This window comes from Chaetodon trifascialis, chromosome 17 (assembly GCF_039877785.1).
Source record: "Chaetodon trifascialis isolate fChaTrf1 chromosome 17, fChaTrf1.hap1, whole genome shotgun sequence".
In the NCBI taxonomy this organism is placed as follows: domain Eukaryota; kingdom Metazoa; phylum Chordata; class Actinopteri; order Chaetodontiformes; family Chaetodontidae; genus Chaetodon; species Chaetodon trifascialis.
Window position 1 is genome coordinate 3220207 of NC_092072.1, and position 70134 is coordinate 3290340.

The 70134-nt window shown below is 44.1% G+C and overlaps 3 protein-coding genes across 7 annotated transcripts in view; 1 reads left to right on the top strand and 2 right to left on the bottom strand.

The window, feature by feature from the left end:
* Positions 1-8845: 8845 nt before the first annotated feature.
* On the top strand, positions 8846-51410 carry col11a2 (collagen, type XI, alpha 2). Its single transcript, XM_070984770.1, has 65 exons — positions 8846-9167; positions 21346-21507; positions 23391-23601; positions 23805-23967; positions 24090-24212; positions 28676-29884; positions 31268-31387; positions 32978-33178; positions 34142-34195; positions 34711-34752; positions 34973-35035; positions 35215-35289; positions 35533-35619; positions 35967-36023; positions 36257-36310; positions 36464-36517; positions 36833-36886; positions 37177-37230; positions 37439-37492; positions 37621-37665; positions 37913-37966; positions 38896-38940; positions 39055-39108; positions 39276-39320; positions 39806-39859; positions 39975-40019; positions 40156-40209; positions 40325-40369; positions 40600-40653; positions 40810-40917; positions 41460-41513; positions 41653-41706; positions 41922-41966; positions 42431-42484; positions 42714-42758; positions 42914-42967; positions 43076-43129; positions 43579-43632; positions 43811-44008; positions 44210-44263; positions 44481-44588; positions 44679-44786; positions 44914-44967; positions 45089-45142; positions 45364-45471; positions 45636-45689; positions 45800-45853; positions 46034-46087; positions 46218-46271; positions 46369-46476; positions 46634-46687; positions 46851-46904; positions 47003-47056; positions 47356-47409; positions 47721-47828; positions 48042-48095; positions 48326-48487; positions 48607-48660; positions 48819-48854; positions 48977-49030; positions 49137-49422; positions 49707-49819; positions 50079-50147; positions 50340-50576; positions 50926-51410. Exons 1-65 carry the CDS (start codon positions 9050-9052, stop codon positions 51070-51072), a joined length of 6516 nt encoding a protein of 2171 aa, XP_070840871.1. The 5' UTR covers positions 8846-9049; the 3' UTR covers positions 51073-51410.
* Positions 51411-54439: 3029 nt separating this feature from the next.
* On the bottom strand, positions 54440-57021 carry hsd17b8 (hydroxysteroid (17-beta) dehydrogenase 8). The gene is made up of 9 exons (XM_070984808.1): positions 56907-57021; positions 56501-56703; positions 56224-56340; positions 56025-56120; positions 55654-55739; positions 55475-55559; positions 55032-55074; positions 54699-54773; positions 54440-54619 (listed from the first exon to the last, which is right to left on the bottom strand). The coding sequence occupies exons 1-9, from the start codon at positions 57019-57021 to the stop codon at positions 54600-54602; spliced, it is 840 nt and encodes a 279-aa protein (XP_070840909.1). The 3' UTR covers positions 54440-54599.
* A 1899-nt stretch (positions 57022-58920) lies between these two features.
* brd2a (bromodomain containing 2a) overlaps positions 58921-70134 on the bottom strand; it is an 11526-nt gene continuing 312 nt past the window's right edge. Inside the window, exons 1-12 of one of the 5 annotated variants that reach the window (XM_070983987.1) lie at positions 68291-70134; positions 64993-65296; positions 64724-64861; positions 64269-64419; positions 63921-64120; positions 63299-63805; positions 62915-63043; positions 62614-62805; positions 62209-62471; positions 61607-61926; positions 61153-61281; positions 58921-61051 (exon numbers count right to left, since the gene is read on the bottom strand). The exon at positions 68291-70134 is cut by the window's right edge and continues 312 nt beyond it. In XM_070983987.1, the coding sequence (XP_070840088.1) occupies positions 60924-61051; positions 61153-61281; positions 61607-61926; positions 62209-62471; positions 62614-62805; positions 62915-63043; positions 63299-63805; positions 63921-64120; positions 64269-64419; positions 64724-64861; positions 64993-65296; positions 68291-68322 (2493 nt within the window). In that variant the 5' untranslated portion in view covers positions 68323-70134 and the 3' untranslated portion in view covers positions 58921-60923. The remainder of the gene's footprint in view (positions 61052-61152; positions 61282-61606; positions 61927-62208; positions 62472-62613; positions 62806-62914; positions 63044-63298; positions 63806-63920; positions 64121-64268; positions 64420-64723; positions 64862-64992; positions 65297-68290) is intronic. The other 4 variants (XM_070983986.1, XM_070983985.1, XM_070983989.1 and 1 more) reach the window with 4 other exon arrangements.

Sequence of the window (70134 nt, forward strand, 5' to 3'; positions counted from 1 at the left end):
GCGAGTTCAGCTTTAGAAGAGGATGACGGTGGAAGCGTTTATTTTAAATCTCTGTAAGGGAATAAAAACTAATGCGTTTATATATCAGGACAGTACAGCCAGGGATTCGAGCTGGAGTGGCACCTTGAAGCTGAGGCGGCTCAAAGGGAAGCGAACCCTCACTGAAGCTCACCGTCAGACAGCTGGAGGTGACTTCATGTGTGGAAAAACCTGCGACTTTAACAAATATGCTGCTGTGTCAAAGACGCCGAGGTCCCGCCCTGTGTTTTAGTCAGTAGGTCAGTTAGCGACGCTTCCGTCCGTCCGTCCATCCGTCCGTCCACCTCCTCCCTCCCAGCCTCAGGTTCTTTCTGGAATCTCCATGTGTAAATACTGTTTGATCCCTCCCCCCTCCCTCCCTCACTTTCTCCCTCCCCTCACCTCTGTCCTCTCTCTCCTTCTTTATCAATGGCCCTCATTCATTCCCCCTCACCCTCTGCATGCCTGCGTGCCCCCCCACCACCAGCTCTCTGCCCACCCATCCTCCCCTCTCTCTCTCTCTCTCTCTCTCTCTCTCTCTCTCTCTCTCTCTCTCTATTCATTCCTGTGATTTTTCCTGTACCTTTCCACGGCCCAAGCGTCCCCTCCCATCTCCCTCCTCCATCTCTGGCTGGGTTTCATTTCAGGGATTTTGGTATTTAGATGCAGATCTAGATGTGGTTATTTCAGGCTTTGGCACTTTTCATCTGCATTTATGAGAAAAAAACTTACAATTCCAGGTGTTTCAGTGTTGTTAGATATGGATCCTCACTGCTGCTGCTTCAGTAAAGCACACTGAGGCTTTCAGTGTGGTGAATTTATGTTTTTAACCAGTTGTTCATGAAACCCGCTCCTCATTTATATCCTAAAATCATCTATGCTGTGGCTCAGTGCAGCATATTTTCCTCTTTCTGGTTCGTGCTAAATCACCAGTCCTTCTAAATGCCTTTTATTAGTGCAGCCATTATGCACCATCTGTGCAAATTACCTTCACACAGTGAGTAATTGTGCTAAATTGAGCACCTCGGCGTTCACCTATGGCTATATTTAACAGTAAAGGGCAAGGAAGCTGCGTTCAAGAACTGCTGCCCGCTGAAAGCCACAGTTAAACACGTACAAAAGAGGATTGCTGAGAATGAGAGGGGAGCGAACACACATTGTATTTTTGACTTAGTTCAATTCATCAAGTATCAAAAGACTCTGAATATACTGTGTGCTCGTATTTAAACTGCGTCTCTCTCACACAGTGTCAGACATCAGCTGGCACGCAAACTACAGCGCTGGCGAATACTCACCCCACGCAGAAAAACACACCCACTTAGGTGTACCCTTGCTGTACCTCCCCCCTTCGTCCTCCCTCCCTCCTCTTCCTCCTCTGCTGCCTATTTCGAGGTATGTGGTTAGCTGGGTGTGTTCGGTGGCCAGATCCAAAATCACTGACCCATTCTCTGTCTGAATTCCCTTTTTTCACCTGGCTCCACACACCTCCAGCAGCTCCACCAGGCCAAGCGGAGTGTGTGTGTCGGTCACACACAGATACGCACTTTTTGACCCCACTGCTAATGCATCAGAGTATCAGGCCTCTCTCCGTCTCCTCCCAGCCGAGCCCCTGCTCTGATCTATTTTGGTGTTTTGTGGCTGGCAGGGTGTGTGTGCGTTTGCGGCCCTGCCCAGTAAAATACAGACTTTTCAAGGAAGTCAGCAATATAATATGGCCGCTTTATTGTAATTACAAGGTTCCCCTTTTGGAAATAGCGCACAGAGAGAGCTGCCCACAGGCACTTGCTGAGTCCGTCTCCAAGAGCTAATGCCATCTCTTCTGCAGACGCCCTCGTCTCGGTCTCATCCATTCTTGAGGTCTGTCTTGCTCGCATTGCCCCAAACGTTGCCATAACAGGCGCTTCCATCAGCTGGATACTAGTCACCCTTTGACGTTACATCCAGCTCAGATTCCAGAGCTGTGTGACTGGATGGAGTGTCAGAAATCCCTTTGGTGGGTGGCCACGTCTGGTGCAGACCTTGTGGTCTCTGGGTTCTTATAACCCTTACATTACTGCCTGGCAAATTACAAGGCTTTATTAATTCAAATATGGCTGACATCAGAGCTTAATTGTGTAATTGAAGGGTTCGCATCAACCTGCTGCACAGATTTTCTTCTGGGCTGCACCAGCAGAAGCACCTGCCGTCTGACGCTGGGATATTTTACCCCGCCGTAACATTTCAGCAGCCTCACCTCTTAGTGAAGTGGTCACCGCGATGTGCCAGAGCTCTGTTTCAGGGTGATGAAGTCATGCTGCCGGTGGGGGCACACATGCAGTTACTGTCCTTTGGAATTTGTGGTACCTCCATAACGTGCACGCTCAGCAGATCGTGTGGATTATACAGGGTTGCTTTAGGCTGCGTTTGGTTAAGGGTGTGTGATGCTAAAACTGCACGAGACAGACCAAAGTCTTCTTTATGAAATGCAGGAACAGCAAAATAATAACGGGAGGCTGTGTTGAGCTCTTCAGGACAGATTTAATATACAGTTACTTTAATCTTACTTGGAGAGCAGAATTACAGATACACAGCTTCTAAATCCACCTTGTGTCATTAAAGGCACGTTACAGGACTATTTGCAGGTGACCAAATGTCTGAGGATACAGGCCTCGTCGTCGCCCTGTGGTTTACACAGCACTGCTTTTCAATTTTACACTAAGCTGCTCTGTTCTGTAATAATCTGTGTTTGACAGTCTTTCATCTTTCATCGTTCCAGGTTCTTACTTTGCTGCTGCTTTGTGAGAACGCAAAGATCTTTTTGAACATGTAGAGCAGCGCCGCCTGAACAAGCTCGTGTCAAACTGCTGGCTCAAAACAGCCACAGTTTCTTCCAAGGAATACGAGAACTCTGTAAAAGCATTACTGCACGTCTTTTTAATGCTACCTGGTTGCTCCTGCTTATGTTTTTTTACAGGGACACACAGCACGTCAAAGCAAAAGGAAGCAGGAAAACAAGCCGGCTGCTGCTAAAGCACCTGTTATGATGCTGATTTGAGCTAGAGAGGCACACAGCCGGCCTCGCTTGGATGTCAGAAGAAAGACGAGTGGATCAGAGCGAGGATGACGCTGAGGTCACGTAGAAAGCGACACACCTGCACTCGAACGATAACTGCTTCCTTTTCAAATCTGACCCATGTCACCATGTTGGCTTTTGAATTACACTAAAACCTCTGGAGTGATTCCAGCATTGGCATCCCAGCTGACATGCTTGTGGTCAAAATTCATGAATCAAATGTGATGTCACAGACGCAGCTGGTCCACATGAAATGAGGCTTGAAGGGCAGAGACACTCTGGGACAGCCACTTCAGTGGTTTAACCATGTTAGGGAGCTCTTTATGAGCTTCATATGAAACACTTTAAGCGGCATCGTCCCTTTGAAGCAGAGGGTTCATCACACATTATAATAATAAACTATTTATATTGTACGATTAATGCATAAAATGCAACACGACGAATTACAATGTGATAAAACGAGACAAGGACAGATCTGATAAAGTAGGATGCAACAAATCAAACAATAAGATACATCTCTCTTTTAGGTCATATCTGCTCACTTACAATCCCACGACATCTCCTTTTCATCTCATTTTCATCTTAATAGTATTAATTGTGGCAAAGAAAATCATAATACTCAACTGGAAAAGCAGAACTCAGTGATCAACAGGCTGCTGGTCCAGTCTGTGAACAGACCACACAAACCTGGAAAAGCTCACATCTGATCCCAGTCCCCTACACCTCCTTTCCCCCCTACGCCGCCTCATTCACTCAGATCTTCCCAACCCCAATATAACAACTGTACCAACTGAGGAGAACAAAAGCAATGGTTAGAACACAGATCCCAGACTTTGCTGTACATTTGGCCCAGACCACCAGTCTCTGTCCCAGATGAATACACGCATGCAACAAGTGGCGCTTCCAGTCCTTAAATATGAATCCTTTGGTGGATGAATGTTGCATATACCCACGTGCAAAGCCGAGCACAAACACATACCACAGATGTCTCTTGGGGTGTCTCTTTTTACGACTTGCGGCATCTACTTTCGGAGCACAAGGAGGCCAGAACCAAACATACATCTGTTCTCCAAAAACACTTGATCCAGTGTGTCTGGGAAGCCAAAATAAAAACCCAGAGCTGCCGCAGTGAGGGAGCGTTTCCTGGACTTTCTGATTTGGTATGAATAAGCCCACAGTGAAAATAAAAATGTGTACAAAAGGTACAAAATAACTCCCAGCTAGGCTTTCAGGTAAATGGTGAACTCTGGGTTGATATTGTTTACGTGTACTCCCTTTAATTGCATTAAATTCTCTCATATTTGGTTTCCTTTTCAGCGCTCCTGCTGTAATGTTCACCTCCTCTATCCTCATGTTTTTTCATCTTCTTTTACATCTGAGAACATGAAATGCTGTGTTTTCCTTCTGGTTTCCATATTGTTGTATATAGGTATAAAAACTGCCCTTTTTTCTCCTTATGATTCCTGATGGATAATTGCTGGATGCAGCAGCCTAGTTGATGGTTTCAGGGCATGATCACACAGCGGTCGCTCCTTCTCATTCTGCGTACATCAAAGCCTGCAGTTTCTTATGAGAAGGCAGCATCGTTTTCTTCTTTTAGCAGCCTTGTATGCAAACCCATAGACAGTACACTACCGCTGAACCCAAGCTAAAACATGGCCTGTGTACTGCAAGCGTGTCCCTTTCCTCTTCGCCTGGAATTTAGCATGCAAAAGACCTGCATTTTGGGGACATGGATAGTTCAGTCAGGCATCTTATGAGCCTCGTGAGTGGTTTGCACAAACCTGGAGAGCATCCACGGTGAGGTTTACAGCATATCAATTCTATAGTTCAACAGTGTGAATGATTGAAGCTGTCAGTGGGGAAGATGTTGTGCAGATATCCTTAAATTTGGCCGTCTTTAAATGAGCAAATAATAAATGTTTTCCTTAAAATTTCCTTCCAGTCGAGGTAGAAAAACCCTAAATACAGCCTGAAGACGCTAAAACTCGCCGCTGAAAGTCCAACTAAAGAAACTCTTTAGCTCTTTGTTAGGGCAACCTCAGAATAAGTTTGGCTTTTAATCATCACTCAATTCAGCAAAAATGTGATTTAACAGTTGAATAAGTATGAAATGATATGTTTCTTTCTTTCTTTCTTTCTTTCTTTCTTTCTTTCTTTCTTTCTTTCTTTCTTTCTTTCTTTCTTTCTTTTTTTTTTTACAAATTTTAGTGAAGCTTGACCATCTATCAGTCGAATTGATAGAGCAGCTGCTGTTTGTCCTGTTACTGTTGTTTTGTCATATTGGTGCATATTTTCTCAACCTGCTTTTTGTACGCTGGTGCATTTTTGTGTCTGTCCTACCAAACATTTACTGTCCTCTCACTGCTGCACTCAACAAAAACAACAGGCTTGCTGCACTGACGCCAGTGTCCACTTTGAATGCAGCATGTTTGTGTTTCAGTCTGCAGTTTACATCTTATCTTCACTGGAAGCGATTTCCAGTTCTGATTTTTCTCCTGCTGGGTCTGACTGCAGCGCACTCAGAATAACTGACCCTGATCCATAATCACACTGTGTCCTTACAGAAAAGAAGCCATAAACAACATGTTGTCAAAACCTTGAACACTGATTTGTGATGTATAATATCACCCTGCAAACACTCAAAGAGAGAAGCTGTTATTTCAAATTTTATATTCAAAAGTTGAAATCTTTAATAAAACTTTCAACATTTCAAATTTCATTTGCAATCTTATGATTAATCTCATTGTGGGTCACCTTGTGTTCACAGCCCATCATAGAGAGGTTTGATCCACATGAGCAGCTGAACGTCCTGCTAAAAAGCTGCAGAGGAAGACGCTAAAACCCGTCTCGCTGCACGCTGTAGAGAGTACTGACCTAACAACTCAAATCTAAATGAAAAGAAACTTTCCAATGCTTACAAAAGGAATGCATCTTATGCACGTATGAGGCACAAATGACTCATATGTTTCATGCTGCACATCCATTTTTCCACCAGTGCAATGCAAGTCATGAACGTCCAAACCATGGGATGCTCAAACAAACCTCCAAACCTTCACTGATGTATTTTACACTGTGAGCTTAATATTGGCAGAGCTGCAAACAAAACGCAGCATTGCAGTGTTGAAACAGACTTTCAGCTGCTTTCTGTCTTCACTATATATTGTTTTTTATTTAATATGAGGTGAAGGAAAATTTAGCTTTACTGTTTTTCTCCTTTTCTTTTTTTATATTGTTGCTAAGTCCCCAAATAAGGGGAATTATCGTGAAAATACCACAGAATGCAAACACACGCCCCTCCTTAACCCCCCCGAGAATCAAACAGACATTTGGGGGCGTGAATGGTAGTGAGAAAGAGTGAGTGGTATAGAGCATCAGGGGATAATTATGCTTAATTACTGCTTTCTGGATGTGGAGTCTGCATTCAAAGAAAGTGACTAACCATGGGCTGTGCGACTGCAGAGACGTTTACAAGGCAGACGCTGGGCACAGGGGATGGCTTTGAAATACAGACGATGCTGCTGGGAGTGACAGGTAGGGATATGAAAGCGACTTTGAAGTTATGAAAGGAATGTCTCTCTGAGATTATGACTAAAGCTGGTTTAAAGCTCAGAGCAAAGAGCGTGCTGTTTATGCTGTTTTGGACTTTCAGGTGTTAAAGATACGACTAAAGCACATATGGTCTATATGGTTCACACAGTGGGATGACAGAATATCACAATAAACTGTTAATACTGTATAACAAAATCCAATACAGTAACCTTACTGTAAATATGACTTTTGTGAAGCTTATAATGTGTTGCTAACGCTGACTGGATATTTTTTTGACAGTGCTTTGAGATGCTTTTGGAAATTTGTTCATTAACTTGTGATGCAGTATTTCTAAGCTGGAAAGGGTGTTTGGTGATTTTCTACTTTAATGGGTTATTTCTAAGATAAGATAAGATACAACATTATCAAAAAGAGACGTAGAAAGGAACAAATAAACAATAAAAATGGATACAAAATAAAAATCAGCTGTATGTTTGTACATTATATACAAAAATAGTATAAAAAATAATATTGCCTTGAATATTTGAATTGCACATTGGAGAATTTGGATAATAAAAGACAGTGTTTACTTTCTGAGACTGATCCATGATATTAATTTATCTAATACATTTTCAATAATGGAAATGACTTTGAAATATATAAAGTCATTTCTAGGACTGGGAAAGGCAGCCCCCCCCCCCCCCCCCCCCCCCCCCCCCCCCCTCCTGCAGTCAGCCCTGGGAAAGGAGCTGGCAGGAGAGTTCATGGTGTCTGGGCCTGTGTCCTGTTTGGACTGAGCATGAAGACGTAACAGAAGGACGTGTGGGTCCCTCACCTGCAAGGTGCAGAGGTTTGGTGCATTGGCTGCTGCAGCAGGTGAAGGTTGGGTCCAGCTGTGCTTCCCCTGCTAGACTGGTGTGGTATGGTGCTCGTAATGGACTGGAAGGTGTCTGAATAAGCTGTTGCTCCACCACAAGTCAGCAGCACAGCTTCATAGATTCTTCAAGTCTCTCAAATTCCACTGAAGCTATGGGACACTAATGTCTTCAAGTATTGTACAAATGTTTTCACTTGGTTTTGATCGAGAGAAATTTTGGACCTAAAATTGTTCAGAGAATATTTTGTTCTAAACATCCACAAACCTGTGCTAATTGTTTTGACCTGTTGTATATGCTAAGCATGTTTTACCCGAATGAAACAGTCAGATGCTCAGTTTTTAATTGAAACCCTATGAACTTATAATATATCCTTTAAATTGTAAAAATGTCTACAAAATTATTTTTTAAAAATGAGAGTGATAGATAATTGATTGAACTGACTTAGACTTGACTCGCAGAGCTTCATTACACACAACACACTGATTTACAAACCATCTGCACTCATTCCTGTCTCTCACTGCGCTTTCATCCCTTTCCCTTTCCCTCTCTCTTTGCGCACCTGAGCTGATGCTGCAAAACAAGGCCACGTGGGACTGACCAATCAGAACGAGAGGAGGGCTCCGAGGATTGGTTGATAGGGGCGTGGTGAGTAGCGCGGACAGAAGCCTGATTGGCTGGCCGGAGGCTCACTCTTCTGTGTTGGCGCAGCGCGGTGCGCGGTCCCGCTGTCACATTGCATTTACCTGAAGTGTTCTTCGTGGTTTAATAAAGCCAGAATTTTCATCCCACAGATACAAGAACAAGACAGCAGGAAGCAGAAAAGGTAAATCCTCTGCCTGCTCTTGTCACTAAGTTATTTACTTTTTGAGCGAATCAAAGACGGAGAGAAAACGGTTTTCACTGCCTGCCGTGAGTTCAGTGAGCAACATTAAAGCACCTACTCACTGAAAAGAAAGACGCCATTGTTGTGTGCGGGGTGAAATATTTGTGTAGGCCTATCATTAAAAACGTTCAGTTCACACTCTCAGACGCTTCTCCGTACACGTAGATCTACGTGCGACGAGAGCGCAATTACGCACGCCCTCTTTCTCTCTCACTCCCCCCCTTAACCAGTCACTCTCTCTCTCTCCACACACACATACACACACGCTCTCACTCTTCGTGGGAGTAAGTGTGTAAGTAAAGAAGGGGAGAGGGAAAGAGAGAGAAGGGAGAGAGAGCGTGATTCCAGGTCTCTCTCTGCTGCTCGCTCCACTTTGGGTACTTGTACCCAGTCTGACTCAATGGGGCTCTAGCACTAAGGGGTTAAACGTTAAAATAAAAGATATTTATTCATCCCAAACCCCCTTTAGTGTTTAGGTTTGTGCATTAACATAGACAGAGATAGGTAACTCATTACGGAAAGTCTCCGGGAGAGAGGTGTATACGTCTCCAGAGGCGTGCCTTTTTGTCTATTGCCTCGCAGAAGGTTCAGTCGGATCCCTGTCGTCGGCTGGCTCTCTGTGAGAGGATAACTTCCACCATATCCTGCATTTACAGCTCAGCCAGGCCGGCAAACTACTGCAACACTATGGATACTGGAGATTGTCCCTTCCGGAAGAAACGGAGACCATGGCGCATGGACTTCTCATCCCTCGCCTTGGTAACGGTGGCGCTCGCCGTGTGCCAAACGACCGTGGTTCGGGCAGGTAAAAAGTTTTCTCTTATTCATAGTTGTGGTGTTTATTGTGCGTTTTAAACGAGACTTGTTCAGATGATTTTGCTGTCGCGTGATGTTTTTTTTCCGTTGCAAGCGTGTTCATTCTTCGTTGTCTTCATGGATTTGCCGTGCGTGGTAGATGTACACCTCATCCATGAGCGAACATTTACGCACCTGACACGCATCTTTACTTTTTCCCCGAGAAATGTTGTCATCAACAGCCCAACAGCAGAACCACGCAGTATCCAAACATGTAAAACTGTTTGGAGGTTTCTACGTCAATACCTGCACATTTAGAATTGATCTCTGCTGTCAACACAGACTCAAATTCCTAAAACATCCCAGGTCGACTTGTGTTTTCTGCTCAAGGCCTTGAAACTGACAAAAGTTAGTTGAAAATATGAAGTCATGTGAAGGAAATTTTAACTGTCCCATAATGGACCGTGCAGAATTTAGGCGATTTTAGGCGCAGGGTCTCTACAGATCCATGCCGTTTCTCCGTTTTTTGGATTGAACAGACACTTTTTCCTATGGAGAAGCTGAAGTCTCACCAGCCTTAACATACCCTGTCCGATAATGGACGTTACGCACGGTCTGTTACCGAGCAGCGCTCAGAGAGGAGAGGCTTTTAATAGCCGTTTATTCTCTCCTTTGCTGCAGGAAAACATAGAAAGTCGTAATTATGCTTCGATCAAAAGTGTTTTGTCTCTTCTCCTCGGCTGCCTCCCTCTCTCGGCGTGCATGGAGTCTGCTGACAGGTGTCATCACACCAAATGTTGCGGTCGTAGCCGCTGAGCTCAAATGTTCCTGGCGCTCGGGTGCTTTTTAGTTATTTTGACAAATTTACCTGATGTTGACATTTCCTGTTTATCTTCCTATAAGCTTCATGTACTTTTAAGAATCACATTTACTCAGGGCAGGGTGATGCTCTTTGAACGCACCCTTATCTGCAGGGGGCATGGGGTAGGACGGTGCAGAGAGCTGCTGCAGTCGCTCTTTGGAGCTCTATTGACTAAACATCCCGTTTACGATATTTGAAGCCTGCTAGAATGTTTTCCTTATTGCAACTGGATGCTGACCGGAGCATAAACTGTGGATAGCCAGTGAGGCAGAGTGGGGCTGGCGGAGTGTTTACCAGTTCAGCCTGTGCACCCGTCCATCCATCACTGCCCCTGGCTGTCCAGGGAGGAGGGATTTCTGCATCCAGTTTGGAGGATGTGGCCTAAGGACAGTTTGCGTTTTTCCATCAACAGAAAATCAGATCATGTTTGTTTTAGTTTCAATAGTGATAACAAAAATAAGTACAATCATATAAAAGAATCCTTTTTCAGATAGGAGAGTTCTGAAGACCTTAGACATATTTCCCAGCGGAAAATCATCAGTCCTAAAGTTGTGTGCCCCCTCTTCTCATCTCACACTCCGCAGTTTGCGATAAACTCGCCTGACAGGAATGATCTGTATGCGCTGCAGTTCCCTGACCGGCCGCTGGTCGTCCTGAGTTATTTTTAACACAGAGAATCCATTGATTCACCTGAGTCCAGATCAGCTCAGATCTGACTGAAGACTTTTGACGCGGAATGGCACGCGGCAAGCCATGAAATAAATGAAGTGATAATAAAGATAAACCATCGCTTTGAAAAGTGCAGCAGCTCGGCTTAAAGTCGTGGCGTCTGAACATGAAGTTTTGTGAGGTTTCAGTTTACCTTTAAAATAATGAACTTGTGATTTTGGTGGATCTGAAGCTGCTTGGAAATTATTTCCAGATTTGATTCTGTTTGTTGTTGGTTTGATTTCTTTGGCTGAGACGCGTCGCGCAGGTTTTGAACAGAAAGCAGATTGAGTTTACACAAACGCTTTTGGAGAAATAAATTTGCTTGAGAAGTTTCAGTTGACAGATGCATCAATGGCTCTTTATTCTTCGTTTGGATAACTTGCGGGGACAGCTGACGGACCAAGGGGGCTTTTGTAACATAAATTGCCCCCCTCCAGTGTATTCTTTGGCCCCGTTTCCAATTTCAGATTGCGAGAGGCGATTGCACCTTCCCGTCGTCTCCCGTGTGTATTTTGGAGGCGGAAGCCTGAGACATTTTTGCTCTTTATGAATAGGTTATTATGCGGCGGAGCACCTCGGTCGCAGGGCTTTGGGAGTGAAAGCGTTCAGTGTGTCCGTGTCTGTGTGCGCTTTGTACAGTTCTGTTTGTGTATATGCGTCTGTAAGCTATGGATGTTTTTTCTCAGTTCAGGGTGTGGAAATGTATGCCATCTGTGTGAATGTAGCTCTGTGTGAAACACCTCTGCCAGGCTGTATTTTTCATCTTAAATGATGCTTATGCTGATAGAGGCGCTGTGCGCTCAGAGGTGTTCGTTTGCTTGTAGAAAAAGTTTTTTTCTCTCTAATCATCTGACTCTGTGATAAAGTCACAGTGACGCAAATTAAACACTCCTCTTACTAATAAGCGCGTGCCTGGTCACGCATAGCCTCCCTGCGCGCTCGCGGTGGATAATATATGCGCATGGTTGGCCAAAAGCGCTGGACCACTGTGCGCGCGGTGCGTCTATTTGCGCGTTCCTGTGCGCGCAATGTGGCGCAGCCGCGCAGATGTTAGTGTAAACTGTAAGAGCGCCCCACCCAAGCAGTGAAAGACCGATTTAGAGAAGAAAGTGGTCAGAATCTTTCATGTTTATTCTCTCTTCTCTGGGAGAATGAAGTCTAAAAAAAAAAAAAAAAAGGAGGAGGGACGGATGAAGGACAGCCATTACCCAGAGAGCAGTGGGCCTAGACAGGCATGAAAGCCCAGTTTTGTTCAAAGGAGAAGAAAATCAGAGGGCAATATTTTCTTGACATGGATGTTCCTCAACCTCATTTCAAAGCAGAGCGCTCCTCAAAGGGCAGTCTGTCTCTGCCTTGGCTAAACATAACCTCTCTCTCTCTCTCTCTCTCTCTCTCTCTCTCTCTCTCTGGTGAATAGAGCTCCTATGTGGGGGCAGAGCAGAGTTTGACAGTTCATCCCTGTGACTCTCTGGAAGTGTGCGGTATTTCAGGCTTCTGCTGATCACATGTGACTCAGACTGGGAGCTTTAAATTTGTCCCTGATTTTTTTTTTTTTTTTATGCTTTGTCATAATTTTCCCATGGGCCCCTGTGACATCATCATCCACATCCATATTCTCCCCCTTTCTTTTTTACACGTATCTGTCAGCTAGTCAGATGTCTCATCCCCATCAGATGATGATGAGATGATGAAGAGCTGTGGGCCAAAACCAGTATGATTTTGCTTTGCAGCCATGTAGTCATGAGATAATTTGTTGGACAGGAATTGGATTGAGTTTTTAACTCATCAATCATCTGCCTTTCCTCTTCAAAATTAGAGTTAGTTCATGCAGACTGACCTTATATAGCATCAAAGCTTAACCATAAACTTAACCATGTGTAACATAAGATTGTTGTGTTGGTGGTGGAGAGCAGCTTTGGAGGACAGGCAGTCTGGGAAACTGAGTTCAGGGCTTTATGTGGCCTGTTAGCATGTCCTCCAGTTTACAGACTATTAACAGAACAGCTGAATATGTGAACGCTGTCATAGTGACACACACTGACACAGGCAGCTTTAGGCTTCCCCAGCGTGGGATCCATAAAGTTATATCTTCTCTCAATCAGGACCATTGAGAGGCTTTTCTGTGACTGTAGGCTTCACCGTCACTCTCAGTCTCTCTCTTCAACCACAGATTTAAAATCACATCATTTGCAGGGACAGATAAGACTCAGACTGTGGTTGTAAAACACAAACATGCACAAGTCAAAGGAATCAATGTGAGGCCTCAGTTCTAAACCATGACATCCCCTCAAACTGTGAACTCATAAAAGCCTTTCTCAGACAAAACCACATTAGCTCTGCAGACTTCAGGGAAGACTGCGAGTAGAAGATAGCTCTTCCTTCTTTCTCGGTTTCGTAGGTGATGATTTTGTGGTTTCTCTGTGTGTGGATAGTTAGGCGTCGTTGCTCCGAGGCATTCTGTTTGAGCAGAAGATGTACAAGGACGGCAGGAGAGTGTGCCAACTTTATAATGACAGACTGTCTGTATAGGATGCTATTCCGAGTCACTGTTATTTTCCTTCTTCTAGGAAGTCGGTGTAGGAGGGTGCGGAGCCCAGCTGTGTGTTTTTACATGTAATGTTAATGTACATCTCTTTTCCAGACTCCTGTCCTGTCTATCCATTTGAAAATAGATTTAAATGTTGGTGTAAGCTTGCCTGGAAATGGACTTCAGTCCAGCATATATTAGATTTGACAGCAGGGTTTAAAACATAGAGAAAACACACCAAAAAGTAAGTGATCACAGGGACGGTACCTCTCCCTGCTGTTTCATCACTTATCAGGTGGCCTAATGCAATAATCCCCAGTTATTTAACAATATAAGTAGCATGAAACAGTACTTTATTCTTTCTCCATGCATGTTTCTTCCTGATTAGGCTCTCTGGGTGGAAGGCAGGGAAGCACCTTGGAGTCATTGCATCCTGTAATATAATGTCAACCCGACTATGTGTTGCATTTAAACTGCTAAATGCAATCAGCATAAATGAATAAGTGTTGGCACCATTAGTGCAGGAACAAAAAATAAATACAAATACGTAATTAGTCTTGTTGAGTGTTGTTCTAAGATCCAGACACAACACGCTGCAATCAAAGTCCACTGCAGCGCTCTTCAGCCGCCATCTCTCCTCACTTTAGTTCGTGCAGTTAAATTGCTCCAATAAAAATCCTCAGAGTGCGGAGCAGATTTCTGACGTGGGGATTTCCACACTGAGAAGTGTCACTAGAAACAGTGATGATGATTATTTTGTAATGCTGGCTCACTGCTGTTCCACTCCTCTTTTTTATAAGTCTGACTTGTCACCTCTCGTGTAGAAGATGTTTGTTTGTTATAAATGTATTGTCGGTACCTTACGCTGGTCCTCGTTTAGCAAGAAGGATTCGACCAGACAGATCAAGCATCAGCGCTCACCAGTTTTCAGAAAGCAAATTATAATTTTGCGCTGTTTTGCTGTAAAAAAAAAAAAGAAAGAAAAAAAAAGGTCCAGTTTGTGGAAATTGGCAGTTTTAAGTCAATTATATTTTCAGCAGTAAAACTTAACATCAGCTGAACCTGAATAAAGTTAAGTGACCATGAAGCAATTTAACACGCATTTCCTTTTATAGCAGCATATGAAGACAGTGATTTTGGACTGTGAGGTTTTTATGCTGTGAAGTCTCTCCACTCAGCTGTTCTCTGCGTTTAAGGGCGCTCACCCTCCAGTAAGGGCACTCACAGGTGCCTTGGTCAAGGGCACTGACAGGAGAATTAACCTAAGAAACACCAGGAGAACATACAAACTCCTGGCCCTGGCTGGGATTCAAACCCAAGACCTTACCTCTGTGAGGTGACAGAGCTCCCGTGTTCTGGGCCTAAGACAGGTTTCTAATTTGTGCTCTTGCTGGCTGTCTGTCCCATGTGATAGTACGTTACAGGGAACCACTGACTGTCTCCTGGTCAGGGCCCCGCGGCCCCACGTAGGCCTTGTGGTGTCAGCATCCACCCTCAGATCCAAACTAAGACTGCGGCCACCAGCCCTGAAACCACACGAGACTCCGGCACGATACACGTTGGCAGCGTCATAGCGGCACACGCAGACTGGCACCGACCACATAATGGTACACAGCGGACAGTAGACGGCTCGGGCACATGCTGGCAGCAGCTCCTCAAAGGAGGTAATGAAGAAACCACATCGGGCTGCACTACAGTAAAGGCTGGCACTGCCCTGCAGAGACGGATAAACCACACAGACTGAGGGATTCATTAGTAATGATACTCTAAAATTAGTGCTGGTGGAGGCAGGTGCAAGAAGAAGAAGGCACAGCATCAAAAAGCTCAAGCTGTGACCTTGTTAGTGGCAAAGAAGTCGAGTTCTTTGACCATGAGGGGTTGGACCTGGAATGCAGATCCATTAATATATAATCAGTGTGTGTTTCTACTCTCATGCATGACAGAGGTGGTCGGTCCTTTTCTCCTCAGTGTGTAATTATGTTGTAATTATGCTGCATGCAAAGGCCCACAGGCAGGCTCATATGTGAGAAATCATCCTGCTGTCTGCTTTTTTTTGTGCTTTACACTGATTATTTCACTCACTTTGTAAGAGTTTTAAGTCACAGTCCAGTTTGTGCTTGAATTACAAAAGTTGTTATTGAATTATATTGCTGACTTTGACTTTAAGTTAGATTATAGATCCACATTAAGCTGTTCAAACGCTCTGGTGTCACTGACGTCGAGGCTCAGATTCATTTTTGAATCTCTTGTTAAATCTCATTTCCATCCTGACAGTGAGTCACCTGGTGTTATTGGGGGAAATCAGTGAAACATCTTTAGTGGATATTATCATTAATATGTTCCCAGTCCCCTTGCCTCTCACACCTGGGTCAGGATTTACTGACATTCATCCAGCACAAAGCATAGTTCTGTGTTGGCATCGCTGCTTTTGGAGCAGCTAGCCAGACACTGTCACATGATGTGACATCTACATGATAATTAACACCCCACTGACAAGCCAAACCCTCATTTCATGCCATATAAACAATGTCAAGTCTAATAACCCCCTTTTTATAGCATGGGTGCTCATAATGGATTTTCTGTCTGTGTACATGAGGCATTATAAATAAATCGTAACTATAGAGCACCCTGTTGAAAATTACAACCTGCAGGCGCTCATACGCCTCGCCATCGCGGTCAGCTGGGTGGACGGGGACACAGCTGGTGATTTCGGAACAACTGGAGTTTAGTTCACGCCGACTTGCAATTTTGAAATTAGTTTTATATTTAACTTTCTGTCATTTGTGTCCTCATGTCCCCGCCGTCTTTGTTCTTTCTTAGAAATGCCAAAGGAGTCCAGCACTCCTGAATCTGTGCATCCGTTTGTATGTGTGTGCGTTAATCTGAGGTCAATATTGCACGTCGCCCTCGCTCTGTGTGTCTAACACTGTGGTCGTTGTGTAAAGGTGAGAGGTGAGGGGTCAACGTGTCAGCTGGAGTGTGTGTCTGGTATTTGGCACAGCTGTACCAAAAGAGGAAAGGGCGCACGCGCACACACACACACACACACACACACACACACAGAAATTGTTGCACATCTAAAGCAGAAAACTCAGAGAGGAAATAAAGTTTGAAGTCTGAAGTGAACTGAGAGTCACACCGCTGTCACCTCACACAAGTCTGCAGTAACACAATGACCCAAGCCTCATAGTGTGTGTGTGTGTGTGTGTGTGTGTGTGTGTGTGTGTGTGTGTGTGTGTGTGTGTGTGTGTGTGTGTGTGTGTGTGCGTGCAATATACTCATGTGTCAACATGGAAACATACAGTATGCACAACCTTTAATTACATCACCCAGCACTGTCTTTGACAGTGCATGCTGGGATGGGCTTGAGCCCAAAGTATAGGTAGGTATAGAGATGGATGGAGGCATTGAATATATATATGATAATCACATGCTATCCCTCATAGGAGTCCCTTATTCCTATTATTTCATTAATTTGAGGTTGCCTACTGTTTCATTTCGGCTTCATGAGAAACCCAACAACCGTCTTGACCAGTGATTCTGACGCGTTGTGTATACAGGGTCTAATCTGTGTGTCCATCTGCTTTGTGTTCAGACGTTTGTGTGTCCTGCTCGTCGAGTCGTTTACCCTGACAGAACGCACAGACTCTGCTTAATAGTCACTCGTTACTTAAGCATTAGCATTGTTTATCTCTCACTCCTCTAAGTGTGTCTGTTTGCACAGTCTGTGTGTGTGTGTGTGTGTGTGTGTGTGTGTGTGTGTGTGTGTGTGTGTGCGTGTGTGTGTGTGTGTGTGTGTGTGTGTGTGTGTGTGTGTGTGTGTGTGTAACATCATGTGGCTGCAGCCCTTCAACAGACTATGACTGTGCTGGTTAACACTGGCGCCTGTCACCAGGTTCATTAAATCAGATTTAGCTCCATCTAGTGGCAGCTGAGAGGAACTACAGTAATATAAGCACTGCTGAAAAATCCTGCAGTTTTTGCAGCACACCTCACTTTACAGTGCCCATCTCAGCGAAATGATTGAACACTGGATGGATTATCTAAGAAATTTTTTGGGCTTCAGTAAAAAAAGTCCCTTTTTCAAAAGTTCTGAATTGTTGGTATTTTGAAGATTCTGCAAAATTCTCCCCAATAATAGAACAATTTCACATTCAATTACGTCTAATAAGCAACATCAGGTGAATGAGTTTTAGTGATTCAGGCACCAAATTAATGTTCTAACATGAGTGCCACACTGAAAATGGCCTTTTCATTTCAGGCAGAGCAGCTGTCAGCATTAACTGTACAGGCTACTGTAATCTTTACCTACAGCACTGGCTGTAACTGCCCTCACGTGCCTGGGAGCCCTGTTTCCTGTCTTAATGACACCAGTGTAATTGCCTGCGTTTACATCAAAGGGCTGCAGCCATCTGTGAGCGCTTATGGTAAGAAAGACCGATGGAGCGGGAAGAAGGAGAAGAAAGAAAGTAAAGAGAGAGTTTGTGCCCCCTGGCTCTGTGTTTTCCTACCTTGTCTAGTTTCATATTTGCCACTCCTCATCTTGTGATGTGTACTGGTGCCGTTTTCCGTGCCTGGCCTCTGTGAGTGTGTACCTCTGTGGCCCCGTGTGTTATTTTTGTGGGTGTGTTTTTGTCGTGATTGTGGTCCTCCAGGCAGGAAGGGCCCCGGCTGCAGATGTTAGCCGGGCAGGCAGCAGGGAACAGAGCGCCACATTGTACTGGGTGTGCTGGGGGAGCTTTGGCTGCAATCTGATCCACTATCCTGCCATCACAGAAGCATGCTGTCTACTGTCACTGCCTGCCCCCCAAAACACACACACACACACACACACACACACACACACACACACACACACACCTTTGCCTGAACCTCTCTCTCCCACCTTCATCCTCTCACTGCCCTCCCTCTACCTCTTTCTCATTCCCAGCATTCCTGTGCAGATCTGCATAATATGGAATAAAATTCAATGCACCTCTTTGAAAGTTTCAAAAGTCTGGAAATTGCACTCAAAGTCAGACGGTTCACTTTCATTTTCAATATATATAATCAATATAATTTTATGGACTGACTTAGTTGGGAAAACAGTCTGATCAAGACTTTGCTGTCTGGATAAAAGTACGGAATTTAAAAGAAGGAACCATAAATGAATAAGTGCATTTCCTTATTCCTCTTTTCATCCTCCTCTCAGCATGCCCCTCCATAACTTCACTAACTAATCTCCCCTCTGTTCATTTCTGCCTTCAAGCAGCTGTTTCTGAGCTTCTGATGGATGGTTAATGTAGCATCACAATGCTGCTCAATCTAACTCTCGCTTCCCCTCCTCCTTACATGTTGCTTATACATCCTTCTCTTTCTCCCTTCCTTCCTCACTCCACCTCTTCCTCTTACCCCCCTCCTCTTCCTCTTTCTCTCCCTGGTGTAGAGTGACGTTAATGGACTGAGGTCTAGTCTGAGGCAATATTAATGCACCATTTGCTCTGTTGGAGTAAATATTACCATCTGTGGGCCCGTTTGACTGACTGTTGACTGTGAGACGCTGGGTGTCACCTAAACAAAAGCACCACTGATGGGCTCAGTGTGATTTTAGGACAAACACAGGGAAACTTCAGGCCAAAATAAAGCATCATAAATTCCTGCACGTTGAAAAGGTTTTATATGCAACGTTCCTTCATATATTCATGCATGTCAGTTTCTGTTTTTTCACAATAAAAAGAGCCACAGTCTTTGACTACATGCGCCTACTTTCATTTAATTTCTGATGATCAGGAGTGATTGTTTGATCAAACAATTGCAAGGAAACATTTTGAAAGAGTTTAATTAACATCAGCATCACCCAAAGTGTTGCCTGGTGTGTTGCTGACGCACTGGTTGTCCACCTCCTTACTGTGCCAGTAGGTCACATATTCAGCATTTGTGGCGATGAGCTCCTAACACTCATCATGTGAGGGTTAGTGCCGTGCTGTTGTATGTTCTGTTGTACAGCATGCTGAGGTGTGTGTGATTACATACTTCCTGCTTAAATATGAGTCCTTTTAAAGCACCTGCAAATTAGAGTTTATTAAAGTGGCTGCTGAATGAAAAATGAAAGCAAGCGTTTAGCTTCATTGCAGGAGGGCTCGGTTGCATCTTTTCATCAGTGCCAATGCATCACCGCCACCATAAGTTTATTATGAGAAATGCCACAGCGGGCCTGGCAGCAAATGAATTTCATTGGCTGTTAACAGCAAAGTTAGCTCTCTGGTGCACCTCAAACACAGGAAGGCTGGCCAGGACCGAGGAAGGATAAGTTGCTTCAGGAAAATGTTGTTGAAAACTTAGACTTTATTGCAGCATCACTTCAAAACCATAAGAATCCTTCACAGATTTTTAACCGTCTAAGATACGTGTGTGCAAGCTTGAATTTGAGTCAAGCATATTTGTCATTCCATCTTGAATTAGACAGCATAGTACACAGCAGCTTGGCAATCAATGTATGTATGTTTATGCATTGTATAAAGCAGCCTGACCTCTGACCTCTGTCACAGATCGTCCTCCAATAGGAATCAACGATGCGCTGGAATCCATTAACCTGCCTTCGCTGTGCACAGAATACTGTTCTGTAACAAGACAGCACAAGTCGAGCCATGTGACTGATTAGACATCTGCCCTTTTTTAAGATTTAATGCCTGCTGTGGTGAAATGGGTGCTGACATGAACGTGTAACTGTAAATTAGGCTGAAAATGATCAGTTCTTTCAAGATGTTTGTTTCCAAAAGGGTAAGACTTTAGAGGACATAGCAATGAACATCAGGTAGCACTTTTTTTCAAAATAGATCATGCATATGGCGTGAGTGTGGCTTAGATTTTCCTGCTGCCTCTGTAAGATTGATTCCCATCTGCTGTTTGGTAGCTCATGCAGGCAAATTAATGATAACCTAAGAAACACGATCGCTTTCACCCAAATTGTCTCGCAGCGCAGCGCTTATTCTACCATGAGTGGTCGAGTCAGATCTGTGCTTTTCAAACTGGAGCACTCACAATGACACAGTGCCTTTGAGCAATGTGAGAAAGCCAGCAAGGTGAACCACAGCGCAGACTGAAGGTGGAGAAACAGACTCCCCACCTCAGCGTGTGAAAGTGGAGAGAGGATGTGAGACTGTTGTGAGGGTGCATACTGTATATCTGGAGTGTGCGTGCGTGTGTGTGTGCCTGAATTTTTTCATGTTTGTGTGTGTCAGGTGAGACTGTGAAATGTTTCCTCATACAAATATTCCATTGACTCAGCGCTGTCACATCAACAGCCGCTTGTTTCAGCTGCTTGATAAACGCGAGCAGAATAGAGGCCACTGTCTCCGCTCTGATCTAAACTGAGCTTTACTGTACCTGCCTCACAGCGGTTCATATATGCGGCTTGGACTGCGGCCCATTTCTGCCCCGACATAGTGCTTCCTTTCTTACATTATACTGAAATGTACAGTGGTAGCCATTGTGGACACCCCCTGTATCTGCTCCTATGTCACATTAGTGCTGCAAGAACATTTAAGATTACTCTCAAGATTAACTTTTTTTTTTGTGCAGGTCAGGTTTCTGCAGCTGTGCAGACGGGCTGCACTGAAAAATGATCTCTATTTTGTATTTAGCAACGCTGCAGAAATAAATGAGCCTTTAGAGTGATTTATATACAGCCTAATGATGGGCCTTCTGAAAAGCTGTTACGGTCTTTATCTTTTATATGTTTGTGCACATATGCATCATATCATACACCATAAAGCAGAGCAGCAGCAGGGATTTATTTCCATGATTGCAGACATCACAGATTTACTGCATGTCGACATCCACAAAAAGTGACAAATGCAAACCAGAGAGAGAAGCGTTGTGTCTACAGAAAGCAGGACTCAGATTCAGATGTTTTATCTCAGATTTTGTTTGAAAGCATCACAGATTTGGTGGATTAGTGGCAAACTTGTGTAATTTACTGATTTATCATTGAAGGCCTTTTGACGTTTACTTATTGAATTAAGATGCTGTGCTGCATACAAAGCAACCATCTGAATGAATTATTGGTAGATGTCATGATGATTTTCCTCTCTTGCTCCTCTTCCTCAGACCCAGTGGACGTGTTGCGCGCTCTGCAGGTTCCCTCTCTCCCAGAGGGCGTGAAGAAAGTCCCTGGCTTCTGCACATCCCGTCGCTCCAGCAGCCCCGATCATGCTTACCGCATCAGCAAGAAGGCCCAGATCTCTGCCCCAACCAAGCAGCTCTTCTCAGGTAGGCCTCAGCCGGACTCGACAACAGGTTGTCCGAGTGTTTGGAGAGAAATTGCCATAAAGCTGTTTAATAACTGTTATTATGAACTTAAAGAGGTACCACCATCTAGTGATTTAAATGATGGAGGACTTCTAAGAGACAGCTTTAAAAGAGATGGCCCTCAACAACTATTTAGTTTGAGTAGTACTCCTTATGATGACTGAACTGAACTATCCTTAAATATTAAATTTAACCAATGTCAAAATAAACATGTATATATGGAATTGTTTTAGAGTAAATCAACTGACTGAAGAGCCAGGTTTTATTTTGTTTACTCACGAATATTCACATTCAAATTTGCTTTATTGGCATGACCATAATGAGGTACAGCATTGACAAAGCAGTTAGAACAAGGTGTGCAAAATAAGAGTGTTTTTATTAGAGAAAGAAGTTATTTACATCGATAAAATAGACGGCATATCCAAATATTTATTACCCGAGGTTTTTAGAATGATTCAACGGAAGTAACTAGTTTCTCATTATCTTCCCATCAACAGTTGAGCCGCCCTCGATATCAATGCGCAGTTGTATCCATAGCAACAGCACCGGCGCCAGTCGCTACTTGCTAAGCTAACTGTCGCTGATAGTAAAACGGACCGAGCCATGGGTCAAACTTCAGACACACTTTTAAAAAAATATGACCAATTTAACACAGCTCGCAGGCCTGTGGTGAGTGGCTGTATGCGCAGTAATACACTCGAAAGTCTTCCTTACAGTGTGTTGGTGAACACGACTTTTGCCAGGACACCTGTTTGTGGAAGTTTCTAGAGTTAGCTAGCTAACATTATCACTTAGCAAACTTTAGCTAACTAGCGTTTGTAAATAGAGTAATTTATGCTAATGCTATGGATTGATGTTAGCCCAGTATTAGCCAATAAAATGAACCCTGAGTTTGCGAATAATTCAACCAAATGCAGTAGCAACGTTGCGGGTTATTATAAAACAAATATAGCTTTTTATTAGAAGTTTTTGGATCTGTTTTATTTTTGACAACAACACAGTTTGCTTAGGAGAGAGGGACCGTCACAGTACACTTTAAGGGGGGTTAATATTTAAAGTATTTGATGCATTCCAGAGTGCCGAAACCTATAATTAGAATTACAGGTTGCTATATATGTTTTAGGTGTATTTAAACCGAGCTCTCTGGAGTTAAGTGAGGCTATTGTGCCTTATGCTAGATTGCTCTTGCATATAAAGTATAATTATGTGTTGCAGTGCAGCAGCTCAGTTAAACTGTGTGGGAGAGCCATAACAAATTAACTTTAGTATACCGTCTGACACCCTGGAGTAAGAAGAGCAAACAGAGAGTGGCACTTATGTGGTAGTAAAAAAAAAAATCCTCAAAAGTCAAACCTGATTTTCAACTCATTTTCTGAGATTTAGCATTCCTTCTGCAGCTCTGCTCACCTGTCATTATGTATTATATACTGTTATTCCACAACCAGTTGATCCTGACGCAGATCTCTTATTTTAATCTCTTGAAGATCATCGCTGGTGTCATTTCACTTATTCTTCTCCACCTCTCATCCTGCACTACTCCTCCATTTTTTCTCCTCCTTTCCCAGCCGCAACCTGTTCATCTGTCCTGCTTGAAACCTCCTCCTCCTCTCCTCTTCTTTTTTCACCTCCTTCTCCTTCCTCCTTCATGTTCCATGATAGATAAATGCTCTGGTGCAAGGTTCAGGTCAGTCTACACACCTTCCACCTTTCTCCTTTACTGCATCCTCCTCATTTTTTCTTCTTGTAAAATACCCACAAGTCTAGCAATGACCCATGTTCATGATATCACCCTTGCCTTCTTTCATTGTCTCTCTTCTCCCATCCCTCCCTTCCCTCATCAATAGGTCGATTCCCGGAGAACTTCTCCATCATGACTCTGGTTAAGGCCCATGCTGGTCTCCAGGCCTTCCTCCTCTCCATTTACAGTGAGCAGGGCATCCAGCAGCTGGGCATTGAAATCGGACGCTCACCAGTTTTCCTGTATGAGGACCAGAACGGCAAGCCAGCCCCTGAGGACTTCCCACTGTTCAGAGGCGTCAACCTGGCTGATGGCAAGTCAGTAACCAGCAACAACCAGTTTGTGACTGGTTGAGATGACATGATTGGGGTCATGTGGGTGTTAGTGGTTGGACATAGTATGTGTGTGAGTGTTGGTTGGAATGTGTATGTGGTTTGAGGGTTGGTTTGACACCTTTTTAATCAGGCCTGTAGTCACATTGCACATTTATTTGCCCTCTGTTCCTCCACCTCGTCTCTAGGTGGCATCGCATCGCTATCTCTGTTTCAAAGAAGAACGTGACACTGCTCCTGGACTGCAAGAAGAAGATGACCCGCCCTCTGCCCCGCGGCAACAACGCAGAGATCGACACCAATGGCATCACAGTGTTTGGTGCCCGTCTGCTTGATGAGGAGGTTTTCCAGGTGAGAACCTTAATAAGTGTAACTGGCAAAGGCACAAACTATACAATTTGTGGTTGAACGCTTTAGAAAGTTAGGCTTGCTTTAGCACATCTTTGTTGATCTGTTTTTTCTCTTCTTCATAGGGAGACATCCAGCAACTGCTGATCGCCTCCAACTCACAGGCTGCCTATGACTTCTGTGAACACTACAGCCCTGACTGTGACTCCCCACTGCCCAAGACCCAGGCTCAGGACCCCAATACATACGTGAGTAACATCACCACAACACGAGTTCATACACAGATGCATGAAATCAACATTTGCTCCTCGATACATGAAACTTTAATTACTCAAGTAACCTTCTTAGTGAATAATTTTCTTGAAAACCTTCCAGCAGGGTACAGTAACCAGCCTTTAGATGTGACTTACACCTCTTATAAAGGTTACTGCAGGATGAGGTCTCAGTTGTTCACACAAAGCGAATGCACTGCTACACACAGATCCTATAGCACTTACAAGACTACTGATTAGCATCCATTACGGAGCTGATTAATTCAGACCATAAGCTCTGTGCTAACACAACTCATTCATAAGAATGTAGGCTCATCTGTAGCTCCAATAAAGCAGGCCCAAACAGAACCTGTGGACTTCCTTTTCTTTTTCTGTGACACTTTTTGAAACTTGAAGGAAGAAAACTATTGAAAGTTTCACTGGATCTGAATAGTCTGAGAAACAGTTTTGTTTGTATCTGATAGTGAATGAGATTTGAAATGGACTGAAGCACCTTTTTACATGTATGAAATTCAGAGTCTGTCCAGCTCTTATCATGGCTGTCACAGAGTAGATACTTCTGGGTCAGTGAAGTCAGTGAGGAATATTATTAATTGAAAAATAATCTGTCATCTTATGAGCTGGCGCTGTGGCATAGTGGTTCGCACTGTTGCCTTTCAGGAAAGAGGTCCTACATATTTATTCTTCCGGCAGGCTGCATGATCTGTCCATGTTTTTTATCAAGTTCCTGCGAATTTACCTGTTAGGAAAGCTAGAAAACATGGTCTGATTATGAGAACAAAGGCCACTCTAAATGCACCAGTCCTATGAAAATGAAAGAGAATTCCTCAGGTTCAGTTTGGGTGTCTGATAATGTCATCAAAGTGCTGCTCTCCCTTTCTGTCTTCCTCACGCATCCCCATCATCAGCAACAGTTTGTATCCATCCACTTTCCTCCTCACCTCCTCAGTCTGTGTACAAAGAAAAGCAGAGGCATTGTCATATCATAGCTTTCCATAATTGCGCCTGTAAGAATGGGCACATTTCCATCATTTCATAACCTTTGCGTTGTGGGAACATAAGCTTGAATTGTCACAGCAGTGGAGCAGTTGTCACTTGTTCCTGCTCTACTAAAATGAAACTGAAAATGAAAGGTAGGGGAAAGCGGATGATACAAGCTAGCATCAATGCCTTTCCCCATTTTTTCCCCCATGGATTGAAAGGAAGAGAACTTGTTCAGAACATAAAACATGCAAATGAAGTTCAATTTTGATTGGTTTTCTGGTTAAATTGAGACACATAAGGATTTGGCATGAAGATGGATTAAGGTGGAGCCTCTTTGCTTACTGAGACTGGTTGTGCACATTATATACACTCATTATAAGCTTTGCAAGCTCTCCCTCATTCTGTTCCTCTCAAAATATCCTGATATGTGGAAGCTGAAAGTTCCCTGACACCAGGTGCATCACAGAGCTTAAGTAGCAAGTAATTTTCATCTGCATTCATCCATCCAAAGTACATGACCTTTGTTTTATAAGCCTGCATGTCGGATCAGTCAGCACAGTTGTATCAGTCAGTGTACAGAGCTCCAGCACTTTGCGTCCCAAACCCTGCCATGTTGATATGACTGCTTTCTGAATGAATACAAATCAGTGTGGTTTTATTCATTGACTTTAATTGTTGCTGTTTTCTCATTCATCAAGGTCGTCTGTGTTTGGACATTTTTTTAAATCAACGCCTTTTAGCCAGCAACACAGACTCCTTCTGATGAACGGAAAAATAAAAGCTTTTTGCTGTTATCTGCTTTGCTGTCTCTTGCTGTCTGTCACCATGTTTTATTTTTCCCCACTCTTGCCGCTTCACCCCACATTCATCTGATTTCTTCTTCACCTTTATTTCTCCCTCTGTGTCCTCTGCAACCCCTTTTCACCTCCCCCTGGCAATCCACACCCCTTCATAAATTCCTCTCCTTCCATTTCTTTTCCATTGCTTTCTTGAACCTTCCTGTCTACTGCCAACCCATCCCTCCCTCCATCCCCCCATCTCTCTCAGTACTTTGATGAGGAGCAGGATGACCATGAATACCCCTATTATTATGAGGAAACAACAGGCGTTCCCTCCTCCTCTGCATTCCCCTCTCCCCAACCTGGGGCCCCCAATCAACAGGTAAAGAGGGAGCAAAAGAGACGGAAAACACAAACAGGGTTTGTGGAAGGGAAGGAGAACGTGTGTGTGTGTGAGAGAGAGAGGTATTACAGCAATAACAGGTTAATTCATCATATAGGTTTGGCTTGCTAAATGTTTGAATATCAGTTAAATTTACATTCTCTGAAAGATTTGTGTGAAAATCTGCACATTTTCACGTTTCCGTTCTATATGCCTCTCTCATCACTCCATACCTCCTCATCACCTTTCCTTTAATCCACATTGACTGCCTACACATCTGTTTCCACCGCCTCCATCACACAGGAAGACCTTTACTATGATTTATTTGTCCTCATGTCATTTACATGTTGTCATATATCTGTGTGTGTTCAGATGTGGCTAAGTGGGGGCACTGGGGTGGTGTAGGTGCAGCTGTGTTGTTATATACACAATTTTTCTCACATTCTTTGTCACTCAGTTCTCCAACCTTCACTCCTTCTTCACACATCCTGTTCCACCCTAAAACAAACCAAAATACCTTCTCCTAAATAGAGTGAAAACCTTTTAAGAGACCAAGTTCACGTTTAAGACATTCTCAGCACATAATGCACTGCGCAAGAAAAATTCATTACTTTTTATGACAAATCAAACCACCTCCAACAACCTCTCTGAAATGTCAGTCCTGCAGGAAAAAGTTAATAGCCACACAATAAATTTGTTAATCAGATGATGTGTTTTTTGTTTTTTTAGACGCTTAGGGTTACTATATATCACCTCTTTTAACAATTGGTGGAGCTGCTAACATTATCTTATCAAACCAATGGATTACATGATTATTGGGTGTTTTGTCTAATTGAAAACAGCACATGCAAACAGTTACATGCCAGAGTGCCTTTTCTTAAACTGATCTTGGTCAAATAGTCTTTGTAAATACATTTTGTTTTACAATAGGTATCAAGTTACTAATCGCAGGATATCATAATTCACTTGACCTCAAGTGCTTTACTGTGATTGTTTGAATTATCTGCCATTTTCTAGCTTTTTTGATGAACCCCACCCTTTCAGCTTCACAGTCAATCACAAAAAAAAGACACACACACACACACACACACACACACACACACACACACACACACACACACACACACACACACACACACACACACACAGACAACAAAACAAAACAAGATTTGCAATACTGTCTGACCAGGGCATGAGTCTGTATCATCTTGTCACCTGCATGATTTCTTAATGTCTTGGAGGATGTTACCGCATGCAACCGCTGTTTCTCTGCATCATCAGTTTCCATACCAATTTTCCAGTCAACATGGGAATATCAATGCACATATTTTTTGTCTTGGTATATGCATTAATGGTTGTACATCTGACCTTTTGTATGGCATACATGACATGCATGTGTGCCACAGGCTGTCCCCTCAATGTCTGTGTTCTGTATTGCATATTTGAGGAGTTAATATTCACAATGTTGGCCTGTTATACCTCTACACTATATTATTGGGTGAAATTTTGGCCAGCTAGTTGGCAGTGTTAATTTGCATGTGTTTTCAGTATAGCAGCATGAGTGGTAAGAATGAATCACGTACTGTTGTTTTCATTTTGTGGTGTTATGTGACTAATACGCATTTGCATCCGTGTTCTTTCTTTTGCATGGCTGAACAGCAACCTACGGTAGCAACAATAACCATCTCTGTCTTTCAGTTGGACTGCTCAATGCATTATAAACTGTGTGTGTGTATGAGAGAAAGAGAGCACAGCAGGTCAGTGCATCAATGATGTGTATGTTTAGTGTGTGTGTTCAGCATCAGCTTTACCTGACCAGTCACACCCTCAGTGCCTCTGCCAAACCACAGGCTCCGGTTCATATTAGCACAAAGATGCTGCTTTGTCATTTAATATTGGGAATGGCATTACTGGAGAGATCAGCAAAAACAAACAAAATAACTGGACATGAAATTTCTCCAAATATGGCTTCTGAATTTGTTTTAGTAATGGTACTTTTTCAGGTGTTTATTTGCTCACTGTTTTAAAACTTGTATTAATCATCTGCTGTATCCAGTAATGCCTGTACAGTCTCAGTAAATCATCCAAGCCTTGGCCATCTTTATGTCATTGTTTCTCAAAACATCCACTCTTGTCTTTCTCTCTCCTTCTGTCCATCCCTTGTTTGTGCGTTTCACCCCCACCCAACCCTTCCATGTATCGTTGTCTTCCTCCACTTTCTCTCCCTGTCTTTGTTAATATGCACTTTTACATACTAAACATCATCTCAACTAAACAATAATCTCGGATATTAGAAGAAGGCCGCCAATGGAAAAGCAGCTCCCACTAAATCCAGCCCTGTCAAAGTGAAACCCACTCCAGCTAAGCCAGCCAAGACTAAACCGTACAAACTTGTAGTCAAGGTGCCTATGCCCACCAAAGCTCCCAAGTCTTCAACAGCCAAGCCATCCAAAGTAAAGCCCACTGCAGCAGAGATCCTCTTGTCTAAGATCAAACCAACAACAGCAGCTAAATCTAAGCCCACAGCTGCCCCGACCAAGAACAGCAATGGTAAACTTGCTGCAGAGAAGCAAACAAATGGTGCCACTAAAGCCAACAACAATGGCAATGGAAAAGTCATCGTATCAAAAACGAATGCCAATGGCAAAGCTACAGCAGATGCCAAGCCTACAGCTCAGGCCAAAGTGAATGGAAATGGCAATGGCAAGGTTGTAGTCGAGAAAAAAGTCATTGGTAACGGAAATGGACAATCCTCAGCAGAAAAGAAAGCCAGTGGAAATGGAAAAGTCACTGTTGTGTCTAAGACTACTGGAAACATCAATGGCAAAACTACAGTAGAGTATAAAGCCAATGGAAATGGCAAAACTTCCATCGAGGTTAAAGAGGTCAAAGTCAAAGTCAGTGGCAAAGCTGAGAATAAAGTCAACGGTGGGGCTAAGGCAAATGGCAGTGGCAAAGTTATTACTGTGGTAGAAAAGAAGGCCATTAGTACTGGTGCTGCAAATCAGGCAAAGATTGAAACCACTACAAAAGCAAAGACTGAGAAAGTTGTTAAAGTAGAAAAGACAGAAAAGACTCTGGTCAGTGCAGCTAAATCAGCTGTCAAAGTAGAAGTTACTAAGTCACCTAAACCCACAAAAGCATCAAAACCTGAAACTACAAAAACCGCAAAGGTTGTGGTCACCAAAGCTCCAGCAGCAAAAACCCAAGTAAATGCAGAGGTCAAAGAGGTCACCAAAGTTAAAACTGTGGTCACCAAAGTCCCTCTGGTCAAATCAACCGTGACCAAAGTAGTGAAGAATGTGGTCGAAAAGGTCGCCATACCGAAGAAAGTAGTTTCAACATCTGCCCCAGTCCGGCCCACTCCACCCAGACCCACGAAATCCAAGATGGTGGTGGACATTAATGTCAAATCCCAGCACAAACCTTTCCCACCCTTTGGCAAGACTGCGCTGAGTGGAACTGCAGTCCCAGCGAAGAAAATTAACAACGGTTATCAACAGGTACAACAGGAGGGCCCATGTTTGGGTCGGAATTACCAGAATGGTATGTCCGATCTTTCCCATCTGGCTGCCAGGTCTTTCCACCATCCAGGGTCTGCAACAAAATTTTTGTGAAACTTAATGTTTGGAATTTTACCATTTTTGGGGATCTCTTTTATGACTAGTCTGATCTTTCAGTAGATGAGTGGCAGTACAAATTTTGAAGTAAATCCTTGGTGGTGGACAGTCTGGTCTTCAGAATGGAAGTTGGTTCATACCAAGCTGGGTGACTTCTCCTCTGTTTATATATCATATGATCTTCACGATCAACCCAACTTCTCCATATGATATGATACAGCGGTGCACATTGAAGCATGGCTAATTGTACAGTTTCATTGTTCTTTACTTCACTTCATACTCCTACCTTCAAGCTGCTGAAACTGGATCTCAGAACCTGAATACACTCCAGCACTCCGTCTCTTTCTTTTCGGGGGAAACTTTTAACGTATCGGTCAAATGAATGAGCATGGATTGCTATGGCACAAAACTAAACCTGAGAAAACACAAATCCTATCACGTTCTATACACAAGCAACACAACAACACTTCCCTGTCACTCTGTCATCCTTCCTTTGTTTTTTTGAGGTACCTGTGTTTTCTCTCTGACACCTGTTTCTCTGTCTCTGGATATATTTTTTGTATTAAATATGAATAAAGCAGCCTCACAGAAACTGAAAAGCACACTTTAAATGTGTTTTCATTAGAGGTTAAATGTAATTCACCTTGTAGTCTGCTGTGTGAAGCCGACATGCTTCAAAGTAGAGACGTGAGGTTCATGGTCATCAGTGGGTTCTGGAAAATTCATAGCATACGTCGACTGTTGCGTTGAAGTCACTGAATCATGTTCTGTGAGGCTGCTGATTGGTGTTCTCTCTCTGTTTTCTGGTCTTGGGTGAAACTAGACATCCCAAAGCATCAAGTTATGATGTTTTCACCTGAAGGGATGGATAGAGGCTCTCAATTCGGTTTCCAGTAAGAGCAGACTTCACCCTTTCATGAGTCTTGGCTTTGTGAGCTTTAAAAAGCTTTAAAAAGTTTTCAACAATACAATAAAAAGAAATCTCAGTAAAGTAGTCTCAATGACTCCCTAAATCTTGCATATGGCAACATTTATAGTTATTGAGCTACCTGAAATTTCTTTTTAAAATGGATCTTTACAGCTTTAAAAATGTGAGTTGCCTGTAAAAATTTCTTTGCCTCTGGCAACCACAATTTTATGATGTGTTCCATTTTCTTTTTTTAACTCGTCATCACTTACAAGCAGACTTTGAACTAACCACGCTCTTCCAATCAAATCTGCTTACCTCCTCCCTGCTCCCCAATTCCTGTCAACTTGACCAATCAGGATGTAGACACTGAATATTCCGAGGCTGGCCACACCCCTACAGAGACTGATTATTACTATGAGGAGACGGTCCCACTGCCAGACGGTGAGGTGATTGGACACGAAGAGATCCCAGCACAGGTAAAAAGAAAATTACACACTGATCAGTGACACAGATCAAGAGGATGAAGACCGACAGAATAGATGAACCTTATGAAGAACATACCCATAAATAAAACTCCAAATCTCCACAATGATTTGCTTAATTTGCACAGGAAAGTATAAAAAGTCAAAAGTTACCAGTTAGCACATGGTGACAAAAACAAGAATAAATCATCATTTTAGTTTAGGAGATTTCCATCACCAAAGGAAGACGACAGTGTGGTGGTGAGCCCAGTCTTTGTAGTTTAACCAAGTAGTTATAGCTCTGTGTCTCTCTTTACAACTTTCTAACCAGACATCAGTGTTTTGTTGGCACCGATGCCACAAGACAAGACCTAAAAGAAAAGCATTGTCAAAAGAGAATGCACCACATTCATCTGCTTGTATCATCAGACATTTTTATGTGGCTCCTCTTTTCCTTAACAACAAGATTCCTGTGTTGTTCTCATCTCAAGATCCTTGGTTGATCAGGTTTTGATCTTGTCATAAGAACAAAAGTCTTGTGAAAATTGGATCCACGTAGGAATATTTGATGTGCAGTTTTACCCAAAGGGAGATGAATATAATGCATTCTACTTTGAGATAAACATCTAACTGAGCTAAAGAATACGGTAGTTGCTGTGGCTTATTTTACAGCCCTAAACTGTCAGAAAACTGTCAGTGAGAAAGAGTTTCTCACTGTTCTGATCAGTTTCTCAATAATCCATATTGTCATCATTGCTGTTTTATCCACATAAGCTGCTTTGATGACTTTGTGTTGTATGATTTTGATGTAAAGGATGTTTTCACTAATGTTTCTATGAGACGTGTCACTTCTATACAGTATGTTTTCAAAGCAGATACACACATTATTCACAGTTTGTTGTCATAGTGCTTCATATGTATTCACTTTTTCAATGATTACTTTTTAATATGAGATAACAGTGCAGCATAATCCCACTGGATTTATTTTGTTTAAGACGTCTGTGGTAAGTAAAATAGAAAATAACGTAGTTGTTGCTTTGCATAGCACATAGCAGAGGTTTGTTTTCTCAAAGTGCTTCATATCAGTTCTGTGTGTTTAGGGATGAAGCAAGCATGACCTTAAAATGTCAGATTTCGGCAGATTTGGAGAAGTCATTTGGTTACACAGGTCTTCACACACAAGCTGATGAGGATGTGCTTTGGTGGAAACGTGCTGTTACAAGCACAACAATAGATGATTAACACAAGATTCAAGGTCGCAGTTTAAACCTGCTGATTCAGAATTCACCTGAGAAAAGTCTGACTGAATTTACAGCATGAGGGACTAATAGAGTCCCCACAGTCTGCCAGATGTCTTTCTGTTTTCTGTCCCTATGTCACTGTTCATGTGCAAGAGGTAAGACTCACTTATTTCTATATATGCTCCCCTCTTCCACTCCCCCTGTTCTTTCATTCTCCATTTCTCTAACATTTCCTCATCACACATTCCTCTCCCTCCTCTTCTCCCTGTCCCTTCTTCCTCTCTCATCTTTGTTTTCCTTTGCTTGGGTCATCCTCTCGTGCCCCTCTCTCTATCCTGTCACGGCTCTGATAAACCCAACCCAGCCCCAGGCAGGAGAGGAGGTAGATGCCACCAAGGCAGGCGGTGTGGGCGAGGAGGCCTTCACTGAGGAGTATGTGACTGGGGACGTGGGCCTTAAGGAATACGACTATTCCTACAGGGACTACAATGAGCCATTACAGGAGACTGGAGAGGTCGATACCAACATGGGCCCCGCCCTGTCCGCTGTGACAGATGAGGGAGGCGTAAGTCGTTTTGCTTCATGGGCAAAAAAAAAAAAAAAAAATCCCTTTCAACCAATTCTGAATCCTAGTCTTTGTCAAACTGTATTCAGTGTCCTCTCAAATGACTTGTTTGAGTTTGCCATCCCTAAAAATCTTTTGTTTTTACCACTCTGAGACCTGTTGACCTTCTGGTGAATCTGAACACACATGGCACTACAGGAAACTATCCGGAGGGCTGGGATAGAAAATGTAGCCATAGTTACCTGCACTTTAACACATAAGTGAGGACCAGCCACACCTTTGACTGCAGTTATGTATTGGTTGTTTCCCACCCAAAGTGTGAAATAAGTGAATTCAGAATGGCCACCATACAAGTCAGGCAAGCTCAATCAATCACAGAGAAACCTGTATTTGAATGCATTTCAAATACTAAAGGACCTTGTCCCCACATCAGTGGTTGAAATGGGTTTTAATCTTTTAAACTCAGGACCCCAAAGAATAGCTGTTACCGTGGTAGAAGCTATTGGGGATCCTAATAAACACAAACGATAAGTTGAACTATCACACTGCATAAAGAGGCATTTGGAAGTGCAGGGACACAATTGCTGCATCTTTTGTCTTGAATGCCATTTATCTCAGTGTGTGTGGCTTCATTTAGAGCTGCTAAGCGCAGATGATTCTCTGTATCCATGCAAAAGTAATGGACCGGCCGTTTGGAGAACCATTGAATCATCGCTGTTTGGACAAAAGCTTATGTCTTTATCACGAGCGAAGCAGGTTTTCATTTCATGCTGTTTTATACAGTGGAATAGTAGTGTTAATGTGCGTATCTCTATGTGAATGTGCATCTGCCAAAACATCATTGTCTGTCATATGCATTCTATGAATGCTGGTCTTTTTTCTTTTTTTTTTTTTCAATGGTTGTGTTTAAGTACCTCTGTACTGACTACACTGTGTTGTTGGCTACATGTGTGTTTTCCTCAGGCTGCCGTCAGAGGCCAGAAAGGAGAGAAAGGAGAGTCTGCTGTCCTGGAGCCTGTGAGTTTCTAATTCTCTCTATGCCGCTTTACCTGAGCATGTGTATTTAAACTGGCTAGTTCTGTGACACAAAGGGAAAGCTTCCTCTGATCATGTTTCGCAGACGCTCCAGGGTTTGCACCAGCAACCTTCTGATCACAGTCTTGCTTTTCCAAAGTAATCCAAGATAGATTTGGGATTGTGATTAAAACGTAACACGCATTCACCTTTTAGATTATTAATGTGCAGTTAATACCTTACATATATATGTGACGTGATCACAGTACGTGTTTCCACCTGATTACCTACACCACTCTGTTTGTTTAAACTGGTACCAGTGAGTCAGTATCAGTGTTAGTGACCTGTTCATTAGCTGTCAGTTTCTAACTGGGAACTTATTCCCCCTATGAATTAGAAAGCATGTTGTTCAAACGGCAGCATCCATGTCCATCCAAAAACTAAATTACAAACATAACGTTCTTGTTCTCCTTCTGTCAGGTTTTGTACATTTTTTTAAGTCCTTTTGATTTTTGCAGGGTATGCTGATTGAAGGACCTCCAGGACCTGAGGGACCTGCTGTAAGTAAATGATGGCTTTACTTAGCTCTAAATATTCTATTAATACTCCCATAGGTTTGCTCCTCTTGCTTGTTGTCAGTATTAGCTACCACTTTAGCCAGTACACTTATTAATTGAATGTTATGTTGAGGATATTCTGTGTAACACTGTAATCAGACTGCACCTGACAGTGACATAGAAACTGGCCAGCTCACTGAGTCTGTACCCTCCTCCTTCTCAGGGTCCTACTGGCCCCCCCGGCTCTTCTGGACCTCCTGGCTCTGTCGGTGACCCTGGTGAGAGGGTGAGTGTTTCACTTCATCTGGAGAAATTGGCGTTTATAGAGACCTTAGTGCTGAGTCTGTGCACAGATGATTTTAAGACATTATTGGTTGTTACATATGCTCTTACAAAAGAAGCGTGTTTCACTTCCACTCTGTCCTTGAACCTGCCACCTCACCCCTCCCTCTCTCCATCCTCCAGGGCCCCCCTGGTAGGCCTGGTCTGCCCGGAGCTGATGGAGTCCCTGGACCTCCTGGAACCTCAGTCATGCTGCCTGTGAGTCACCTTTAACTTTTGATGCTTTATTAGAGACGGATACTTTCTGAATGTCCATAAATGTGAGTGACGTTTGTTCCACTGTGGACACTTTTTAGGTACCTTTAATACTTTGGCCCATGTTCATTACTCTCCACAGTTCTGTGTGTTCAGTACACATACCTGTAGCAACGGCTTGATGCTGGCCACACAAGGACCCATGCGTTGGCAGTTCCTCACTGCTTTCCTCTTTTGATTTTGCAGTTCCGTTTCGGTCAGAGTGGAGGAGATAAGGGTCCTGTCGTTTCTGCACAGGAAGCCCAGGCAGCAGCCATCTTGTCTCAGGCCAGGGTCAGTCGTCACTTTTGCTTCATTTCCACTGTGCGGTTAGTTTGCCTCGAGGATTACATCAGAGGAGTCTTGACACATCGCCATTGCCTGAGATTGTCCCCGTCTTTGAAGAACATTGTGTCCATAGATGTATAGTAACATGTATGCACACATGATTTTATAGACATCCTTTGTTTGCTATTGATGTTAAAAAAGACCGTTCACTTACTGAAGTTAGTACAAGAACACTCAGCAAAAGACGGACTGTTCTCGTCCAGAGAGATTTAAAATTTTCTTCATACACCACTAACATTACAAGCAGCCGTGTGCCTCCATCATCGCTGATTGTGAGATGTTGTTGTCTCTAGATGGCTCTGAAAGGACCCCCTGGCCCAATGGGATTCACTGGACGCCCTGGACCCCTGGTATGTTATCTGTCACCTGGAACCTTACCTGTTCATATCGAGTTTGTTTTTGTCATTGCTAATGATCATTTTCACTATCTGTCTGATTCTACACAATACAGCAAATTTGACCAGTACAAGGGTTTTTACTACGTTTTACTACGTTTCTTAATTTTAAAACAGCATTTTTTTCTTATCTTCATTGGGGGGCGTGGTTTTGGTGAGGATGATGATAATTAGTGTGTCTGTTTCAGGGAAATCCAGGAAGTCCTGGTCTGAAGGGAGAGAGTGGAGACCCTGGTCCTCAGGTGATGGATTTACATAGCTTGCATGTCAAATCATGTCATTAACCTTTCCTTTAACTGTGCAGTATTGTTCATGTTATTATTGAACTTATAGTATACTGTAGTAGTTCAGATTGATGACAGAAATTTATCACAGACATCTAATTCATTTTTCAGGGCACCAGGGGATCCCCGGGTGTGATGGGACCTCCAGGCAAATCAGGAAGAAGAGTGAGTATAAAAAATGGCCGACCTACCTTGTGACTGCTTTTTCATTAAGTCGTTCATTATCTGTTTACTTCAAAGAGGATCAGGGGCTACTGCAAGTTTTCGTAAAAAATGCAGTAAATGTTGTAGATGTTCCAACCAATAAGAAGAAGTCTTCTCTACACTTTAGACAGGGAATCATCTATAGACCCGTCCTCTCTATGTTAGCCAAGTGTGCCCTGTCAAACACAAAACATGGGTATTTGCAAGTGGTACAACTGCTGTCGCACACGCAGTAGCACTTTAAAACACGTTCTTCCTCTGCTCGTCTCCTAACAGGGCCGTTCTGGAGCTGATGGTGCCAGGGGAATGCCCGGAGAGCCTGGAGTTAAGGTAACCTTTTCTTTCCTTGACTTTCTTTCATAGACAGTGTCAAAATGAACTGTACTGGCTTGTGATTTTTGCTCTGTGTTTGAAGCTGATCTTGTCACATGGCTGCCATTTTGAAAGTCCTGGAACAGACTCTTCTATCTACCTGTGACGTTAATTAAACATATGTCCCTCCTGAGTCTTGGTGAAATGAAAAATCTGTAACCTCATAAGCTACGCAGAAGTATGATTAAGCCATCTTTTTCTTCTTCAGCGCACTGATAATGGCTTACGTATCTGTGTCTCTCTCTCAGGGTGACCGTGGTTTTGATGGCCTTCCTGGTTTGCCCGGTGATAAAGGACACAGGGTGAGTCACAGCAAATCAAAATACCACACACACCTCACACAGTCTTATTGTTATTTGTATGGTGGTAGTAGTGACAGTGGTCACAGTGGTAAAAACAACATTGTCTGTTCTTGAATATGTATAAGAACTTAAATAGTTGAGTATCTGTATGTAAGCAGAGCTAATTTTTTTTTCTGATTCCTCACTCCTCCACTCTCATCTCCCCCAGGGTGACACAGGACCGATGGGACCCACGGGAGCTCAAGGAGAGGACGGAGAGAGGGTACGAAGACATGAAAAGAATCTGAAATGATACCAAAAGATCATTATCATCATCATCGCGTCATGCCGAAACTGTGAATAATCAGCATCTTTTCATTCTTGCCGTGATGTTTCTGTGTGTCTTTCCAGGGAGACGACGGAGACGTTGGACCCAGGGGTCTCCCAGGTGAACCAGTGAGTGTTTCAATGACAACACAGTGTGTCACTTATGCTCCCCCATCTCTTTTGTAACAGCACAATCAGTATACCGCTACACATTGACTTTGTCCTGATGCTGCTGTAGCTGTTTTTGACCTCTGACCTCCCATTCATATTCATCTACATTATTGTTTCTGATTTATTTACGTCTTTGATGACTCACTGATCTTGGCTTGCGTGTGTGTGTCTGCACGTCTGTGTGTGTGTGTGTGTGTGTCTCTAGGGACCTCGTGGTTTGCTCGGACCTAAAGGTCCTCCTGGAATCCCTGGACCTCCTGTGAGTGAAAACATTTTCAAACCACATTGTGCTCCAGTTATTTTAGCTGCATTGTTTTTGTCCCTCTGTGACCGCTGAACACCCGCAGCCTCTCCTGAAATAACCCTCCTGATATAGAGACGGGGATGTCCAGCAATCTAAAAATGAACGTGTAATGTTCCCACAGTCACCTTAAAACAATACCAAGACACCAGGATTCAGGCAGCCCAGTCCCATCTGTCCATTTGACACTCATATTTATATGTACTAGTTTGGCTGAAGTGGTTTAGCTCCCTCAATGTTGTCTGATTCAATTTTTTAAAGGATCAAAATAGATGCAGAGATATTGTCTTTTTGATTCCACACATTCCACACACAAAACCTGGCACCTACATTACCCATAATGCAACTCGACTGCCAACAGCTCAGTCAGACATTCAGGTGTGTTATGCTAATAGTGGCTAATGTAGCCTCAAGCGGCTAGCCTCAAGCAGAAATGAGGAGTGGGCTACGGAGGTCTGGTAATCTCACTCTTCTCTAACTCCCCACCCTCAGATTTGTCATTTTCAAACTTGTCCTGTTCAGCCCCAACCAGCATCGCTTCAGGCAGACTTCACACAGCTCCCTCTGGAGCCACTAAAGGCTTTCTACAACTCTTTTCCAAACACATTTATGTGTAAAGTTGGCAGCAGCGGTGTTTAAGTGCCTGCTGATTCCTACAAATCTGAAGACACACATACAGCATCATCACAAAAATCTCCAATTTGCTGTGAGTGGCATGAAGCAAAGATGGTTTCAGTTCCCACTGCAGATAATGGCTTTGGACAGAAGCCCTCACTTCAGCGAGTTAGTTATTAGTATGTGCAGTTCTTATCTATTTGAATGGTTAACATCAGTTTTGTTCAGAATTCCAGTCTGATTTTTCTCCGTTTATCCTCTCTTCTTCTCAGGGTGTAAGAGGAAACGACGGACCCCACGGTCCCAAGGGAAACTTGGTCAGTGTTATCTGCCGTGTTATCATATAATCATGTGTTATCTGAACTTAATTAGTATCGGCACCTGCTATAGTAACACAAAGCTTTTTTTAATGAGGAATTTCTGTCTCTCAGGGTCCTCAAGGAGAACCAGGACCTCCAGGTCAGCAGGGAACCCCAGGAACTCAGGTGAGACAGAGGACAGCTGGCCAGTATCTCGTGATATTATTATCTGAAGTTGTGTGCTGAGGGCATAGGCGTGCATTCACATGCACACAAAAATAAAAGGAAACAGTGATGTTGAGAGCGTTTCTTCATTCCAATAACTGACCACATTTTATTTTGTTTTCATGCAGGGAATGCCAGGACCTCAAGGACCCCTCGGACCCCCAGGGGAGAAAGTAAGAAACCAAAAACATGTAGATACTCTGCATTAAAAGTACGGCAAGATACAGGAAGTACACTTGTTCTGGGAGATATATATAGTTACATATGCAATTATCATTTATCCTTCATCCAATCATGTGTTCACAAAGTGGTGAACCTCGCTCCATCCTCGACTGAGCCTTTCCAGGATGCCCCTTTCATTCCCTATCGTGATACTGTTATCAATGAGCCTGTTTACCTGTGGAATGATCCAGACAGGTGTTTTTGCAGCATTCCACATCCTTCCCAGTCTGTGAGACATGTTGCTGTACGTGTTGGAGTAATGAGAGGAAAACTTGATGAGAGGAAACCTTGTGGATGAATACCTGTCAGCCTGGTAGCCGCACAGTTTTTAGCACAAGTTATTCTTCTTACGGTGTTTCATGGCAGTTACCCAAACAGGGCGCAGCACCACCTCCCTCTGAACTCTCACTCATGACCACCTTGTCTTCTCCAACAGGGTCCCACAGGAAAACCAGGTCTGCCAGGAATGCCTGGAGCTGACGGCCCACCTGTACGTTTCTGTCTTTGTTTTTTCTTTTTTTTTTATCACAAAAACTGAATTATGGTGAATCCACAAACACTGGATGTCCTTCCTGAAGCTTGAACTCTCTGTCTTCACTTCTCAGGGTCACCCAGGAAAGGAGGGGCCTCCTGGCACCAAAGGAAACCACGTAGGTGTCAATTATAGACATTACATCTGAAAGAGTTGGATTAAAATGCACATTTACTGTACATTTGCTGGCACGTGTTTACTTTAAGGTATTTATTATGTTGTAAACTCGCCCTTCTTTCTTTGATCTCCTGCAGGGTCCCAGCGGTCCCCAGGGAGCTATCGGCTATCCTGGCCCTCGTGGCATCAAGGTCAGCATCAATAAACACATTACTTTTCCTTTTTTGAGATTTAACACTGCGTGAAGAAACGCAAAACTTAAATATTCCTGAGCATATCAGTGATTATGCAATGCTTTGATTGCAGGGAGGTCAAGGAATCCGTGGACTGAAGGGCCACAAGGGAGAGAAGGTAAGTGATCCGTTGCAGTTTAACGCTTCCAAATTTACATCATTTACTCCAGAAAAACCCTCTCTTACATCACAGTTGTGTAGTGATGTCGCAGAAACAACTCACAGTAGCAAAATGTTGGAATAAACACGGCTGGTCTTTGTCTGAAAGCACTTTGAGTTCAAATGAAAAACAAGGTTGATTTAGCTCTTTTGCTGAGTGTGTCCTGCATGTGCTGTTTGTGTTTCTAGGGAGAAGATGGTTTCCCTGGAATTAAAGGAGATTTTGGTCCCAAGGGAGAGAGGGTAAGACTAGTTCATTAATAGAATGAGTCATGGATGAATGAAGGCATTGATTGATTCATTGCTCATATGTTTGTATTGTGTTTTTTGATTGAGTAATTACTCTGTATATATTGTGTTGATTTATTCTGATGGTTTTGCTTTGTCTTCTGCTCGCAGGGTGAGATTGGAGTACCAGGGCCCAGAGGAGAGGACGGTCCAGAGGGGCCAAAGGGTCGCATCGGACCTCCTGGTGAGATCGGACCAATTGGACTGTTTGGAGAGAAGGTACGACCTGTTCTCTCAGGACAAAACTGCATGACTGACCCACATGAGATATTCTCGCATCATTTCCTTATTTCATTATTATTCATCAAAGTGAAAAACAAATTTCCCAAGATGTTTCCCTTTTTTAAAAAAAAATGAAGGTTAAGCCACTCCACAGAGTACAGGCAGGAAATATCACTGTGCTGCCCTCTTGTGGTTCTACGTTCATGTGCACTTGAATGAAACACGACATTTAAACATGGAATTTATAGTGTTTTGTAATTATATTACAAGAATATTTCAATAAATTTGATTTCATTTTGTGGTATTTACTGTGACTAAATATTTGAGTGTCTGCGGGACATTTTGTCTTTCATTTTGTTATGTGTATATGAGTGCAGCACAGCTGAGCACAACGTCAGCCGATTCTCATTTGTCCTTTATCTTTTCTGAATTTGAACACATCATCGTTACACAGTGTGTTCCGTAACTGGCTGGTAATGTCTAAACACTGTCACAGATGTTGTGCCCCTTTCATTAACGATGTCTTCATGTGATTTCAGGGTAAACTTGGTGTATCTGGACTTCCTGGATATCCTGGAAGACAAGGACCCAAGGTAAGAAGAGCACACATATAGCACCAACCTTCCTCACTGACTCATTTATTTATCCAGGAGGCTTTCTTCCGAGAGTGGTCACCTGACCTCTTAGTGCTGAGAAACAGTGCTGATGCTGAGATGTTGATGTGTTTTTCAGGGATCTCTTGGATTCCCAGGATTCCCTGGCTCAAATGGAGAGAAGGGAACGAGGGTAAGTCGACGGTCAGACTGTTCAGCTCCTTAAAGCTTTGAGTGATGAGCGATCAAAGCGGCGACTGTGTCAAATAACTGATCTGTACACAGATAAGACGGATGGATCCTGTACATTACGTTCTATAGTTCTATAGTAACACACAGTCCTGACAGGTACAGTAAAATACAGGCCGTTTGACCCAGTCTGTAATGGTTTTTTCTTTGTTTTTTCAGGGTCTTGCTGGAAAATCAGGACCAAGAGGACAAAGAGGACCAACGGTACTGTTTCACATCTATTATTCATTCTGCTCTGAGCTCTTTGACCTTTTTCCCACTCGAGCTGTTGAGCACAGATGGATAAAAACTGTCACTTCTGCTCGTGAGGTTAAAGAATAGTTGGCACCAAAGTGAACAGCAGAGTTTCACTGGTTGAAAGTTTCAGGTCTGTCGATCGTTGGTGCTGCGTGTGGTTGGTTCTGGTCCTTCGTTGCACCTTCAACCCCGCCTGGCAGTGACATCACAGTACACCTAGTACACCTGTGCATCACTGCAGCAAGGTGTGAATTCAAACCACTGATGGGAACAAGATTTTTAGGGAACGTTATGATATTCTTTAAGACCCGATTTGCTTAATTAAAAACTCATTGACCATCAAGGTAATCAAAGGTAACATCGCTGTTACATTGTTTTTGACTGATGGAGGAAGCTTTTTGCTAATTATGCTCTTTGTTTGTGTCCATCAGGGCCCCAGAGGCCAGAGAGGACCAAGGGGAGCGACTGGGAAACCAGGAGCAAAGGTTTGTCTTCACCTTGAACAACAGTTTAAATGAAGACATCACTCAGTATTTTCATGTTTCATTCCTGTTCTGTGCCGTCCTGCTTCAGACACTGGGTGACACACTCATTTATTTAGATCTTTACCTCAAAATAACTTTATTGGAGTGAAGCCCATTTCAATAAGCCAAAGATATTAATGAGCAATAGTTCTTAGTAATATTTTATTTACTGCGTTGTGTTTTTTTTTAGGGAACTTCAGGAAGTGATGGCCCTCCTGGTCCTCTTGGCGAGAGGGTGAGTGCTTCACCTTCATCACAGGTCATCATATCCTGCTGGTTAGCACCACGTCAGAGCTTACATTCAAATCTGTGCCTCATGCTCAGACACTGAATGGCTCTCTTCTTTCTTCTTACATGTTCTTATCATATCATGTGTTGTTGTCTCTCCAGGGACTGCCCGGGCCTCAGGGAGCCAATGGCTTCCCCGGACCAAAGGGACCTCCTGTAAGAAAACCTTTTAATGCCACAATGTTCTGGGTTTGATGTTGTAGGGACAGCTCTCAAGATCGAGATTTAATTAATAAATGATGGTTGATTGACGCTTCCTCACAGGGACCACCAGGAAAGGATGGGCTGCCTGGACACCCCGGCCAGAGAGGAGAAGTTGTAAGTTGTATTTTCTTTGACCGATGATTTTAAGACTTTTACCCTGATTCCAGTCAAACTCAGCTAACTCCAGTGAAGTATTTATAGCTTTCTTTAGATATCTAATCGAGGCATCTACACATTTAAATATGCAGTAAATTACATATTAGTGCAATAATCAGCTAAGTGCTTTATAAAGCTGATATGCACTGATGTTTCTTCATCGTCCTTTGTCCAGTTAAAATAACTCTTCAGACTTGATCTTTGGTTTCTGTTTTGTGTTGAGTGGACACATAATTGTGGGCAAAGCCCTCTGTGCAGTCATGAAGCTCAGACTGTGGCGGTTGTGAGAAAAGCTGAGTTGTCGTGATGATTCAGATGTGGATTACTTATGTGATGATGCGTCTCAACAGTAAGATGGAGGCTCAATTTTTTGCAGATTTTTTGAGAACTGTATTTCTCTCCTGCAGGGTTTCCAAGGTAAAATGGGTCCACCTGGGCCTCCTGGAGTAGTTGGACCTCAGGTGAGTTTTCTGAATGCTGGTTCAGATTCTTGTCATTGCTGATTCACTAAATCACATCCGCTTTCATAACAACATCTTGTCCTCTTTTCATTTCTGTTTTTTTTTCCTCTCTGCCCACTTTTCACTCTCACCTTCTTTGCATTTGCACTTTATTTCCTCTCCATGTCCATCCTCCCAGGGTCCATCAGGAGAGACCGGCCCCATGGGCGAGCGCGGCCACCCCGGACCCCCAGGTCCACCTGGAGAGCAGGGACTTTCTGGTCCCTCAGGAAAGGAGGGCACCAAGGGAGACCCTGGACCCCCCGGAGGCCCCGGTAAAGACGGACCCCCAGGACTGAGAGGCTTCCCTGGAGAGAGAGGACTGCCTGGAACCCCTGTGAGTTTGACCAAGAGAAACACTGCATAGATCACCAAGCACACACTTTTAGCTCAACGATTAGCTGCCTTTTGTTTTTAAGAGAGTGTTTTTAAGCTTGTGTTGATCCTTTGGTGGCAGTAAGTTCACGTCTGAATAAAAGTGTCTGGCAGAGGTGAAGTGAAATATTACTGTTTAATCAATACTTGCCTTTTCTTCCAGGGCGGTGGAGGACTGAAGGGAAGCGAAGGACCTGCCGGACCTCCTGGACCTGCTGTACGTTTCAAACCATATGAACGGTTCATTTTCATAAAACTGAATAAATACAGCTAGTCCGCTCAGTTAAAGTACTAAAGTTTCTGAACAGAGGATTTAGTTACTTTGACTTGGGTCAGTACATCATTTCTGTCTGTAATACACTTTGTTTTAATACTTCAGTATTCATGTAATGAATACCTGCTGTGATCTGTATTGTCTTTATGATTCTTTGTAGGGGTCTCCTGGTGAGAGAGGACCAGCTGGCACTGGTGGACCTGTTGGACCCCCTGGCAGACCAGGCCCTCAGGGGCCCCCTGGACCCGCTGGAGAGAAGGGAGTTCCTGTGAGTATTCTGGAGAAAGACACTGTCATTGCAGCCAAAGAAAAGCTATCAACCTCTGATTCTCCTCTTTGTTCTTTTTCTCCCGCTCAGGGTGAGAAAGGACCTATTGGGCCTGCAGGTCGCGATGGAGTGCAGGGTCCCGTGGGTCTTCCTGGCCCTGCCGGATCACCTGGAGTACCTGGAGAGGACGGAGACAAGGCCAGTAACTCTAAATAACAGTCTTCACACCAACACGTCCTTAGATTTTCTTATTAACCATCCAGAATAATGTGTCATAAAGACTTTCAAACTTGTCTTTGCTGTAACATGATGTTTGTCAATGCAGGGTGAGGTTGGAGAGCATGGTCAGAAGGGCGCCAAGGGAGCTAAAGGAGAGCATGTGAGTGAGGCCCACTTGTGTGAATTAAAGTTGTCTGACGATGCTGTTTCTCTCTTTATTGTATCACCGCTGTTTTGTTGTTTTGCTCAGTGTTTTAATGCTTGTTTTTGTTTGTCTATAGGGTCCTCCTGGTCCACCCGGGCCAATGGGTCCAGTTGGTCAGCCTGGTCCTGCTGTAAGTACAGACTTTAACTCTTTGAAGACAGAATCAGACAGTTTGCAGGGCCAGGTGGTTGATCCGGGTTGCATTAATTTGATGCATCAGGTTGATGCGTTTGGTGCTAGTTGGGTTTCTAGGTGGGTCCCTGCTATTGTTTTATTCCCAACAGACCAGGATATAAAACGTGTGCTTTTCTCTCATGTCTTTGTTTCTGTTTTTCTTCTTCTGTGGTGCAGGGTGCTGATGGAGAGCTTGGACCAAGGGGCCAGCAGGGGCCTTTTGGAGCTAAAGGTGATGAAGGAACCAGAGGATTCCCAGGAGCTCCAGGACCCATCGGACTGCAGGTAAACTAAAAGCTACAATACTCACCTCAGACTCACTGAAATCTGCATTTAATCTTTATTTCAGACTATGATGCAAATATTTAGATGAAGTTTTCTGCAATAATATTTTGCTACATTGTGAAGTTAAATTAATGATTTGTGTAACTTTCGTCTCTGTCCTGCAGGGACTGCCAGGACCACCAGGTGAGAAGGGAGAGACAGGAGATGTTGGACCTCTGGTGAGTTTCAGAAATATGTGACATCAATCATAATGACTGCAGCTGTGATTTACTTTATCCTAATAAAATTTTAAGTGATGATAAAAGTGTGAGTCTCTTTATGTTTCCAGGGACCTCCAGGCCCTCCAGGACCTCGTGGCCCTGCTGGACCCAGCGGTGCTGACGTGAGTGTTTACAGCTCTCATTTATAAAATGACAATAATATATAATCTACAAAGAGCTGTTGTGGAGATATTACCGCGCTGCTGCAGCATTGGCTGTCAGTTGTAGCATGTTAAATGAGTTTCTTTTAAAAATAACGATCTGTCAAGTCTTTTTGTCTGAATGGTTTTTGTGTGTTTCAGGGTCCTCAAGGTCCTCCCGGTGGTTTGGGTAATCCTGGACCTATTGGAGAGAAGGTACAGAGATAAATGATGTTTTTCTAACATTGAAGCCGTATTTCTGTATGAGTCTGATGATTCCAAAGAAATAAGTGAATTAAACTTAGCTTGTCCTGAGAACTAAAAGAAACACGCTTTTGCTCCACAGGGAGAGCCCGGTGAGTCCGGACCACCTGGAATCGGAGGGGAGCCCGGAAAGAAGGTGTGTGTCTGACCCTGAAAGCTGGGCTGAGCCATCAGGATACTGTGCTTTTACTGACTGTTAGCAGCATCTGTGAGTGAACTGCTCCTGTTGACAGGGTCCTCGTGGAGAGCGCGGAGAGAAGGGAGAGTCTGGACAGCCTGGAACTGCTGGACCTGCTGGAGGACGAGGACGACCTGGAGACGACGGACCCAAAGGAAACCCTGTACGACACCCACAATGCAATGCACACGAACACACACGCACAGTGACATTGCCACACAGATCAATGACTATAGACTCCACTGTAGCAAAATAATTCTTTTCTCTGCCCATTTTATTGCCATAGATTCAGGTGACGTTTTGTTTTTGTCTAACTTCAGGGTCCTGTCGGTTTCCCTGGTGATCCTGGTCCCCCTGGTGAGGTTGGACCCAGAGTGAGTACCCCCTTTTTCACCTTTAGCACCATATCAATGATATATTCTGTTAGATTTCAAAGCTGTGTAGTACGTAGCTGCACAGTTGCCAACAGTTCAGCTTGTTGAGCTTCAAACCGAAAAGAAGAAGAAAAACCACTAAGCCTGATCTGTTTTCCTTCAGGGTCAAGATGGCGCCAAGGGAGAGAGAGGAGAAGATGGCGAAGCAGGAGAATCTGTACGTCCAGATGCAACGATGCAGATACTGTATGGTAATACGAAGTGTTATAAAAATATTTCAGTACCCTCAATCTGCTCTGTCGCCTCCTCCTGCAGGGCTCCCCTGGACCCCCTGGTGAGAACGGACCTCCTGGCCCCCCAGGAAAGAGGGTAAGGTCGCCGTCCTCATTTGACAGGCACTGGTCGAACCAGCATACCAGTGGCATGAATGAATGCGTCTCCGTCGTGCATCCATTCGGCTTCTGTCCTTCAGTGTGACAGCCTGAGGCCTTTTTTTGTGTAGTGAAGTCGGTAAAAGTTGTAGCATAAAACCTGTTCATGTCAACCTTTGTATACTTTGAGAGGTAGAAGAAGAGGAAGTGGCCGTTACTTGACATACAATGATGGAATTTAACCCCACAGACTATATTTGGGTTTGTAAACGCAGTGTTGGGTATTTTATTTGCCAGGGTCCTGCTGGAACAAGAGGACCAGAGGGACGTCAGGGAGAGAAGGGAACTAAGGTGAGTCCAGAGCTTTTTAGTCCACTCTTCACCTCCCTGTGGTTCTGCAGTGATAATGTTCAGTCTAAGCTCATAGCAAACAATACAAAAGTGAAATGAAGACACCAAAGCTGGCATCACATCACTGTCTCACTTCCTGGTGATGATCATTTCCATCGATGATTGGATAAATCACTAACTATGCTTTTATTTTGAAACATATTTCTCTGTGTGCCTTTTCTCATCCCATTTTATTTTGTTAGGCAGTTGTGATACATATTCTGTGCTGTTTTAAAACATTTTTAACTGTGATTCTTCATCATTGTTAACAGGGAGACCCAGGTGCTGTCGGCCCCCCAGGAAAGACCGGCCCTGTGGGCCCCCAGGGTGTACCAGGGAAACCAGGAACAGAAGGTCTCCGAGGACTCCCAGGATCAGTGGTCAGTAAAGATAGATGAGATAGATAATATGTTAATGTGACCAGTAGAAAATCCAACATTTCAGGAGGACCAGCTGATGTGTGTGTTATTTGTTGTGTTGTGTTGTGTTGTGTTGTGTTGTGTTGTGTTGTGTTGTGTTGTGTTGTGTGTAGTGTGTAGTGTGTTGTGTAGTGTGGCCACCGCCTGCTAAATGTGTTTGTGTGTGTGCTTCAGGGTGAGCAAGGATCTCCAGGACCCTCTGGACAGAAAGGACCACCTGGACCTATCGTAAGACAGCACAGCCTTTCTGTGTTCATGTGTACATCCGCTCTGCTGTTTGGCACGAAGTGCATTCAGTAAAAGAAGTCGTTCAGTTCAGTCTTTTTTCAGTCTCCTCCTGCTCTCTCATTCACTCCTCCTTTCCTCCTCTTGTCTCTCTCTTCCTCTCCTGGTTTTCATGTTTCTTGTCTCCTCCTCGCTGTCTTCCTCCTCTTCTTTCTCCTCTTCTCCTCCTGCAGGGACCTCCTGGTTTGCTGGGTCTGCGTGGAGACCCCGGTGCCAAGGGAGAGAAGGGACACCCAGGTCTTATCGGTCTCATTGGACCCCCAGGAGAGCAGGGAGAGAAGGGAGACAGGGGTCTGCCCGGGCCTCAGGGCTCTTCTGGACCAAAAGGAGAGACCGTAAGTCTGACCTCGTTCACGGGTTAGATAGGAGCAGCTCAGCCAGCGTTACTCACCTTCAGGTGGATAACTGTGTGTGAGATCTCTTCTCATGTTAAACGTCCGGTGTTTTGTTACAGGGAATGAGTGGAGGCACCGGACCCATCGGCCCTGCTGGTCCTCCTGGTCTGCCTGTGAGTGCCGTTTTATCCCGTGAACACGACTTCTCACTTTCTGCTTCCTCTTGGAGTTCCCCACATGTTATTATGATGTTACCACAGAAATGAGTGACAGCAGTAAAACACTGAAGGATGGTTTTCATCTTTAAACTGAAGCCTTGTGTCTTTCACAGGGTCCTCAAGGTATCAAAGGAGCTAAGGGTTCTTCTGTGAGTATACTTTAAGACTGTTTGTACGGCACAAAATGAATGAAATAGTCCACAGAACGTGCTGACTTGGACCTGCTGTACAGTAATGCTTTTTGACTCTTTCCTCTCTCTGCTGTGTTCAGGGAGGCGCTGGTCCAAAGGGAGAAAAGGGTGTGCAAGGACCTCCAGGGCTTCCTGTAAGTCCTTCACCTTTCATTGTGAAAGAAAGAAACTGTCCTCTGCTCACTCATCGCCCCTCACTGTCTGTCAGTTAGTTGATTAAAATGTAAACCTGCTGTCCAGGGTCCACCTGGCGAGGTCATTCAGCCCCTGCCCATCCAGAGGAGTCCTAAGTCCAAGCGTTCCATTGACGCCAGCCAGCTGCTCCCCGAATCCGACCCCGACATGCCTGCGTCCGACACCGCTGGCACCGAGTTCCTGATGGGCAGCGAAGGCATGGAGGAGATCTTCGGCTCTCTCAACTCACTTCGACAGGAGATCGAGACCATGCGTTTCCCTCTGGGCACCCAGGACAGCCCCGCCCGCACCTGCCAAGACCTGCACCTCAGCCAGCCAGAGCTCAAAGACGGTGAGAGACCCCGCCTGCCCAGAGTCATGATCCCTCAATCAGGCTGTGGTCCTGGTGTGGTGATCAATGTCGTTTCAACCTGTGGATGATGCTGAACAGGAAAATATTTGTGATGGAAAAAAAGACTTTTTCTGCAAGAGAGAGTTTAACAGGAACTAGTTAGAAGTAGAAACAATGATCAATGATACTGACAATGATAATAATAAAGAACTAAAGATTCTTTTGTTTTTAATAAACTTGACTTTGAGAGTTTTTATGCTTTGCCTCTCTGTCGCCCCCTGCAGGCGATTACTGGATTGACCCCAACCAGGGCTGCTCCAGAGACTCCTTCAAGGTCTTCTGTAATTTCACCAACGGAGCGGAGACGTGCCTTTACCCCAGCAAGAGCGTCGACACGGTCAGTCCAACGAGTCAGCAGCACTGAAAAATCTCTCAGTCTACATGAAAACATGTAAATGAGGCAGATGATGCTTTTGCACTCGTCACCGTAGGCTCATCTACAGCACAAAGAAAACAATCGTTTTCTCACTTTTATGATAAAACCAAAAAGGTCTCTGTGCTCTCGTGACTCAGAAAAACTCTGTCCAGGTTGTGTTGTTGTCTCACTCACTGCACGACTCAAACCGAACATGTCTGACTGTAATGTGTGGTGGCAGGTGAAGATGAGCTCCTGGAACGGAGAGACTCCAGGATCCTGGTACAGTCAGTTCTCCACTGGTAGTAAGGTCAGTAACCAGCTGTGAAGCTCTTAGTTTACAGTTTAGTTTAGTAAATAGCTTATCTTTTCTTAATTACCCTCTGTTTTGTCGTCATCCCCTCCTCTTATCTGCATTCCCTCCTCTTTATCTTCTTGTCCTTCCCCCTAATCCCACTCTGCTCCCTCCTCCTCCTCCTCCTCCTCCTCCTCCTCCTCCCAGTTCTCCTACATTGACTCTAACGGCGAGCCTGTGGGCGTAGTCCAGCTGGGCTTCCTGCGTCTCCTCAGCGTCCAGGCCCGCCAGAACCTCACCTACCACTGCCACCGCTCGGTGGCCTGGGCCGACCGGAGCGCCAAGAACAGCTACGACAGGGCGCTGCACCTCATGGGCGCCAACGAGGAGGACCTGAGCTACGAGACCAACCCCTACATTAAAGCCTTGGTGGACGGCTGCTCTGTGAGTCTGAGCTCTGTGTTCTGGAAAACTCTCACTTCCTGCCTTTACACGCACTAGCAGGGTAACACATGTAGCATCTAACCATCAGATTGTGTTGTTTCCCACCTCAACATCCTGTTTGAACAGGAAATGCATCACATGAAGAACATAGCAGTAGTGTTTCATGGGAGCTTTAAGGTTCTGAGCTACCGTTCAGCGCTGTTGATGCGTGCTGATTAACACTTGATGAATATGTTGATACTCTGACATCACGTTATGATTTACTACACAAACAATAAGGCCAAATGCTGCTTACTTTCACACACGCTACCCTTGTTTGTGACGCGTGTCCGTCTGTGTGTCTCTGCAGTATCGTAAAGGCTTTGACAGGACAGTCCTGGAGGTGAACACGCCTCAGGTGGAGCATCTTCCTCTGCTGGATATCAAGGTGTCAGACTTTGGGGAGAGCAACCAGCAGTTTGGCTTTGAAGTGGGACCTGTCTGTTTCCAAGGCTAAACACACACACAGACACACACACACGCAAAGAACAACACATGCAAATACTCACACACACACACACACACACACACACACACGCACACACACGCACTTAGAGACACACTTATATAGAAGAAACACACATGCCCAGTAATTTGTAAATTAACTTGTAAATGATATGAAACACACACACAAACCCGCAGACACACACACTTACACACACAGATGCTGTTGTGAGACAAACACGCACTCACGCTCACGCACGTGCCTGGGAACGCAACATCCTCCCAACAATTAATGGACGTCAAAAAAAAGAAAAGAGGAGAGAGATAAGAAGCTCGCGGAGAGGAGACCATCGGCCGCGACGAAGGAAGAAAAAAACCAGGAGAGAGTTCTTCGGGAAATAAAACAGTGTTTTCTTTACCAGCAGCGAAGAGGGGGCCGGCCGAGAGAGAGCGAGCCAGCGACTCCAGGCCTGAAGCCCCCCGTCTCCGATCCCCCTCTCACTCTTCTCTCCTCCCCGCTGTCTCTTTTTTTTTCCACTCATCTCACCTGCTCTACCTCCCCCCCTCCTCCTCCCAAAAAAAGGGTCACCCTCGGACATTATCTCCACTCCTTTAATCCCACGTTGACAGCGTGAGCAGCGCGGCTGACGGTCGCTCCGTTGTGGCCGAGAAGATGTGCAGCGATCGATGCTTCAAACAGTTCGGCTGCGTCTTGGATCACAGCTTTGGCGTTTGTGGGGCTGACAGAAACCTTCGGTCCAAGCGACTCGTCAGTCGCGTTGCTCACACTGAAAATGCAGAGTAACTCTCAGCTCTTATGTTGTTGCATCAAAAGGAACCAAAGAATCAAAGCCACCAGTTTCCACCCAGAAAGAAAAAGAAGGAGCTGACCCGACGACTCCAGCTGGGTCCTGCCTGTCGGATCGATCGTTTTTTTGTCGCGTTCCAGCGAATCCGCGACCTCTCTTTGAATTGTTCTCGTGTTAACGTTGGACAGCAGTGACAGTGAATTTAAAAGCCATTATTTTTGTAAACTGTGCTAAACTTGATGCTATTGTACTTGCATGTTAAGGGCTGATTCTTCTTTAAACCGTGGATCAGGCTACCAGGGTCGCTACCACACACCAGTCCAGTATTTGCTGAGTCACTTTCTGGGTACTTTGATTGTCGTTTTCCATCCAGAACACGTTTTCCCATTTGGCGTCCAAGCACAGAACATCATCAGGGTTTAAATATGTATATGAGATTCAAAGTTCCCTCCTTTTTTCCAGCAGTGAATAAAATGAATGATTTACTGAAAGAAACTGTGTGGCAAGGTGCTAATTATACCAAAGCATAAAACCTCTAGTGTTCACTCTGAGTCCTTCATTTTCTTTAGTCTCTTTTACAATTTCATAAAGCTTTTTACAGGGGAAAGTGTGCATTACATTCCATTTGTACAGAAATAGTGATATTCTATTGTATTTATTTAAAACAAACAGGGTGCTTTGAGATTAAGAAAGAAAAAACCACGACCACCAAATATTCCAGTCAAATGTGGTATATTTCATTTGTATTTATTTCCTGTCGCTGACACTTGAAGCTCAAGTGAAGCGAGTGACTTAAATGTTAAACTCACTGCCAGCCTGAGTTATGGTGCTTCTGTTCACGCCCTGTCCAAACTCCTTTTGTAGAACCAAAGAATCTGTGGCCATATTTTATTGTAATATCCCTTTTTAGTGTTTGCATCAACTGTACTGTGCTGTTCAATTTTGCTTCCACTGTAATGATTAAATGGTGACTCTCCAGTTCTGTCACATTTCCTTGTCGTTGCTACTGTTTGAGTTGGCGTAAATGCATCGTAGAAATTCAGTTTTTTTAAACATTGACACACAATCCGCTGATTTTTTTACATTTCTGTCTGAGACCACAGTGGGAAGGAGAAAGGTTGTGAGAGGGAGGGGACAGCTCTGTCAGCCACCGTGGGTGGCTGTGAGGTGATATCATACAAGGGTTCTGGTTTTAATGGTTTGTTTTTTCATTTGTCTTTTTTAATATAGCAGGGAAACGGGGTGGGATGGCCAAAACCTGAAAAAATAAAAATCTGACATTGAGATTCTCCAGAGAGAATGACCTCAAATATTTGTTTTAATTGTGTTGAAGACAAACGTTTCAACATAAAAAAAACATGGTGCTGAAAAGAGAAAAAAGTATTATTTTATAATGTGTGTAAGTATTTTTTTTAATTCTTGTTTCTGTAATATATAATCTTTTTAAAAAGAGCTGCTGGACTCTTGTTTTTCTTCCAAACCCGCCATGAGTAGTTCCCGTAAATGGCCACAGGGCGTCGCTGTTTGTCATTTGTTCAGGTGGTTATACGTTTATGCGGAACTGAAGTTACAAGTCCTTGTGGCCACTCCGGTCGGTTAAGCCGGTGCACCGGCAGTGTTAGCGGCTGGCATGCTAGCCGTCTCACTGTGGATACAAAGTGGATTTTAACGCGGCTTTGTTCGATTTTGTACTGAGACGTGAAGATTTAGCTCGGAGTTCAGCTGTTAAACACACGGGTTTCTTTCACGTCCGTTGCCTGAACGTATTTTATTAGATAAAGGAGTAAATTGACTGCGCGACAAAATGTAAGACGAATTGTGAGTTAAGTCGTATCATTGAGATTTAACTTTTTTACCATTAAACCTGCTCGTTTGTGTATTTTCATGTAGTCCTGTAGTTTATTTTTTATTGTTTATATGTTTAATAGATTTGTTTTAATCGGCCACAGGAGTCCTGTTCTTGTCACGGTAAAACAGCGATGCCTTGTGGCCGTGTGCAGTTACTGCCCTGTTTAATCAATTTGATTTTTAAATGAGGAAAAGTATCATCGTCATTTATATCATGAGAGTCATATAACACATTTTATAACACCTGGCTGTGTGGACATAAAACCTCAACACTGCATTTACAAAACCAGGCTGTGAGTAAGTGTCTTGTTAAAATAATTCCAAATCTGGACCAGAGTTTACATTTTGAGAGTTTCTTTCATGAGTATAAAGGGAAAAAATGGCAGCTCTGGCCGTAACAGGAGAGATTGTTTAAAAAGGGGATTTGGCATCTGTCAGTGTTTCAAATGTTGTGGCAGGTTTTGACCGTCATGAACTCTTTTCCTTCACCTCTAAACGGCTGTTTTAAAATCTAAAACTATCTGAAAGTATTACACGTCACAAACCAAACTGTTGTTTCACTTCGTGGCTCAGGGAATGATGCTGTTATATAATCTTCAGGATTGTGGGCCTCCTTTCCAAAATTGAACCTGCACATTCGGCTGTGTTGAGAGAAACAGGCGTCTGTGAAACGACTTTGGGTTTTTAAAAAGCTTCAGATTGAACAGTGAACTGTGCAGAAATATTAGAAACTGTTGTTTATTGGCACAAAAATTGGCTTCACATTGTTTTCTACATGTTTACGAGTAGACATGACAACAGTAAAATTAAAAAACGATTAGCAGCAATTAAATGATCTGTGCTGGCCTCCCATTGGTCTTCATCAGTGTGACAGGCAGATGATTTATCCAATGAAAAGTCCACCTGACAAAGAGACACAGTAAGTTGAGTTCAGCCTTTAAAAAACTGAAGTGAAGTGTTTTCACCTGGCGTCATGCTGCACCTGTCACTTCAACGCTGGCTCCTGTGACGTATCGAGAGTCGTCTGACGCTAGGAAGGCACAGACGTCAGCGACCTCTGCAGGACAAGAACAAGGACGTGAGTGAGGAGGTCTGGGAAATGTAGCGTGTCAGACACACGTAGACCAGGTACAGTCCACGTCCCCCTAAATTTACTGCACAGGACAGAAACTGAAGGGAGTCAACGAGGACCGAAGGTGTGAAGAAGTGACGAAGGGCTTTGAGGTAACATTTCAAAGTGTTTCATGTCCACCAGGAAACAGCTGCTGTAAAAGTCTGCAGTGAAAACAAACCAGAGCGATGCGTCTTCACTGACCTGCAGGCTCGCCCATTCTTCCCAGAGGCACCAGGGACAACATCTGAAACAAAAGCACGACGGGTCGTCAAGATCTGATCTGCTGGGAGATTATATTAAAGGCTCGTTTAAACACAACAACACAAATTCCCACGTTGTCTTCCTGACTTCAGCGATAGTTTGTTGTACATCTCCAACTTTATCTAAATGCACAAAATGTCATTTACAGCACAAAGTACTGGTGATTATATTGACTGCATGGTATTCACTGCAGATCTACATCGATGACGTAAACAGCAGCTTTAGACCTGAGACATGATTTCACTCCTGATGGACGGATGAAGTGTTACTAAATCTGTCTGCACCTGTGTGTGTGTGTGTGTGTGTGTGTGTGTGTGTGTGTGTGTGTGTGTGTGTGTGTGTGTGTGTGTGTGTGTGTGTGTGTGTGTGTGTGTGTGTCGCACCTTGCCAATAACCTTCTCTGGAACTTTCTCTGTCATCGGAGTCAGTATGAAACCTGGCAGCACACAGTTACAGCGGATCCCAAACCTGGAGGAGGACGGAGGAGACGGCTGGAGCTTCCTGTGTGTTTGTTCACCTTAAACTGAATCAGCTGTGCGTGATGACACGTCACCGCTCTCACCTGCTGAGCTCTTTGGCCGCCGTCCTGGTCAAACCCTCCACTCCAGCTTTAGAGGCGGCGTAGTTTGCCTGGCCGATGTTTCCCGCCTGCAGACATTAACCACGCGGTGCATCAGGTGCTGCAGGATTTCATTTCAGAGTTCAAACACACCACATATTTTCACAGAGGCCCGAAGACGTCGTCCAGCAGGCCCTGAAAGGTGTCGTTTTCAAGCAAACTCGTGTTGTGTTTAGAATAAAAACACATTCCTGATGGAGTTCTGCAAGTTTATTCTTGTGTCTTTTCACTATCAGAAGTACTGTGATGCATTTCTGGATGAAAACTTTGAACATGAAGAGTCAGAGAGGAGAAGCCTGCCGGGCTCGCCTCACCTTTCCCACAATGCTGCCCACAGTGACGATGGATCCTTTGGGGGCTCCACAGGCCACCAGAGCCTGAGCCACAGCCTGAGTGACCAAAAAGGAACCCTGGGAGAGACGCAGGAGGAAAGATGAACCAGTGCAGGCTGTTCTGGGAAACCTGTCCGGATTCTGCTGCAGCTTGAGGCAGACACGCTACAGGCCACCGTACCTTCAGGTTGACCCGGATGACTCTGTCAAACTGATCCTCCTCCATGTTGAGCAGGAAGTCGTCCTCCGTGATGCCGGCCGCGTTCACACACACTGATGGAGGCTGGAAGTAACGAGTCTGCAGAGGAAGAGGAGGACATGAACTGCCAACAGAGAAGAAAGAGAGGAAGACAGCAGACGTGCAGCATCCTCACATACAGTTAACAGAGCCGAGAGGAAAATTAATTTGACATTCATGGAAACATTATTGGGCTGTGTCCTCTGTCCGTCCCTCACACCTGGATACTTGTGACCAGCTGCTTCACGCTCTCTTTCGACGACACGTCCACCACAGCCGCCATGTGACCCTGTCCTCTGAGGTCACTCGGCAGACTCTCCAGCGTCTCGTTGGCCGACTCCTCGCTGATGTCGGCGACCACCACGGAGGCGCCCTCAGAGGCGAAGCGCTGGCACACCGCCCGCCCGATCCCACTGCCTCCTCCTGGGTGGGAAAAACGTACTTTACCAACAAGGTGAACTCACTCCAAAGTTAGCGTCACTGGCACTGAGCTGGCTGGTTGAGACGGAAAAAAGACCGAGATTGACGACAGCGCACAATGTTAAATACAACATCCTGGAAAGAGAAGCAGCATCCTGTATTTATCCAACTATAAACACTAAATGATGCATAAAATATAAACTTACCTGTGACCAGTGTCAACCTTGATATAAGTCTTGTGGCGGCCGCCATGATGTCTTTTTTTATTTCCTGTGTTGTTGTAGCTTTCGGTTTATCCACTAGATGGCGCCAACAGACCATAGGCGGTGTTGGAAACCGGAGAGTCATTTCCTGGGCGTCACCACTGCCACGCCCCTTCAGAAAACTAGTAGTCTCTTGATTTTGAACGTGAGCAGAGATTATGATCGATTCTTTTGCTCCATAGTCTCTGAAGTAAAGTTTGGACCAATTTTTCACAAACCGCATATCGTCCAAACATTCTGACAGTGAAATTTTATTTTTCAGACTAGCAAATCAAGAGAAAATTAACTTTGTTGGAGATTTATTCCTGTCTCGGCAACGCGTTCTCGCGACATCTGTCGAACTCAGCACCGCGAGAAGATCTGGAGCTAGCATATGAAGCTATCAGCTGAAAATGAGCGGCAAAGCACAAACGTTAAATTTGTTCTGTAGCTGGTGTTAAATTGTTTGGACGTGGACGACTAATACTCCGTCATTAATACGTTAGTGTTCAAAATGTCCGGTAGGGCTAAAGAGGAGGCAACCGCGCCCGCTGGGGAGACAGGAAGTGTACCTTTTCATAGCATCAGCGCATCTTGAATACGATCATCTTGTTGTGCTAGAGCATCTTTGGTAGAAGGTGGAGTAAAATGAACTTTGCTGCTGTAGTTGGTTAATTAAGACTGTGTCATTAGCCATAGCGTCTGGGTTTAGCTCGCCGTAAATCAGCCTCAGTTCGTTGCTTCTCATCTAAAAGTTATCGTATTAGTCATGGAGGAGTAGAAAAAAATATTTTAATAACGTTAAGTTTACATATTTGGTTGATCGGACTGATGCTGTCCACAAAATGAATAACAAACAGCTTCCGGGCAGCTTTTTTATATTGATCTATTCAGTCAGTGTTTCTCTCACACACACACCTGTCAGCTGTAAAGATGATTTGTTTTTGTTTGTTCAAGAAAACTTTATTTAACCAGGAAGTTACACCAAATGGAGCCAACTCGGTCCATTTAGTCTGGCAGTGATGTAGATGCTGTTTTCTCTGCAGCGCAGGAGAAAACTTCAGCTCTGTAAGCTCTGTAGTTGTTGGTAAGTGCTGATCCTGTTCCTTCATTACTTCTGAATCTGCTTCATCTGATTTCCACTGTTTTATCTCGCAGGAGGATTTTATGGAAAGTGAGCGCTTTCCAGTGAAACTCCTGCTGGAATATGAGACAAACTGAAGTAATGAACACACTTTGGTCTTCTACCAGTTTTATACTTTGCATAATGCACACCTGCACATAGTAGAAGTATGCATATATAATACATTTCATGTCTATGCGGCGCATCACATAGAGCACTCAAAGATGTGCAGATACTCATAAAGTGCACAGAAACCTTAATTTATATCAACAGCTGTGATGAAACCAGCTATGTCTTCATACATCAGCAACATGACTAAATCAATATGAATATGACTGAAATGGATTCTGTCAAAATAAACATACTGGTGCGCCCACCATAAACTGTATTTTAACACACAGTATCATACCCTCAGGTTTAAAAAAACTGCTTGATGCCAACTTTAAATGTGGCAATAGATTATAAAAGCGCAGGTATGGTCTTCGTCCCAGACAGATCCCATCCTCCAATGTTTTTTATTTATTTTTTTCTTTCTCTCCAATTCTCATCCAGTACATCTCTCTGATCCCCCACCTGTCATGCAGGTATGTGACAGCAGCCCAGGGACAAATAGGAGGGTAGGACAGGCAGTGCAGGGCAAAATCATGCTGTTTATAACAAAAAAAATTAAGAAAGGAAAAAGAAAAAATCTCTGCAAACACAAACTGGCCTTGAAATAATAAACTACATTTTAAAGCATTTTATAATCGTTTTCAAAGGGTCGTCATCTCGTGACAATGTTCCTACGATTTGTATGAGCCCAGTGTGTCCTTTTAGTCACACCATCTGTAAAGAAAATACCCCCCCAGTCGGTGAAAAGATGAACATGTCCCAGTTTATTTATATACAGGTGTTCAGATGAAACGATGGAGTCAAGTACAGAGGCGTTTAGATTTCTGACAAACTTCAGAAAAGTAAGACTGACAACTCTGTGGAGTAGCCAAAAAAAAAACCTTCGCTGGACAGAAAAGGCTTTAAGTTACTGAAGGGAAAAACCAAAACATGCTCAAAGGTTGAGACTGTAAAATATGTACACTTCTACAATCCTGACAGTTCAATCTGTGCATATTTCAAAGAGTAGACGTCGACTTAAAAGCGTTTGATTACTTTCAGTATTATGGAAAAAAAAGCATCTCCATTCAAATTCCTAATAAATAATCAGTTTCACACATACAATACTTCAATCTCAAGCCACAGGCGATTTTAAAAGAAGAGAAAGCTGCTTAATAGCACCAGTAAACAAACAGTGCATTGTTATCACAACATTAAACCATCTTTCTTTGTCTACTGGTTGAACTGACTGCTGGATCCCAAAATTTAAAAAGCCACTTTCATGTTTCCACCAGCCACATTAATTTCCTTCAAAGAAAACAAAAACCCTCAGAGAGGCTAAAGAAGAGAAGAGCTCACCATCCACAGCCTGAAGCTGCTGGTGAGAAACTGGAGTTACTAACATTTAAATCACAAACAAGTAAACTTACTCTGAAACCAAACTCAGTACAGAAAACAAAGCGTTCAGCTGCCATGATCTCAAAGGCCGAGCAGCGTCAACGACAGCAGTTCTGCTGCTGCGACGCCACGGTGTTAAGAAGTGATGGTCCATGGGAAATCAACCCAGAAGGCTTCACTTCCTTGAATAAATATCAAATGTAAAAACCAGCAAAACCTTTTAGGTAAGTCTAGTCAGATGTTGAGTCAAACAGACCTCAGCGCCAAAAGAAAACCAAAGAACCAAGATGTTATTTGGGCACAGGTGAGCGGACAAGACACGTCCTCACAATTTATTAGCAGATTGGTCACAAGAAGAAAAAAAAAGCAACGTGTTTACAGAGAAATGGAGGAAGAGAAAAAAAGACAGCACACATGGGAACAGAAATATTCATGTAGAAACTGACGTGTCACTGGGTCACATTTCTGTACAGTGGCTAACCCTTTCAAACAGGAGCATGAGTACACGAGGATGCAGGAAAGTAGTACATGGTATGCAGATGTTTGTCAGCTGCTCTGTATTGCATGCATTCTGTATTCCACTGAACCAAGGTGCTTCTGCGTGCAGACTGATCTTCAACGCCTGCGTCAAAACTATGAGGAACTTCACAAGGCTGCACTTGTGGTGCCGGATCTCACACTCCCATATGTGCATGCAAACACATACGTGACACATTCATTCATTCATTCACAAACACACACACACACACACTCACGCACGTGTTTCCCCTCTACCTTCTGTCACTCAAGAAAAAAAAATCTAAACACAAACTAAAACACAACTCCGCCCACACCAGTTCATCTTTCCCCGAATGAGGGAATAAATTAGCTCCATAAAATGCTTCTTTATAAAAGAAAAATAGATATTTATATAACTGTACACCTTATCTATACAGCATAAAGACAGAGAGCACGGGAAGAAGGGAAATTATCTCCAGAAGTAAGACAGATTCTGGCTCTAGCACCCTTATCCCTCCAACGCATGCTTCGCTCTTCTCCGTTTTTTGTTTTTATGCAGGAGATGGAGCATCCCTCGCTCTGCCCAACAAGGCCAGTCCTCCAGAGAACAGCGACGAGTCTCCCCTCTGTCCATCCATTCATCCATCCTCAACTTGTGTGTCCAGGACAGGAGTGGATGAATGAGCTGAGCGCAGGGAGAGCTCCATCTCTCTCTTCTCTGGTTCAGACCAGTCGTGCCTCGTGCTGGTCTCGTCCGATCCGTCCTGCGGCTCCATCGTCAGTAGCTCGACTGCAGTTCAGTCCACGCGGTGGGAAGTGAAACGCTCAGGGCCCCTCACGTGACCCTTTCTCGCCCAGAAACCCTACGCCTCTCAGCCAGAGTCCGAGTCGCTTGTGTCTGAGGATGAGGAGGAAGATGATGATGAAGACGAGTCCGAGGAGGAGCTGCTGGCGCTGAGACGTGACGGCTGGGTGTGCGCCTCTGTTGCAGGTTTCTCTGCTGGAGAGAACAAACACACACAGTCAAGACACCAGACAGATGCTGCACGTCCCTGACGTCCTCCTGTAACGCTGTCCTCTGTAAGAGCACGGACAACTTACGTTTGGTCTTAGGAGGCTTCTTTCCAGAGTTGAGCTGACCACTGACGTCCATCAGCCGTCTCTCCAGCTCCATTTGTTTCTCCAGAGCGAGCTCTTCCCGGGACTTACCAGCAATGTTGTTTTTACTTGCTGCATACAAACAGAGAAGTAACAATACCAGTAAGACACTGAGGTGCTGTACTACTTTATCTCCACTGAATATGTTGCACACTGCTTGGCTGTGTTTAAAGACCATTGAGGCTCTGAGCTTCCTTTAATTAATAATTTACATTTTATACTGATCCTTGCAGTTTTTAAACCAATCAGAGGGCCAGAACAAGCACAAATCCCCAAAATGACAAGAATCATGAAGCATCAGAGCTATCACACATGACCTTTTTTTCATACCATCATGCTGTTTTTGGATTATGAGCCTAAATCAACAATTATTTCATGTTTCTGTCATTCTACTAACCGTATGGCTTTCGAGGTTTCTTCCTCAGACACGTCATGACGTATCTCTCCAGCTCCCGCAGCGTCGATGGCTTCAGTGTCTCAAAGTCGATCTCAATCTCCTCTGGGTTGGTGTCTCGCAGCGAGGGCTCGCGGGACTGGATGATGTAAACGACGCGGCCCAGCTTCTCACCGGGCAGCTTGTTGATGTCCAGGCTGAGCTGACGCTTCTCATCGTACGACATGGGTGCCGTCTCCTCCTCTTCATCTGAGTCGAAGTGGCTGACTATGGGATCGTGGACCGGCTGAGGCATGCTAAACGTCATGCTGCCTTTTTTGGATCTGGGGGAAGACAGGACGGGTGGAGGGACTGTTAAAAGATGACTGAGGGAGCGTCTATTCTGACCCACAGTGAGATAAAACATAAGAGCCTTTGACTTTACATAGTTGGATTACGAATGATGTCCTTTTTGCTTACTTCTGACACTTATTTAAAACTATTAGAACTTTCTGTTTATTCAAATTTTACAATATGTAGATTGCTAAATTTCTGGGGCCCCAGCAAACACTGCATGCAGCACATACTTTCAGTCCCAACAATGTCCAGTAGGGGTCAGTACTCACTTGCTCTTGTTGTTTTTCTTGCTTGGTGCTTTCTTAATCGGTATTACGGGGCACGCAGGTGCCCGGGTGCTCTTGGGTTTTGGAGTCTTGGTGATCTTGGGGGCCTTGGCTGGTTTAACAGGCGGCAGCTCTTCCTCTATCCTCCGGTGCTTCTCTTTTTCTACCTTCTTCTTCTTTTTCTTGTCCTTCTTCTCTTTCTTTTTCTTGGGTTTGACGATGGGGCCCTGGGAGAGCGCAGTGAGCTGCTCATGTACAGCTTTTAGCTGAAGGGGAAAAGACAGACGAGTCAACAGAATACCAAGAACAGGACACAGCAAAATTAGAATATTACGTCAATACCACAAAAACTTGTGTTTGAACATTTTGTTGAATTTCTGGTTTGGATTAATGTACTGGAGTACAAACCTGTTCCTGCAGCTCTGCCAGCCGGTTTGCTCTCTCCTCCTCGGAGTCAGAGCTGGGACTGCTCTCGCTCTCCTCGCTTTCGCTGCTAAGCTCGCTCTCAGATGACGATGAGGAAGAGGACGAGGAGGACGAAGAGCTCTGGGGTGCTGGAGGCTCGTCTGGCATCTTAGCAAAGCAGAACTCAAAGACGTCCTAAAAGAATTGAACAGCATGTGAGTGAAAGCAGAAGCGAGGGAAAGAGGAGAAGAGCAGCAAGCAGAACTGAACTATTGTAACTGGTATCACTGGAATAAGTAGTTACCTGAAGTTTTCTGGCCATCGCCACCACATCATGATCAGGTGGGTTGTATTTGTAGCAGTTGGAGAACATCAGTCTCACGTCAGCGGAGAACTGCTGGGAGTCGCGGTAATCTCTGCTGTCCATCTTCCGCTAAAGATGACAAGAGAGAAGAAGATATTTTAGTCAAATACTGTATTTCAGAAAAACTAAACAAAGGTTTCTGCCATTGCCTGGTGTCACGCCCATTCTCCGCCAGAAAAACCACACCTGAAAAGGTGAAGGGCGGACACAGGATGTCCATCCAACTTCCATTTTTGCAATATTTGGAACATTTTCTAAAAAGGGCGAACCCCCCCCCCTCCTCTGTTCTAACAAATGCAGACAGTTTGTTCCTAAGACAAGTACCTTGATGGTGCTGAGGTCCATGGGCTGCTTAATGATGTCGTGGTAGTCGTGGAGGCCGAGCGAGGAGGCGTCGACAGGCTTGTAGAAGGGCCAGGCGTAGGCTGCGTGCTTCTTCGACAGCAGCTCCTTCAGCACACCGTTGCAGTAGCGCAGCTGAGGGCCAAGCTTGCTGCGGCGCACCGGCGGTGGCAGCATGGAATCTGGCAAATCCTTCTTGGGGGGCTTGATGGGTCGTCCGCTCACTCCTCTCCTGGCCCCTGCTGTTCCTTTGGTGCCCATCATTACTGTTCCACAGCCCATACCTATGGCCATGCCCTGGCTGAGGCTGAGGCCCTGGCTCATCCCCAGACTGGAGTTGTGGTCCACCCCCAGAGAGGTGAGGGTGAGTGGGGAGTTGTGCCCACCGCCCATCCCCAGGCTGATGCCACTGACACCCATGGTGCTCATGATGGGCATGGCTACAGTGGTTGGGGTAGTTGTGTCTGCTTTCCTCTTCACACCTTTTTTCTGTGGTTGGAGACAAAACAAAGAGGAGGTGAGTCAGAGAGATGGTGATCTTCATTCATTTTATCCAAAATACTGTCGAACTGTATCCATAAAAACACAAAATGTTGACCATTACCTTAGCGGTGGGCTGTGTGGGAGGCAGACCCGTGATTGTTGGGATGCTTTGTTCGGTCGGAAGGGAAGGCGGCAGGCTCTTGGTCAGAAGTGTCTGTGGGGGGGTTGAGAGGATGGAGTCAGGTGTTTCCGGGGTGGGAGGTGAGTACGCTGACTGGGAGACAGCTGGAACCTGATGAGCTGTTGTCACTCCTCCAGAGACTGGGAGGGAGAGGGTCAGGAGGGGAGGAGAGCAGAAGGGAGGCATGTTCAGAAAAACAAATAAAATAACCAGGAAAAAAGTTTACATGCATGTTCTGTGTGTGTGTGAAGACTGTTAGCATGTCTGGCTGCATTAGCCACTGCTCACCTGCGGGACCTCGACCTTTCCTGCCAGGTTTGCCCGGTTTGCTCCGCGGAGGGGGGGGTGGCAGATCTAGCTCCTCCTGGGGCATCTGAGCCACTTTCTGCAGGAATGCCTTCTCCAGAGACTGAGCCATCAGCACTATGTCATCTGTAGGCTACAAAGGCGGATGTTCAGACACAATGTTAACAACAGCAGAGAGACGGTTCTATGTGGTTCAAGTCAACACACAATAATTCCTTAAGTCTCCCCAAATACTCTTACAAAGTTTAAACTACATCTTACAAAGTGATGGCTTCACTTGGATAACATTTTGCATCTGAACCAGCATCTGTCCAGATGACTCATTTGATTCATATTAGATTTTATAAAGGCTGTTATGTCTACAATAATCAAGATGTGTGCCATGGCAGGCTCTCTCACACTCTCTCTCTCTCTCACACACACACAAAAAGTCTTACCTTGTTGTAAATGTAGCAGTTGGTGAACATGGTGTTGAAGTCCTGCATGCACTCACTGGCACTACGGTAGTAGTTATTTTCCAGTCTCCTTTTAATAGTGCCCATGTCCATGGGAGTTTTGATGATCTTATGATAGTCCTGAGGGGAAACACAGACAGTCAGGACCATTGAAGGCACAGTAGGAAAAGACCTTTACAGACAAACTGATGACTTGGCTAAGTGGCTACCCTCCTATGGACACATTTCCATTTTTTGGCATTGGCACTCACAGGCAGGCTGAGCTTGACCGCATCCACAGGTTCGTGGAAGGGCCAGGCGAAGTGGTGCCTCCACAAAGACTTGAGCAGGACTTTCTGTAGGAACTGAAGTTGGTTGGTCATCTTCCCCTGTCGACTGGGATCTTTCACCTGGGGCTGTGGTGGTCCCAAATTTGCCATCTGATTGAGGGGGGGCATCCCAGGACTCTCAAAGCCCTCATAGAGCAGCGAAGGTTTCCGGATGCGTTTCCCAGCTGTGCCAGAACTCTGGTCCATCGTTGTGACTCCCATTATGCCAATCTCCCCGACGTGGGAGCTGTAGACAGTAGCAGAAAGACCAGCTAAGTATTTGGCACAGGCTGTTAGTATGATGCCAGATAGATATCTACTACGCTCTCATACGTGTTGTTCACCAGTCTCATTTAAGACATCTGGTACACTGCCTGCGTTTGCAGCAACTCAAAATGAATATGGAGCTGCAACAAAAAGGCTTAATTTGCATAATAATTATAATTAATTTGTATTCATAACTCAACAGCTGTCAGCAATTTAAAAATATATATAATACTAAAAAAACATGTAAAAAATATTTACTTCAAGTGAAATGACACTGTCTCCCAACACTTACGGAAACATTTATTGTATATACTCCCTCCTGTAACTCCTGGGGTTGTTGTCTTATTCGTTCATGCTGATATAATATTATCGTGTATATACTCTATATTATAAAACCCATGCTGCACACTCACAAGCACAGAGTACAGCATAAATCCCTTGACAATGCATGCAGTCACACATTTGAAAAGTTACTCAGCAAGCCTCCATCAGCCTGACTTGGAATATACGTCTGCCAAAGCAGCACTCTCAGTCCCAGGAGAACAGGCATGACTACCGCTTCCTCTTCTCTGGGCCTATCTCACAGATTAAAGCAACAGAAACTCCACCCCCCTCTCCCCCAAACGACTGTGGGTGTTACAGAAATGGCCCGTCCGTTCTAGACTGTTCCAACTGAAATGCCCACAACACACCCAGAAATTTACAGTAATTGTCTGAAACTGATTAACTACCAGCCAATGTGATGCTAATGATATCTAAAGTAAACATCCTGCTGTGCTGTACACTTCTGGGGCTCTGTTGACCACCGCAGCTTGTTAAGTTAATCGGTAATCAGAGTTAATCAATAGCTAAGTTTCCACAATGCAAGCAAGTCTAGAGTATAAAAAATAAGTCAGATACCTTTAAAACAATTCCATAACCTGGAATGTGTGAAGGCTTAAATTTGTAGACGGAGTTGGTGTGCCATGTTTTAACACCATCATTAAAGACAAGCCGTAATATGCCTAAAACACTTTCATCATGCCTGGGAAGACAGTCTCTGCACAAGTGGAACAGTCACAAGTAAAATACAGCAAGTGAAACTGAAACTGGTATTACAGCAATCCTGTGAAATTTAGACTCCGTAGCATGCAGCTACACACTACTAATAGTCGTGCTTCTCAACAACACTGATTAAGCCAAACTCAGTACCATTTCACACTCGTACCACCACAGACTACGGGTGTCACTCTTACTTATTCCATTAGATGACAATTGTTGCTATATATACACGGACACCCAGGCCATTATGCTAAAAAAATGATATTTTCCCATCAGAACCAACTTAATGACAATGTATTCCTGTGTGTTTATATATAATAAACACACTACAATCACAAATTAACAACAAATTTCCTTGATTAACAAAAGTGACTGATCGTCTGTCATCACTAGCATGAACTCACCATAGCCCATCTCCACTGACCTACTGACATTGCAAAACCTGTTCCAAGAGCTACTGTGGGCATTTAGGGTCATCTGGTGGACAACTTATCAAGCACTGAAGCTAGTCCACGTCTGCTGTCCCCTTGTTTGCATGGTCGTTGATGTGTGTGCCTTGAAATCTGACTTCCAAACAGGTTTATCTGCCCATCAAGAGCTTTTCTCTTTGGGGTGACCTTGAAGCAAGTGATGCAAATAGTGTTAAGTATTACTGTGTTTGCATCATGCTGTAAATGGTGGATCCCATGGGACAGCACTGGCAACTTGTCTATGACCTGTGCCACCAGCCTTTATATCTGCACTACTCCACCCTACTCCTGTACAAAATTCTTCGATATATAATGAGTATATTGAGTAAATGAGCTAGTTACACTTAGCTGCCACTGCATAGACAGTGAGGCTATAAACAAGAAATATAATAGAAATATTAAATCTATTTGAACAATTTATGGTAAAGCAATCTGTTTTGAATGATACAACTTTTGGAAACACATTTGACAGTTAGTGTACTTTATTATTAAAAAGGAAAGTAATCATGTACATAACATTAACATCACTAAACAAAAACATTTTTTTAATATTAGCTGTAAACCCGATTAACAAAGTAAAACGCGGTGCGCGTATCTAGGGGAAAACAAAACATAAAAAACAGGACACTTCATACTGAATACAGTAGATTTAAGTTTAAGATTTTTAATTAACGTTACGTGTTTACCACAGTGTTACCACAGTTTCACCTAGCTTGGGTTGATTGGCACTGAGCGATGTAACCAGGCAACCGACTGAAACACCCATGGAGCGCCGCGTTAGCCCTAGCGCTACAAAAACGTTGTACAAGTGATCACAACAACGCCCGTCTGTCACATGGCTACAATAACAACCTGACAACAGGCAATAATGCCGGTGCGACCGCGCTCATCTGTCTCTACAACTACAGCAACTTGTCAACACTAATCTAGCTCGTGTTCGTAAAAGCTTCTCATTCGCTAGCATACGTGACAACGCTACATGACATGTCGTTAACGTTGTTAACGTATGTTGTCAGGTTGTTTAAGTCGGTGCGTTTCCGCTTAAACTCCTTTAATATAAACAAAGCCAGGCGCAAGTGAGCGACAGAGCAGCTGTTGTACTGAGAAACGACGCGATCTTGAGAAGCTAATGCTAGCAACGCTAGCACCAACTGCCAGGCAGCGGGAGAGAGCGGCCAACGGCAGAGGCGCTCCGAAGATGGCGCCGGAGTGCTGCGAACAACAGCCGCAGCTTGTTAACTGGCAACCCGCAAACACATTTTATTTCTTCAATATGAATCTTGCGTCTAATCCCTTCAACGACAAGCTCCTTCCTGCAGCCATTCAGTGTCCATTTCCCTCCTCCGCTCGTATTACAGCAAACACAGGGTGCCAGCAAAGATATTTTGAAAAAAAAAATCATGACAAATGTTTACAATATTCCCTCTGATGGAAAGCTGAGAGTCAATTTTACCGGTAGATACCTGTCAAGGAGCGGGTTAACAGCCATATCCATCAGGATGGATCCGGATTCTGTTTTTAGCTAGACTCGGACCTGGATCCGTCTCTGTTCGTCAGTTTGCTCCGCTCCCCGCCACTGTGAACTCCTTTAATCTGCTTCGTTGAAATGGCGACGCTGCGACTACACCCGTTCATTTATAGACCACCCATCCACCCTATTGGATAGACTTCCTCAGATTGTCCACGCCCTCGGAGTTTCTATTCGCTATTTACAATGTCGGTCAAACTCACCACACCCCTTGATCCTGTGGCTTCCCTGCCAATCTTTCAGGCCAACCTATTCGCAAGTTTCTGCTGTCCGTCAAGGCAACTGCACGTTACTATTGGCCCAGCCTATTCAGTATTACAGAAGTGCTGTCTGTAACTGGTTCCTCAACATAATCCTACACAAAACGCGAGGGCACCGAGGCCACCCTCCTGCTTATCATATTACATTACGTCAACGTGTGCAAAGCGACGACAGAGATTGGTCAATACGGTTGCAACGCGGGCTTCCAGGGTAAATACCAAGAAGCCTATTGGTTATTCCACTGGATCACGCGTACCCCTGAAGAGTGAAGTCTCATGGCCTCTCCCCACGAGCTCCCCAGTTGTGTCTTTCAGAACACACGTACCGCCGCCATCTTTGAGCACTATGACACAATGTATTTCATTAATATTACTCACAATAAAGGGAGGTAAAACTAAAAAACATAAAATATGCTACATATAGTTCGCTTACAAGCCCAACTGAAAAAAGTAGCGTCCATCTGCTGCAGATCAAGGCCGCAATGTGAGAACAACGGCCAAACAAGGCCTCTGTGGCTCACAAACAGCAAAGCAGGACTAACATTAATCCAACCTTGCAATTCTAACTGAATGTATCACAGTGAGGCTGTCGGCCCCATTCGCCTCAGGAAACAGACCACACCTAGCAGGGTAATAAGAACTACCACCTATTCACTGAATGACACAGCAGTTTTCCTCACTGACCTCATAATTCATTTGATCAGAGCAAAGGCTGCTTTTGCTCAACACAACTGAGTAGACAATCACCCTGACAATGACATTAATTAACGCGATAAAGGACAACACAAAGAAAAATCCTGCATGGGTTTGAAAATGCAACTACCACAAACCTTTGAAGTTTACAAATGAGACTGAACGAAATCTGTTTTGAAATCATTCAACTAAAAAACTCCCAAACGAGTAAATCCTTACAAGAATTCGTATCTTTCAAAACGAACGACACTTATAAATATGACCACACAAAATGGTTACCTAACCACATGCGCCCATCCCCCACACCAAGGTTACAAATTCCTTACAATGTCACTCAAATAAACGATGTAAAGTAACAATTGGTCATCTTATATTAAATATTAGTACTGTTTCCATAACTTCATGCTCTAATAAACGAAAAAGAAAACCACGGAGTACACGGTTAAAATGTAAAGTTAAATTGTCGCAAAGACAAAGAAACATTTTCAAAGTATAACATAAAAACCTTGAATTTAAAGTAAACACAAAAGTCGACTGGTAAATCCCAAATAATGCGAAACCTTTCTTCAAAACAATCTTCTTGTCTTCCACCTCGATACTTTTTAACCAACACATTTCCCTCAAACATGTCCGCCTTCTTCCCCCATTCCCTGCGCCGGGTGGGGGAGGGGAGTCATGTGATGAAATCAGCCTCAAAGCCTCCGCACAGTCTTTAGCAAAACTTGAACACGTGGCATTCCACCAAAAAGGCAACCAAACTTATCCACGGCGCATCCCTTCTCATGAAAACGTCCCTCCATATCCACACCGTGTGATTTATACCAAG

Excerpts from the sequence above, each read along its gene's own strand:
- hsd17b8 (XM_070984808.1), bottom strand. The coding sequence starts at position 57,021 with ATGGTCTGTTGGCGCCATCTAGTGGATAAACCGAAAGCTACAACAACA. Across the intron at positions 56,704-56,906 it reads AAGGTTGACACTGGTCACAG|GAGGAGGCAGTGGGATCGGG; the intron begins GTAAGTTTATAT and ends TTTCCCACCCAG. Across the intron at positions 56,121-56,223 it reads TCATCCGGGTCAACCTGAAG|GGTTCCTTTTTGGTCACTCA; the intron begins GTACGGTGGCCT and ends CGTCTCTCCCAG.
- col11a2 (XM_070984770.1), top strand. The coding sequence starts at position 9,050 with ATGGATACTGGAGATTGTCCCTTCCGGAAGAAACGGAGACCATGGCGC. Across the intron at positions 45,854-46,033 it reads CTGGACCCAGCGGTGCTGAC|GGTCCTCAAGGTCCTCCCGG; the intron begins GTGAGTGTTTAC and ends TGTGTGTTTCAG. Across the intron at positions 48,855-48,976 it reads AAGGAGCTAAGGGTTCTTCT|GGAGGCGCTGGTCCAAAGGG; the intron begins GTGAGTATACTT and ends TGCTGTGTTCAG.